We start from the raw sequence: 72,089 nt of genomic DNA on the forward strand, positions 1-72,089 counted from the left end.
AGATTTATGTCTGTGGTCAGGTGATAAAGATGTATCTGTCATTTTTTCCCAGAATCCATTCTGAGTGGCCAGTTCCAAGTAAGAGGTTCATTTTGCACAAAATGGAACAAATCTTGAACGCAGCTTTCGATTGCAGTGCAACTTTGCTTGCACATTCTCAGTAGGCCAAGAAAGAACCTGTACCCCAAATTCTCAAATCGGCCTCATGGTGGCACTATAACCGGCCACTTCATGTTTTGGCCAACAGTATAACTCTTGATCCGTAGGTCGTACAATCAAAATCTTGATTTTCAACATTAGGTCTGTCTGAGCTAATGTGTGTTATTTGTGTGTGCAGCTACTACCTTTCCTGTTGACATATTCAGAGAACTGCACAGGTTACCAGTGGGCACAGATCATGGACAACTTCTTCTGGATCATCATGGGTATCCTGGGACTTTTTGGAGTAGTCCGCCGGTACAGAAAACGCTACGCTGTGTTGGTAAGGGAAATGACTTAATTTCTAGCTTAATGTCCTGTCTGAACATTTACACTCTTCAGGAGTTTACATGACACTTTCTCGAAACTGGATGCTGAATGCCACTTTGTAACCGCACGTAGCATTAGGATTTTTGCTGTGTACAAAGCAATAATGGATCATGAATTAGGTAATTGTGGATCTTGTTTGATAATAATAACTCATTTTTTTTCTTTGTTTTTTCTTTCCCAGTACCTGGTTTGGATGAAGGTGTGGGTTGGGTGGAATTACATTATTAGTTACATGGGAGTCCCCAAAAAGGACTCTCCCAGTGAGAGGGACGAGCTTGAGCACATCGATATTCAGAGTGATACCGAGGTTGACAAGATCACAGGCAACGATGAGAAGGTCAGACTGTGAGCTCATCTGTCTGTCTGTCAGTCAGACGTGTGTGTGTGTGTGTGTGTGTGTGTGTGTGTGTGTGTGTGTGTGTGTGTGTGTGTGTGTGTGTGTGTGTGTGTGTGTGTGTGTGTGTGTGTGTGTGTGTGTGTGTGTGGTTGTGAGAACACGTGTGTCCAAGACTCACACAAATGGGAACATATTATCTGTGGGGTCATCATGATCATGGATGTATCAGTACGATTTCACAGGTTCCACTCAAATTGGCTGTGACTGCCTTCCAAACTTTGCAGGCCGTGGGTAGGGAACCTGGCCCGGCGGGGATCCTGGAGCGCACTTTTAGTTTGTTTGTTTTTGGTACAGTTTTGAAAATCTTTAATAGTGACATCACGTGACAGCATTCTGCACTTATTCTATTAAGGTTTGCACAGAACACAACTTTTATTTTATCATGTAGTAAATTAGGTGACACAAGTAGAAAGGTCCAGACCAGTAATGTTCCTCAAGTCGATTTATTGGACAAAAACAGAGTACAGAGCACAGGAGCACATGTCAGCCTTGCTGCTACATGGTGTGGCCGGAACAGAACAGAGCAAGAAGAAGAAGGGCAAGGCAAGGGCAAGAAGGCAAGAAGGGATCCTGTGCAAGAAGGGGAAGAAGGGACGGTTTCTTTGTCCTCACAGAATTTATAGGCAGACTTCACATGTGTGTGTATGTACTTGCATACACTGGATGTGCACGGAGCTAGGTGTGTGTGCTACATCTCCTCTGTGTGTGTGTGTGTGTGTGTGTGTCCATTGTGCAGAAGAACAACACCCCAAGATGCTAGAGGTCAGCTAAGGTCAGATGCCCTCTGGGTAGCATCCTTTGAACTGGACATCTAGTGTTCTCTGGAATGTGCTGTAGACCACTCAGTAACTTATCTCTGTGTGTGTGTTCAGATTGGCTCTATAAGTCCATAAATGTGTATCAATATTTACCACATTCCCCCCTACGGAGGGCCCTATTGGTCCTACGTAAACAAGGGTACAATGAAGAAAATCAAAACACAAGTAAGAAAACCATAATTCAAAACATACTCCTCAAAAAGACAGAACTCATCACACCACATCATCTCATAGCCCCCCCTTGATAGACAAATGACTGTGACACAATCAGACATAAAAACAGGCATTAAGATTACACAGTATTGTCATAAGGTGATTCACATTCAATTTCAAAATAATAATTGACAAACTGTTCCACAAATCATGCAAGAATATCAGTATTTAGAAACGTGTCGGCTTACGATCACTGCGTAGCCATGGATCACATGACGCTCGTCTGACGATAACCGGCAACACTGGAACTTATTTCCCAATAAAACAAGCTTAAAAATAAAACAACTCAGAACATCTTATTCACAGAAAATACATAGGATGCTCACGTCGCATCAAAATGCATTCCCCTTCCAATCAGTGTGCAGGTCTCTCTGTTCCTTAAACTCTGGGAAAAAATGTTAATCAGCCAACAATGGAAGCTGAAAGAATACAATGAATCATACACTCACTAATCGATAACACCACCCTCCACCAATGCCCCCTCCGCCGAGCGTAAAACTTTCCACAGTCTTAATACTGGGCAAAGCTAACCCTACCTACGGAAGCATACACATTGATAACAGAAGGGAAAGTGTGCCGTCAATGAAATAATAAAACACAAAGTAAACCCACATTAAATACAAGAGACCAGAGAGTGAAAAATAATCCTTTACAACACTGCAATAAAACGGCAGCCAAACACTCCGCAGTTTAAATCACCATTATCACAAACATAGAACCAACATACATTCATTCAACAAAACACTAGTTGATACAGCTGCGTCTTCACTCACTTACAGAATAGTAGATCTGCTGGTTTGTGTGTAAAAACTCTCCCCAATCTTCAAATTTAGGATATGTAAGATAATACATCTGTTTGTACTTTAAATCTCTGTTTTCCAAGGCCAAGAGCTTCCGAACCTCTGTCGGACCCGCTCAATTGAAATGTTAAAATGCCAGAGGTTAGGCCATAAAAACAAATAATCTTCACATTCGTGGCAAATACCTTGTTGACTCATTTTCTTTCCCATGTCAACTTTCCTCTAATACTCCTCATGTCAATTTAGTCAGCTAAATATCAACAAACATATAACATCAACCAACAACCTGTTGAAAAGACAGACAAACATTGAAACATGTTAAACCTTCCATCCAGTCCACAAACACAAAGTCCAGTCACACGGAGGAGAGATGGATCCCATGGCATAGGCAAAGAATGGGTGGGGGCCATCTGTGCCCCTCAGTGCTGAGTGCTGTTCCCTGGTTGCATCCTTGCTGCAGCTGTCTGTGCAGCTAGCAAGCCAACATGCTGCTGTCCTCTGTCCATACTACTCTGAAGTTTTCCTGTAACCCTCTTTTTACTTCTTTTCTTCCATGTCGTCACAGGGGTTGATGCTGTGAGGCTGAGTTCTAGTGTCATCACAGGGTTGGTGCTGTGAGGTCCCATCGTAGATCTGTTGAAAATCAGTTCTTGTAAATTTTCCATAGCCTGCTCCTCTGGTGGGTCTGCATCTGTGTAGGAAGATGGTCTGCATCTGGTCCGGATGAGCTTTCAAAAATCTTCTTCCCAAAAAGAAAATCACAGCTTTACTCCTCTTCTAAAGTTCTTCTCGTGTGGAACGGTCACAGACACTCAGTGTCCAGCACTGTTGTCTAAAAAAGACCAAACCATTTACACGTCCTGGCTGGTTCGCCAAATGTAGTATTTAGTAGGAAGGAGAAGAAGTTGAAAGGTCCAGACCAGTAATGTTCCTCAAGTCGATTTATTGGACAAAACAGAGTACAGAGCACAGGAGCACATGTCAGCCCTTGCTGCTACATGGTGTGGCCGGAACAGAACAGAGCAAGAAGAAGAAGGGCAAGGCAAGGAGGCAAGAAGGGGAAGAAGACAAGAAGGGCAAGAAGGCAAGAAGGCAAGAAGGGATCCTGTGCAAGAAGGGGAAGAAGGGACGGTTTCTTTGTCCTCACAGAATTTATAGGCAGACTTCACATGTGTGTGTATGTACTTGCATACACTGGATGTGCACGGAGCTAGGTGTGTGTGCTACATCTCCTCTGTGTGTGTGTGTGTGTGTGTGTGTCCATTGTGCAGAAGAACAACACCCCAAGATGCTAGAGGTCAGCTAAGGTCAGATGCCCTCTGGGTAGCATCCTTTGAACTGGACATCTAGTGTTCTCTGGAATGTGCTGTAGACCACTCAGTAACTTATCTCTGTGTGTGTGTTCAGATTGGCTCTATAAGTCCATAAATGTGTATCAATATTTACCACAATCACATTATACATTGTGTTATATTATGTAATATGGCAAAACTAGGTTACTATATTTACATTGCAATTAACGTATAACTTAGAAATTCCAATTATAATAAACATACATTACAAATTATATTAAAAACTAGTCCATACCCGGGGATGTGTGCAGTCAAAGTATTAACAGACTTTAAGTACAGCAATAGTCCCAAACCTTTTCATCACCATAACATTTTCAGGATGTTGTCTTGGAATAAAAACAAAAGAAGGTATAACTATGGTTTTAATATGATCCCATTCAAGGATTCTCCCAGCAAGAGGGACATCGATAAAGAGAGTCACACCAAGATTGTCAATAGGACTAACAGATCAACTTCAATGGCGCTAATAGATGTAATAGAAGAATTAACAAGTTCAGTTGATAATAGAAAATATGCAATAGGAGTATTTATTGATTTAAAGAAAGCATTTGATACAATGACCATGACATGTAGCTTCAAAAAAGTGAAAGATATGGTGCTAGAGGGGTAGGGCTTAATTGGGTTAAAAGTTACATTACAAAATAGACAACAGTTTGTACAGATGGGTGAGTATAGGTCAACAAGCTCAGTTATTACTTTGGGCATGCCACAAGGGTCTATTAGGACCTAAACTACATATTTTATATATAAATGATATTATGCAAAGTATTTTGAATTTGTTTTGTTTTTGCGGACGATACTGATTTTTTTTGCTCTGCATGGGGAGAACCTTCAGCAGCTGTTGGAGGTTGTCTGTGTTGAATTGGGGAAACTGAAATTATGGTTTGATTCAAATATGTATTGGAATAAAAACAAAAGAAGTTATAACTATGGTTTTAATATAATCCCATTCAAGGATTCTCCCAGCAAGAAGGATATTGATAAAGAGAGTTACACCATGGTGGATGAGATCACAGGCAGCGATGAGAAGGTCAGCCAGTGAGCTCGCCTCCGTGTGTGTGTGTGTGTGTGTGTGTGTGTGTGTGTGTGTGTGTGTGTGTGTGTGTGTGTGTGTGTGTGTGTGTGTGTCACACAATATATTGCTGTGATGGTAATACAGGGTTTTCATGGGTCCTTAAATCTTAAAGCCCCTGGAAGTTTGGTTTGATATTGTCACGGCCAAATTTTACCATTTCTGATATCTGCTCAATCACTACTCCTTTTCTAGGCTTTTGGCTGCACTCGATCTGCTGCAAACATTTTCAGACCTCATTTAGCATAGATCAGATAGATACAGACATAACGTACCGTATATGGGGCCAAATACATATCTGTAACTTATAATTTAAACAGGCTCTTTTCCTTGTCAGATGAAAATTGCTAAGGTGATTCCAATACACAAAACACCCAAAAAGGACTCTCCCAGTGAGAGGGACGAGCACATTGATAAACAGAGTGATACCGAGGTGGACGAGATCACAGGCGACGATGAGAAGGTCAGACTGTGAGCTCATCTGTCTGTCAGTCAATGTGTGTGTGTGTGTGTGTGTGTGTGTGTGTGTGTGTGTGTGTGTGTGTGTGTGTGTGTGTGTGTGTGTGTGTGTGTGTGTGTGTGTGTGTGTGTGTGTGTGTGTGTGTGTGTGTGTCAGTCAATGTGTGTGTGTGTGTGTGTGTGTGTGTGTGTGTGTGTGTGTGTGTGTGTGTGTGTGTGTGTGTGTGTGTGTGTGTGTGTGTGTGTGTGTGTGTGTGTGTTTGTCGAATGTTAGCCCATATTGCTTCGATGTGATCATCATTAAGGTCCGTTCTCAAGTTGAAAACAATGTTTAATCTAGTTTGCAAATACCTGTCTCACCCCTCCTATTTCTTTTTTTTATCACCATAACATTTTCATCACCATAACATTTTCAGTTTTAATATAATCCCATTCAAGGATTCTCCCAGCAAGAGGGACATCGATAAAGAGAGTCACACCAAGGTGGATGAGCTCACAGGCAGCGATGAGAAGGTCAGACAGTGAATCTTTTCACAATTTACAAAGACAGTTTCCTTGCTGTCACAATTTTCAAAAATCCTTGGACAACTTTTTTCTGCATGGTTAGACAGTTTCATAGAAAAACATCAGCTGCAAACAGATTGTCAATATGACTAACAGATCAACTTCAATGGCACTAATAGATGTAATAGAAGAATTAACTAGTTCAGTTGATGCGATAGGAGTATTTATTGATTTAAAGAAAGCATTTGATACAATTTACCATGACATGTTGCTTCAAAAATTGAAAGATATGGTGCTTGAGGGGTAGGGCTTAATTGGGTTAAAAGTTACATTGAAAATAGACAACAGTTTGTACAGATGGGTGAGTATAGGTCAACAAGCTCAGTTATTACTTTTGGCATGTCACAAGGGTCTATTAGGTCATAAATTATTTATTTTATATATAAATGATATATGCAAAGTATTTTGAATTTGTTTTGTTTTTGCGGACGATACTGATATTTTTTGCTCCGGGGAGAACCTTCAGCAGCTGTTGGAGGTTGTCTGTGTTGAATTGGGGAAACCGAAATTATGTTTAGATTCAAATAAATTATAAAAACAAAGTGTGATTTTTGGGAATAGAAAAATAGAGTTAATGATTGATAAAGTAAAGTTGTAAATTCAGTTGGGAAGCCCATATAAATTATAGTCTTGATGAAGAGAAGGTTTTATACTTACTGTCAAGTTAGCCACTCTACATAACAAATGCGGCACACCTTGGTTCTATCTGTCAGACCAGGTTTTCCATTAAAGTCCACATTATTATCTGGACAGTGGACACCACCTCGACAACCAGTGGTTGCATGATGACATTTGGCTGTACATCATTAATCATATTTGTTCATGCACTCGGCATGATCTATGTGTATATGATGATGAGGAAATAACATGACTGTGTACAACAGGATACTGCTGTTGACGACTCGACTTCAGAAAAATCGGATGAAGAAAAAGGTGAGCTTTTTCTGTCCTTGGTACTGTTCAATGCTTGAGGTAATCAGTGAGTAGGTTGTTGGCTGGTGCTACCTTTTGTTTGAACAGGGTATATATCCTCAATATCTTATTTGAAAACAAAATGCACCATTTGTTACACTACTATTTATGTGGGGTTAAATGAAGATATGCAGGGAGTTTCATTTTTCATAATATAATGACAGTTTTCTGTGATACATGTATCTCAATCATTCTCCTTTTGTCTTGCAAACAGCACATTTTGTGATCCAGCACAGGGCACAGTTGATTCAAACAGTTCCAGGTTCCACAGTCATGTCTATAGTAGACAGTCTAGGAACCATGGTCCATCATGAGCTCTACACCGAAATTAATGCTGAAAAGACAAGCATGAACAAAATGAGGCTACTGTATACAATGATTCAAGCGGTAATAGGCCTAAAAGCAGCATTTTACAATGCCCTGAAACAACACGTACCCTACCTGTTGGGGAATATTGGTAAGATCAAATGTACTACTAAATTACTTTTGTTTTAGTACAGGTGTCACTTTCAATTAAAATAAAAACAGCAACAACCCACTTTTAACTTTTGAATTACCAAGACCTCTCAGTGATGACCATATTTATCAACGCGCACTTAATGATGTTGTCTGTCCTTTGTTCATTTAGAACCTCTTTCTCCTTTGAGTCAACGAAGAAAATTCAAGTCTAATGTGAGGAGGAAATCTCTTTGTTTGTCGGAGTGGAAGGAAACAGATGGAAAAACCCTTGTGAATGAGATCTTCACAGAGGTCTACATTACAGAGGGAGGGATTGAAGAGGTAAATAAGGAACATGAGATCAGACAGATTGAAACATCCATGGAACCAGCCAGACCAGAAACACTGATCAAATTTGATGACATCTTTAAACGTTTACCTGGACAAAATGTACCAATTAGAACAGTGATGATGAAGGGAGTGGCTGGCATTGGTAAAACTGTCGTAACACAGAAGTACGCTCTGGACTGGGCAGAAGACAAAGCCAACCATAATATCCATTTCATGTTTCCATTCACATTCCGAGAGCTGAATAAGGTGAAGAAGGACAAGAATTACAGCTTGGTTGGATTTCTTCATCAGTACTTTCCTGAACTCAAGGATTCAGGAATCTACAACTTCCATGAGTCCGAAGTTGTATTTATCTTTGATGGCCTTGATGAGTGTCAGCCTCCGTTATCCTTCAAGGACAATGAGATCTGCACTGATGACACAGAGCTGGTCACCATAGATGTTCTGCTAACAAATCTCATCCAGGGAAACCTGCTTCCCTCTGCTCGCATTTGGATAACCTCCCGACCCGCAGCAGCCAATCTGATCCCTTCTGAGTATGTTGACAGGGTGACAGAGGTGAGAGGGTTCACTGACACCCAGAAGGAGGAGTACTTTAAGAAGAGATTCAGTGATAAGAACGAAGCCAGAACAATCATCTCACACATCAACAAATCTCGAAGCCTCCAAATCATGTGCCACATTCCAGTCTTCTGTTGGATCATTGCTACAGTTCTTGGAATGTTGGGAACAAAGGAGATGGGGTTGCTGCCAAAGACCCTGACTGGGATGTACATCCACTTCATGTTGGCTCAGAATAGACAGAACAAAGCCAAGCATAATGATGAAGCTGAGATACGTTCTTCCAAGGATGTAATTCTGTCTCTGGGAAAACTGGCTTTTGAACAGCTGAAGAAAGGAAACCTGATCTTCTATGAAAATGACCTGATAGAGTGTAAATTTGATATCCGAGATGCCTCAGTGTATTCAGGATTGTTCACGCAGATGTATAAAGAGAGACATGGTTTGTACAAGAGCAAGGTGTTCTGCTTTGTCCACCTAAGTGTTCAGGAGTTCTTGGCAGCTCTTTATGTATTTCTTAAATTTAATGACACTGGTGACAACATGTTGTCAGAACCACAAACAACCAATACATCTAAGCTTTCAGGAGATGAATTTGAGATTCAATTCTACCAGAGTGCTGTAGACAAGGCCTTACAGAGTCCAAATGGACACCTGGACTTGTTCCTCCGTTTCCTGCTGGGCCTCTCATTGGAGACCAATCAGGATCTCCTGCAACAAGATTCATCAGATTTGCTGAAACAGAAACCAATTAGCTTCCAGACCAGTCAGGAAACAGTCAAGAAGTACATCAAGATGAAGATCAGAGAGAATTCCGCTACAGAGAAAAGCATAAATTTGTTTTACTGTCTGAATGAAATGAATGATCATTCTCTAGAGAAGGAGATCCAACAGTGTATGAGGTCAGGACGTCTCTCCAACGACAAACTCTCTCCTGCTCAGTGGTCAGCTTTGGTCTTCGTATTGCTGACATCAGAAAAAGAGTTGGGTGTGTTTGACCTGAAGAAATACTCTGCTTCAGAGGAGGCTCTTCTGAAGCTGCTGCCCGTGGTCAAAGTCTCCAATAGAGCACTGTAGGTGCACTGATAACCTTATATATTTTCAATGTTATGTGTCCATTTTTCTACATATATTTTTTAAATCACTAATGCTTATTCAGGCTGAGTGGCTGTAACCTCTCAGAGACATGCTGTAAGGAGTTGTTGCCAGTTCTCAGCTCCACCTCGTCTCGTCTGAGAGAATTGGACCTGCGCGATAATGAGCTGGTGGGTGATTCAGGAGTGATTCTGCTCTCTGCTGGCCTTGGGAGTCGATACTGTATTCTGGAGATTCTTAGGTCAGTATTTCTGAGAATGAGAAAACAGCCAGCACTCAATGAATGTCCTTTTCACATAGATTTATTTTTGCCTCATCCAAACAGAGCAATGGACGCGTTGCAGCCTAATAGGTGTTCCTCAGCTTTGTTAGTATTTCTATTTAAATTGAACTAGAAGGAATGCGAGCAAAACTTCAGTCAAAAATGTACAATTAAACTTGCTGGGTGCACAGCTCCAAAAATATTATGTTGACATCTAAATTAAACATGTGGAGTTTATCTCGAGGAATATACTTTATAGTTCCAAAGATTTATTTATTTTTATTTATTTCAGGAGTAAAGGGAGATCATTGCCTCTCCCCTCTTTGGTGGCTTTGCAACCAATGCTGTGGCTGCAGAATCACTAGCATCGTAAGGGATCCTCACCATCCTTCCCATGGCCTGTTTACCCTCCTGTTGTTGGGAAAGATTTACAGGACCATTATAGCTAGATACGTACGGCAGGATGCTGAATAGCTTCTTCCCGAAGGCAGTTAGGATCACAAATGGACTCCCCCCCCCCCCCCCCCCGACCCCCAACAAACAGAATTGAACTGAATCGGGTCATCTTATGATCCCAGAGTAACTGAACTTTCTAAAATGCAGTACTTTCCCATGGTACACATTACCTGGTTTTCACATTAGCAATATCAAACAGCTCAGTGGCCTTTTGGTTAGAGTGTTCGTTCTGAAATTGGGAGGTTAGGGACCGGGGTTCAATCCCTTGGCTGAGTGATCCGAAAGACTATAAAAATGGGACCCAAAGCCTCCCTGCTTGTTACTCAGCATCAAGTCCCACCCACCATCATGGCTGGTGGGTGTACTTGTACACCAAGCTGCCTCATATGACCATAGTGTCTGTATGCAAATGCAAAGGGATTATGACAAATATAATGGATCTAAATATTCTGATCTTTCTTTTACAGAAAATAAACTATTTATACATTTCATTACTAAAACTTCTTTAGGTTGAGTGGCTGTAACCTCTCAGACAAATGCTGCAAGGAGTTATCGTCAGGTCTCAGCTCCGAATCCTCAAGACTTAAAGAGCTAGACCTGAGCAACAATACACTGCGGGATTCAGGAGTGACAGTACTCTCTGTTGGACTGAGGAGTCCACACTGTATACTGGAGACTCTCAGGTCAGTATTCCTGAACCAGTTCAACTGGTGACCATATAGATTAAACATATTATGTGAGTTTATTCAAGTTAACGTCTACGTCTTTGATGTAAGTGTCAAATCTTGTACTGTTTGTGTGTGTGTGTGTGTGTGTGGGCTTGTGTGCATGTGGGCTTGTGTGCATGTGCGTACGCGTGCGCGTGCTTGTGTGTCAGTGTGTGTGTGTGTGTGTGTGTGTGTGTGTGTGTGTGTGTGTGTGTGTGTGTGTGTGTGTGTGTGTGTGTGTGTGTGTGTGTTTGTGCGCGCGCGTGCGTGCGTGTGTGTGTGTGTGTGTGTGTAGGTTGTCAGGCTGTCTCATCACAGAGACAGGCTGTTCTGATCTGGCCGAAGCTCTGCGCTCCAACCCCTCCCATCTCAGAGAGTTGGACCTGACCTACAATCACCCAGGAGACACAGGAGGCCTCTCTGCTGTACTGAATGATCCACACTGCAGCCTGGGCACTCTTAGGTATGAGATACTTAGGCTGTGGGTGAATGCTACTGTCTAATGTCTACTGCTCAGTGCACTGCATTTACACACTGTAGTGTACACAATTGAGTGCCTATTGACAGCAAAAGCTACAACTCAAAGCAGGAACAGCTACTGGTGAGTAGTTCAGCGGTAATCTCCTTAAGACCTGTTTCTACAAACGCCTTCTATATCAGTAGTTCTCAAAAAAAGAATTGTGCCCCCAAAGGACCCCCAAATTGATAGATATATATGGCAGCGGACCTGAAAATGTTTTGTGCCAGGGACCCCCAGAAGAGAAGATTTGTGTTAAAAAAATTCAAAATTCTTCACAATTGTTCTAGATTTTTCCCAAAATGTTGATATGGACTTCTTTTACCTGCCTCAGTCCGCAGTGGAGGAACAGTATAGCCTAACAAATTTGGAACAATTGTAAGATGGAAGATTTGTAAGAATGGCTTTATAAAGTAAGATATACCAGTGCTGTAGCCTGCAAGATGTTAAACTATAGAATATTCGCAATTCTGGGAAATTGCAAGTGTGGTTGCACCGACGCGAGTTGCGGGTTGCGGCCACCGGGACACGAGGAATACGCTGTGAGGAATACCGTCGGAGGCTCTGCGACGTGCGATTCGAATTCAGTGCTGATCGGAATCTGCGTTTGTGATACATTGCGTTTTGATTTGAGGAAATAGGCCCTTCCCACTAAAGAAATAGGCCCCTCCCACAACGTTTGCAAGCCAATTGCGTTGTCACGTCACTCCTGAGATCACCTGTATTTCATTTCGAGAGGACTGACCCCCCCCAAAAATCTTTTTTTTGCATCAAACGGTTACATTTTTCGCATTTGTGGCACCCCTTATGGGTCAAAGTGGAAATGTTTTGGGGAATTCCTTGAGTACACAACCCTCGTCATGAGATGCAAATTTGGGATTGACTGGACGTTTTTGTTCGTGACTTTTGGCATTTCTTGTAAAATAGGGACCTCTCACTAACTTTGGAAGCCTATTACGGTATTGACTATCAAAAGTGTGATTATATATGTTTATAATATCGGTCCATAGATCATGTGTACCGATTTTTGTGAGATCAGGACAAAATCCAGGAGCAAAAAGTGTTTTGAAGAAAATTCAAAATGGCGGAAAATTGATACAGACGCAAATGGGCGTGGGCGTGTAATTCTTTTTAAATATTAGGGCACTGGACTATGAACCTCCCCTCCAAGTGTTGTATCTGTAGCCCTTACGGTTTCCGAGAGACAAATACTTGAATGGAAGTTTTCGCATTTCCCATTATAAGTCAATGGGAAAAATGTATTCACTAATGAATCAAAATCAAATAAACTATATAACATATCTCTTAGCAAAATACAAGCACACGATTCCCGGTGAAGCCGGTCGATTTGACATATGGCACGAGTGTGTGCCGCAACAACTGTGGGAGGAGTAGCGGGTAGAATAAATAAAGTCGCCCAAGTACTATAGTGTGTTGCCCTGAGTCTGGCCCCGCACAGTTGTGAGGCACCAATCAGGGCCCAGTATGCAAATATGGGTCGGGTTTATCACCAGAGGATTTATTTTAATCCCCCCTTGGAAATGCAGGTTCCACACAGAGATTCCAGACTAATATCTACGCAGTGATATTAGTCTGGCCATGCATGCCTGGCTAGGCAACCTCCAGCTCCAGAGCTGCATTTTTACTCAGCTTTACATTTTTAAAGCTTTGTTCAATTGTTCAATTATCAAAGAGAATATGTATAGGCCTAATTTTCTCTCTCTTCCACCCCCAGCGTCGACCATAGCGGATCGTGTTTTCTGAAACCAGGTTTGAAGAAGTGTAAGTGTATTCAGGTTTATTCATGAAATCAAAGTGCACACATTCAGTTATTTAAATGAACAGCCTACTGTACAAAGCAGTACACTTGTGCACATCCTACTCTGAATGATGATTGGTTATAACCATGCAGTATAATGTAGGTTATTATCTCACTGAGGTAATTTGTAATGTGGTCAATCATTACCCAAAACAACATGCCTTATACAGACATTTCTGTATCTGTCGCTCTGTCAACTTTTATGCCCATATATGGAGTTCCGTGTCAGGCATGCCCAAATATGGAGTAAGCCATATTTGATTCTAAAGTGGTGCTGAATTGTATTTTATCCTCCCAATCAGATGCCTGTGAACTCACATTGGACCCAGACACAGCACACACAAACCTCTCTCTGTCTGAGAACAAAAGAAAGGTGACAGAAGTGGAAAAGAAACAGTCGACTCCTGATCACACAGACAGATTTAACCGGGTTCACCAGGTGCTGTGTAGAGATGGTTTGACTGGACGCAGTTACTGGGAGGTAGAGTGTAGAGGAAAGGTTTCTGTAGCAGTTGCATACAGAGGAATCAAAAGAAAGGGATGGGATGACTGTCAGTTTGGATACAATGACAAGTCCTGGAGTCTGAGGTATGCTACCAATTTCACTGTCTGGCACAATAAGAAGACGACTCAACTCCCTTTCCACCTCTCCACATGTTCCTCCAGAAGATTAGGAGTGTATCTGGACTGGCCTGCTGGCACTCTGTCCTTCTACAGAGTCCACTCTGACACATTGACACACCTGTACACCTTCCAATCCACATTCACTGAACCCCTCTATCCTGGGTTCATGTTGTACTCTGACTCCTCAGTGTCTCTGTGTCAAATAGAATAGGTACAGTAAGGCAAGGCACTGCAAGGCAATTTTATTTGTATTGCACATTTCAACAACAAGGCAATTCAATGGGCTTTACACAAAATATCAAGCAAAGGAAACACAATTATACGATGACATTAGGATGCATAAAACAAAAGGAGTAAAAAAATAACATACAATTACTACAAGTACAATCCTGTGTCCTGGAGGAACACTCACACTCCTTCATGATGACATGTGTTGAAATGATACAATGATACAGAGTGAACACTGTCTACAGCAGGGTTTTTCAGGCCAAGGACCACTTAGTTGATACGAAGACAAAGAAGGGACCCCCTACTACACAATAGTGTAAAATTGTTTTGCATATTAAATTAGGCCTCGGTCCCTCCAACTGTTGTATTTTAAGAAAGGCCTTTCATTATGTCATACAGCTGGATGTGTATTGTGGTCTTTCTTGCATAGAATTGTCAATTATGTCAATACTGTCACTTAGTATAGCAAATATCCTTGACCAATGACCATTTAGGACAATGTCCCTGGGTATAAGAGGTGTCCCATATGATACCTTAGGAGTCTTCTGCCCCGAGGGGCTGTTGGTCAGACCAGGAGGCCTGACTATACTGATCTGTAAATGCTGTTTCTCTGCCTGAATCTAACTAATAAATTGTCAACACTTCACCCTGACTGGATATTCATACTTTACATAACTATTTCTGCCAGATTTGTGAATGTTGTGACCCAGGCATGGTCACTGAAATTAGTCCGCTCTGCACAGTTTTAGAGAATAGATGTGCAGGGGTATTTGTGGGCATAAGTGGTAGGCAACCTCCCCAAAATATAAAAACAATTATAAATATATAGCTGCAAGCAGCGATAAACAGGGCCAAGGAATGAAAGGCAAAAATAAATATGCAATAGTAGCACAATAAGACGTAGAAACAGAATAGATTTAACTTGAGACAAAGCAGCCCATGCAATTAACAAATTAGCATTCTTAAGAGCTGAGCAGAGTGCTGAGGGATTGTGGATATTGTAATGTATCTCTGTTTGTGATGCTTATAATGCAGTAAAAAAATCACACCCTGTGTGAAGAGAGTGGTGCCTTTGATGAGCCCCGTATTGATGTTGTCATCAATGTTTGTTTATTGGACAGACATACATACGTACGGACACACGGACAAAGTCAGATATAGGAGTGGTTGGCACCACTCAAAAATGAGATGATAATAATAAATAAATAATCTGTAGTGCAAAAACTGCACGTTGATGGAATGTCAATGTGTGATTTCTCTTGAGTCTGGGTAGTTCCAGTTGGAAGAGCTCTAGACTCTGAACCACAAGGTCATGGAATCGAATCCTGGCAGTAGCGACACAGCATATGACCAATCTGGCTCCCTGGGGTAAAGAGCATTGTAACAGGTATAGATAGACTCATGTGTTCGTTAATGTTGCTACCCTTTAAATGGCCGTGGCATTGGGCGCTTAAAGTTAAATATTTGAAAAACTACACATTATTTAAAAGAAAAAGCATAGGTGTCCACACAGGTGTCCACGCATAGGTGTCCACAGTAAGCTGGAGGTTTTAAAGTTTGTAACAATCTTATGAATAATCTTCATAAAACTGCAATATTCATTGTTTCCTAAAAGCTTAATTTCTTCACTTAAAAACATTTCGCCAGGATTTCTTGTCGGCATAGGTCCAAAGTTCATGTGTAAGATTTGTGCAGATTGCTCAAAAATCCCAGGAGATTGATTTTAAAGGTAGGGTAAGTGATTTACTTTTGTTAAAATAAGTGTTAAATATCTCTATATTCTGATAGCACTCATTGCTATAGAGTGTTTGTTCAGTAAAAGGAGTCTCCCATGTCTCTCCAGCTCTTTATTAAACAGAAAATGCATTTTGCAGCTCTCTCCTGATTGGCTTAAATGTTGTCACCTACCTGAAAATGTACTATATTCTGTTAACTAAAGAGCTGGAGAGGCCCCTGTGACCGAACAAACAATCTGTAGCAATGATTACTATCAGAATAAGAACAAAAAAGAATATCATTTACCCTACATTTGGTGGGAGATCTAAAGGTCAGAGGTCAAATGTCAGACCACGAAAGTTGTTAGGCATGAGGAGACGCATATGTGTATCGAAGCAGACTTATGAGGGACCAAAGCTTGCGTATGTCATTAGAATGCCTTATTTTTCATGCAAAACCAATTACAACAGTGCCAAACATTTGTCAACACATGTAAAAAAAATAAAGAAAAAAGATGTCAACGATCTATTGCTTGGATGCATATATTATGATGCAAATTGTGTGTAAGTGTGGCCACAGTTTCGCCTATTGGACTTTCATGCCAACTCCAATGTCACGCCTTTGATCGTGAGGTTAAACTGTAAACAAACTAATTATTCTCTTCATTACACGCAGGAGTTGGCTGTTTACTTTATAAACGTTCAATCGCGCGAGGGACTCACTTGTGCTGATCTACAAGTTGTCATGCGGTGCGTTGTGCCGCATTGTCAGCTTGTAGATCTGTCCCTTTTGAAGAGTGGTGACGTATTTTGTCAGTTTGGATATCCTGGAAGGAGTAATATCAAAACATTAGTTTCACATAACTCCGAGTGACCATAAAACATTTTTTTTTAAACAAAGGGTATTTATTAAATATAGTATATCCTATAATAAGATATTCAATTGTTTTTTCACAGGATCAAATGTTTTATGGTCATGAATCACCAGGAGCCTGGGTGGCTTGGTTCCAGGCGTAAAATATTTTAAATAAATATTCGGAAATTTCTGCTAACCCCCAACCACACTAATAAAGTCGCACAAGTATAGTATAGTGTGTTGCCCAAACTAATAAAGATAATGATCCAAAACATACTTCCAAAAAAAAACATAAAGCACTGAGAGGAACAAAAGATAAATTGTCTGGAATGACCTTCACCTTCAGCCAGACTAATTGCAAAGATATTTTTTATTCTTCTTCTATTTTGTAACTTGTGGATTAAATCTTTATGACTTAAAATGTTTTGTGTAACTGACCTCTATTCACTATCCAGATTAAAAGGTTAATCTAGGACTGATGTTTGTCACTTTTGTTTGTGTTGATGTGAGGCATACTGTGTTTCATTTGTTTAAATTGATTTGATTGGCTGAAGGCCTCTTAATTGTCTGTCCTACCCTGATTGGACAATACCCTCTGAACTATTTGTTTAAAAAAAAATCTCTGATCTTGAAGTAGTCTGGACAGAAGAAACTTCAAATAAAGAATATAGCTGCAAGCAGCAATAATACAGGGCCAGTGAATGAAAAAATAAAGAAGCAATGATAAGTAATATGCACAATAAGCCATAGAAGACTGAACTTGAGAGAAAAAAAGACCATTTAATTAACAAATGAGCATTTTAAACCCTCACTAACCCTAACCTCAGTAAAAGTATGCCTAGCCCTAACCTCGAGAACCACTATGTGTAAACCTAAGAATGGCAAATTATGATCACCCCAACACATCGTCGGGGACGGGGATCGAACAGGTAACCTCCGGACTCACAGGCTGCCTTTCTTCTCATTGAGCTAGACATATGGTAACCCTGTCAGCGTCTGTTGATATATATAACTCTTTCCGACCCTGATGAACCAAGCCTCTGTTTTGCTAACTACTCTAGATCACTGGTTCCCTAACCATCTACCGATAGAGAAATTGTAAGTCTCCTCGGAACAGAAACTAGCCGATCTACAAGCTCACAAAACGTTGCGAGATTGTAGACCGGCTATTTTCACAATTAAGTATGTCATACATTGAAAAAACATAATCTCAAATAAGCATTTCATCTCATTTTTAACAATTGCACATGTATTCATTGATAACGTCATGCTGTTTGCAATTCACTTTAAATGGAGTTTGCCTGAAGTGATTTTGAACTGGCGACCTTGCGGTTGTATGACAGTAGCTTTGGCGAGAAGCCATTGGACCAAGGGACCTTAACCGGTGAAAAAGGAGCTCACACAGATAATACAGTTTCATGCAAATAGCTGAAAAATCCTGGGTTTAAGTGTTTTTCAAACTGCTCAGAATTTAGGACAATCTAAGGGCGGAGCTTACTGGTCAAAGTGATACATGTGTTCCTCATGAGTCAAGGCACAAGTGTAAGCAAGTTTCACGACTTTCGGCCAAACGAGGCATGACTTATGCCTGTTTAAAGTTTGCATTTAAAAATAAATTGCTATAGCGCCCCCCTTTGGCCAATTGGAGTAAGATTGGTTTCAGTGATATTTGGAATGACACTCAACATTTCTGCAAAGTTTCAAAGAAATGTGAGTCTGCATGTATGTGTTAGGGGCAGATGAATAATTTTCATAAAACTGCAAGAGTTAAAATCTCCTCCTGGGATTTTTGAGTAATCTGCACGAAACTCTTTACACATGAACTTTGGACCTCTGCCGACAAAACGTTAGTAGCGGATTTTCCATACCTAAGTGAAAAAATGCAGAAGTTAAGAGCCAATGACTGTTTTTCATATAATTCAAAATGGTGGGAGATCTAAAGGTCAGAGGTCAAAAGTCAGAGTGTGAAAGTTGTTCAGCATGAGGAGACGCATATGTGTATGGAAGTTTCATGGCTGTAGGTCAAACAGGGCATGAGTTGTACCTGTTCAAAGTTGGCATTTTCAATTGAGTGCTATAGCGCCACCTTTTGACAAAAGATTGTGAGATTTATTTCTTGATTTCCATCTACGATATGGCCGAGTTTCGTAAAAAGCGACAGCACGGTTCAGCCAGAACTGCAGAAGGAGAAGCGGAATAATGCCAATCTTAAAACGGAGCCCAGCTCAGTGCCTGAGCTCTGGCCCCGTAAAAACTTCACATGGAGCTGGAGTGTAATGTTTTCCTTTCTAACTATATGGGTTGACACCATATTATATTCCCGACCTCCTCTGCCCCCATTCCACCTCCAGGCCTCCTAGATCTTCTACCTAACTAATTACTTTTGTCCATTCTACAGTCCTGATTCAAGTTTAAAGGTGACAATTTCCTCTCTATTGCTGCCCAGAGGCTTTGGAACAGTTTAGGTAGTACGTAATGTTTCTACTGAACAGAATGTCACTCAGAAACACACTAACATGGAACTGAAGGTGTTAAGTGTGGGTCTGGAAGTCTTTTTTATATGAATTATCCTGTACTATCATACATCTATACTACCATAAATGACACTATAACATACCATGCCATACTATGCAGTAACTATGGCTGTTTTATTATCATGCCCCTGATGAAACCATTTTAGTTTATAATTAGTGGAGGAGACTACTGTGTGTGGCCCTGGTAAAATATACTTCAGGTGCATGTTAGAAAAGTAGAAAGTTAGAAAGTATTTTCATTCATTGCAACCTCAAGTTATTGAATCCTTAAACGACCAACATCTCTAACCAGTCATATACAGTACTCTCATAAGTATATGGGTTTTATTATTTCAGTACAAAGCTGAATGCAGAGCCCCCTCTGACACAATAAGAGCCTTCATAATAGATGCAACCAACAATTCTTTCATACATTTATTGAGATTTTTTTTCTTCCATATTGACTTGAAAATGTTTACAGAAATTGTACAGAGCGGGAGGCATAGCAATGGAATCAAAGCCATGTCCATTGAATGCTGCAAAACATGTCATAAAAATGATGCAAATATCAATGCAATACACATACATATATTTTCTCATACAAATTACAGATTACAAAAACATAAATGAGATTTTTTTTCCATATGCCCTGAAGCAGCGCTGAGAAATACCTAACAACATAATTTCGGTACGCATGTACAGCGCCGGATCTGCACACTTCAAATCCTTGCAGACAGAAAATGACATAGCACGTGCACACAACTCACTCATTCACACACACGCTCTCTCTCTCTCACACAGACACACAGTCACTCGCGCAATCACTCACTCTTGTGTGCACACTCAACCAAACATCAATGGATGAGAGAAGACAAGAGGCAGAAATAATATCCAGCGTGCTTTAGACAAAATTGGTTTCTCTTTTTTCTTTTCTTTTTGAGACAAGTCTGATTTCCGAGCGGGTTCTGAGAGAAAATAAAAACCTGGGCTTGGTTAAGTTTGTACGACCGACAATCCAACAGTTCACAGTGAGGTCATAGCTGATAGTGGTACGGTTGATTGAGTCGGTCATTTTGTAACAGATCTCTCCGACCGTCTGGTGATTGTAGTGTGTGAACAGACTCATCGCTAGCTCAGAGTCGCTCCCGATGTCATTGTGCAAGCAGGGAAATACAAGAACTTCCACAGCCATTGTCATTAGTGTTGGGATTGATTGTTAAATCAGTCTCTTTTCCCCCACACTCCAGCAGACAACGTCCAGGAAAATAGATTGATATGGAGATTGTCGTCCGTCATCTCCCCTCATGAGACTGAGCGGGCGATAGGGCATCGTGGATTGCTTTACAAACGATTGTGACTACTTATAAGTGCAACAGAGATTAAACACATAAAAAATTATAATCAAGGAATAAAACGACGGATACAATAAAAAAAACATCAAAAGCACCTAAAAGCTATATTCTATTGCACAATTAAGAAATATGATACAAAAAAAAGGATACGTAGGCAGACATAAATCTGGTATTGCATACAAATCAATGAAATAAAAAAGTAGTTTGTTCTGTCTTTTAAGACCGTCAATTCAATTACAGACCCTAGTTTCGGCCATTACACGGTGTAGCAAAAATGCAGGGATTTTTAATTTTATCTTTTGAAAACAAAAATGCTTATAATTGATTGTTTTTCGTCGCCATGTTGAGTTTAGAGACTGCTTCTTGTTGCGGTTGCAACAGACAGGACTCGTCAACACTGATCAGAACGGGTTACAAAAAGTGCAGCTAGGAAATGAAAAATAAAAAATCTGGTCGGCACGTCGCCACTACGCACCCGAAGAGAAAAATGTCACGACATCAAATAAATCGACAAGACAAACGATAAACGGAGGACAAGAAATGCTGCATAGCTGGATTCCATTTAAAGCAATGCCGTTGCTGGAGAGGCGCAGGGCGATACAGTGAGACAGACCAGTTTTTCTGTACATGATCGGGCCGCTTGCTTACGAGACTCTTGATAGCTTCCTCTTGCTGAAAGAGATTCAAAACCCAGAAAAACAGAGCTTAAAAACAAACCAGACCCCCCCCACCCCTGCCCCACCATTATCAGCCGTTGTGTAAGAGTCCTCGAAGGTTGCGAGTTCACACACGGGTATCGTTGGGATCGCTGGCTGAGCTCCCTCCGCGGAGGTAGATGGCCGAGGCGGACTTGGGCCGGCTCTGGTTGGGACCCTGAGCTCCGCTGGAGCCATTGTTGTTGACCTCGGGCCCCCGGGCGTCCGAAGAGATGACCCAGGTGGTGGGACGCCATCTCTTCAGCGAGTACGGCGTCTTAACACGCTTCTTTATCTTCTCTCCTGTCCCCTGCGTCCCTTCGTGCTGTGCCAAATCCTCCCCTGGACAACACATACACACAGTTAGTGCTGCACGATTTTGACTAGAATGATAATCATGATTATTTTTGCGATCGGTATCGCCCCCAAAATCCTGACTATGAGTGACTGTGTGAGTATATAGGCTGTCTTTATAGTAATAAACAGAATGTATACACAGCAAAGTAAATATAATAGTAAACATAAAACAATAAAATGCTAATGCTAACTATTTTTCATATGACATTCATGAATCAGTGTGTTAACTTCCAATAAGCGACAGCCTTTGTGTTCAGGATGTGAGCTCACCTAGAGATGTCAGGTCTCTAGTAGTGAAGGACAGGTCCAGGGAGTTGGGTCTCTCTGGCCTGCGGGCTTTGGGTTGCCTGAGCAGGGCCTCCCCTCTCATGGTGACTCCGGCACTGGCCGCCTGGGGAATCGCCCCACCGCACCCTGACCCGAACCCGGAGCTGGTGCTCTCTCCCGGGGCTCCAGTGGCATCCCTGCTGCCCCCCTCACCGTGCCCCTCGTCCTCTCCTCCGTCGCTCTCTCCCTCACTCTCTCCGTCCCCCTGGCCGTGGCCCGTGTTGCTGTTGTTGTTGTTGGAGTTGGGTCGGGCCGAGTGGAGGGCGACGACCCCGGCGGCGGTGTCTCTGGGGTCGGGCTGCTCTCTGTCTCGGCTCAGCAGGGGTTCGTGTTCATCGGGGCTGGCCGTGATGACCCCCAGGCTCAGCCGGCCGTCGTCTGCCCTCGGGGCCACCGAACCATTCTGGATGGCCGTGGCCCCTCCGAAACCTCCCGCCGGCACGGAGGACAGGCCGCCGTTAGCTTGGCCGTTAATGGTGCCGTTGGCTTGTGTTTCTCGCAGTAGAGGCAGGTTGTTGGTGCCGGAGACCCGGTGTGCTTCTGCGGCCACGTTGGCCCCCGTCGCCACCCCCACGTTGGTTTTTGGCCCCTCCACCTGCCGCAGGTTGGACTTTCCCGAGCGTCCGAACTTGAACCTGAGCGAGGAGGATGAGGACTCCTTCTTTGCAGGCTTGGTGCGGAGAGGCAAGCTGGACGGCCGCTTGGGCAGGTTCTGCTGCTTGGGCAGCGGGAAGATGGCAGTAGGCATCGGGGGTGCAGCAGCGGCGGCGGGATCCGAGGCGCCCGAGGCCTCGCTGGCCATCTTGATGAGCGGGTACAGAAGGCTGGAGCTGCCGGGACTCAGCGGGTCCGGAGAGCAGAACTGCTTCTGCGAGTGCTCCATCAGGTTCTCGTCAGAGCTCTCCTTCAGGTTCTTGTCCACCTCTTTGGGGTCCAGCTTGGTGGTCTCCAGGTCCTCCTGAGTCAGGTGGAGACACACAGGGACCGTGGTGCTTCCCACCGGACCCTCTGACTCAGATATGAGGGTGGTGGTGGTCGTGGAGGAGGCGGAGGGGCTGCCCCTCAGGCCCATGCTGGCACTGCTGCCCTCCGGGCTGGGTAGGCGGGCATTGGCCTGCTGCTGGCGTTCCTGGTTGATTGAGTTCCTGTTCCGCTCGCTGCCGCCGGTGCGGACACTTGTGGAGGAGGCGGGGTCCGCCTGCGTGTTTTTGGCCACGCCCTCCTGCTCCTCGATGTAGGAGGAGGGGTGGTCGGTGTACGGGCCGGGCTTGGGGGTCATGCGGTTCCTGTGGGAAGCAACACAGAGGTGGAAACGTCACTCACGGCTCATTTAGGGGCTATGTCCACAGAAAGCGTTATTTGAGCTGCAAGTGCGCATATATATATATATATATAGATGACCATCATTTTAACTTTTTTTGACAGTCAAAAAACGAAAACAAAGACGAAAAAAAATAAAAATATCTATTAGCGTCAGCTTTGAGAAAAGGGGGGGGGGGGGGCATCACGTAATCACAGAAAAAACACCTTCAATTTTGTTTGAAATCTGAACTGGTTGGTTTCACGTATTCAGTCCATTTAGACCAAATCCAAAATAATTTGTCTTCTTGGGTTTTGATTGAGAAAGACAGTTTTTCCATTCTGTAGATCTCATGAACTATCTCAATCCACTCCTCCACAGTGGGTGGCTGTGGTTGCATCCACTTCCTTGTAATGGCCTTCTTACATACCACAAGAAGGATCAGAATCAGTGTCTTATCATTACTGTCCAGAGAATCATATGGGAGGTTACCCAGATATAGAGCATCAAACTGCCATGCCTTTCTATGGTAAAGCTTTCCAGCGCCGAGCATCGTGTTTCAGCGCTCTCTGCGCCCAGCATTTTTGGGCAGAGCGCTGTGAGCACTTTACTTCAACTTTGCTAACCATCAATGTCACGTTTGATCCTTCTGGTTGTGTCTGAAAACCCGGTACTTGACGACCTGACTTTAAGTCATTACTGTAGTGGCTATTTGTCAACAACAATAAAAACTCAAAAGGCCACTGTGGCACCAGGCAGCGAATCTTACGCATGTGTCAGGGAATGAGTCCATTGTCCAGTCAGGCAGTGCAGATTAGTGACATTTTATTCAGCTTCTTTACAGAAGAAAACAGCAAACTGATGGTTAAATCTGGCTGACTCTGACCCAGGTAAAAAAAACACTTGCACTTTCCTGGTGTCCACTGATTCTATGCTCTAATGACTTAAATAAATCCACCTGTGCTAACGCTTTCAAAATAAAAGCATTTAGCTGTAACACAAATTAAACAGAAACAATATGGCTGTAATCAAACTAACGCAACAAAACAAAACAACAAATGAATATATCAAATCAATGTGAAAATAATATATAATACTGAATAGCTCCCATAAGTACCACTGTCACGAGAAGTCAATTTTGACGTTATTTAAGCTAGGCTATTTGTGCTAATAACGCAGATGGCGCGACGTTTGAGCACAGAAACGGTTGATAGGTTCAATATGCCTGTATCAATAAACGCTCCGTGCGAGTGCTCTGGACATGATATCTCCTCTGCTCATAAAACGCTTTGTGTGAACACGGCCCTTATATCTGTCGCTCTCCGTAGTGTGTGTGTGAGTGCGTGTGTGCGTGTGTGTGTGTGTGTGTGTTTTTGATGGTACCTCTCGTTGTGCAGGGTGGTGGACATGGGGTTGAGCGTGGGGCTGACGGACTTGGATCGGTCCCAGATGAGCAGCAGCTCAGCCAGTCTCTCCTCTGCACACTGGGCCGTCAGACGGGCCTCAGCGTCCTGGTCCCAGCAGTCCTCCATGGTCTCCTTCAGGGAACGCACCGCCTGACGAGCGAGAGCGTGCAAAGACACACACACACACACACACACACTACTGTTAGATACATTTAACACTGTGGTTCTCAACCTTTTCAGGCCGTGACCCCCCAAAATAATCATACATACATACATACAGGTGCATGCGTCCAGATTTGACCATGCATGCGCACATTATACACACACAGGGGCGTACACCCACTGTGTCTCTCTCCGTCCTTCTCTGTCTCTCTCTCTACCTCTCCCCCCTCTCTCTTCCTCTCTCTCTCACCAGACTGTTCTCCTTCCAGGCCTCGGGGAACTTGGGTCTCTGTTTCTCTCGGGACACCAGCACCTGCATGTCCTCAAACGTGGGGTGGTTCCCAGCCTCTGCCTGGAACGCCATCTGGTACTCTGGCACCGACTCCCCTGGGATCATGGAGGGAGAGAACACAACTCATTAATCTATACACGTATATAAAATGTATGTGTGCACTACACCGTGTTGTAAAGATAGCACACTTTGGGTGACGCAAAAACAAACCCCAAGTTTCAGACAGAGGACACACCCAACTCTGTCTATCTATAAAGTACTAAAGTCGACTAGTCATTACAAAATAATTTCAGCAGAAATAATAAATGATCCTTGCTTCTGCAACGCTGTATTCAGGTGTACATGCATGCATTAAGGTGTGTGTGTGTGTGTGTGAGAGTGTGTGTGTGTGTGTGTGTGTGTGTGTGTGTGTGTGTGTGTGTGTGTGTGTGTGTGTGTGTGTGTGTGTGTGTGTGTGTGTGTGTGTGTGTGTGTGTGTGTGTGTGTGTGTGTGTGTGTGTGTGTGTGTGTGTGTGTGTGTGTGTGTGTGTGTGTGTGTGTGTGTGTGTGTGTGTGTGTGTGTGTGTGTGTGTGTGTGTGTGTGTGCGCGCGCGCTGCGCTGAGCATGTATCTCTCTCTCTCACCAGGAAATAGGTCGGTGCACCTCATGAAGGTCTCCCAGTAGACCAGGCCCAGGGCGTACATATCAACCTGCTTCAGAGCTGACTCACAGTCCCTCAGGTTCACCGCCCCTTCCAGGACCTCTGGCGCCATGTAGCGGATAGTACCCACCTGAGAGGGAGGATAGAGGGAGGATTGGATGAGGAGAGGGTAGAGAGTCAAAGAATGGATGGATGAAAGGGTAAAGGGAGGGGAGAAGCAAAGGTGGGACGATGGAGGGGGGATGGATAGAATAGAAAGATAGTGGAATAGAAGGGAGAACAATGGGAGGAGAGGAATACATGGACAGGGGGAGGTTGTTGACGTTTAGAAGGATCAGATAAACAGAGCGGTGAAAGAAGGAGACAGATGTAAGAAGAAAGGACAGGCAGGTATAGGGATGAAGCGAGGAGATGGACAGAACAACCGAGGAAGGATGGCGGGAGGAAAGACGTCAAAGTGAGGCGGGTCAGAGGAGAGTCGACACACAGGAGAAGACAGACGAAGCAAAAAAAAAAAAAAGAAAGTTAAGATTGAAGGGACAGAGGAAGTAGGGCGGAGCAGGGAGAACAAAAGGGGAAGTGTGATTCACTCCCCTCCGTTTGCAGGGAGCTCAGATAAATAAGAGCTCCTAATCTTCTTCTACCAGACACAGGGGTCTATTCATACCCAGAGACCATTTGCTATGCTACAACGTTTCACAGACAGAAAATACACACAACATCTACTTGATGCATTATACTTTTGCTTGGCTCAACGACAGCGAAAACTCTCTTGATGAAAAAGAAATGAAACCATATGGATTTCGGGTTTTGTTGCATTTGTCAGGGGAATGTCAATGGTTCATCCTTTTTGGCCAACAAAAAAAGCCATCTGGGACCCCAAGGGCAAAGTACAGTATATTTGAAGATATTTAAGACCATTTCAATACCGGTTAGTAATGTTTAAACGGCAGTGAATTTGGACACTCAATTCTATTATAACTATTTAACACTTCTTCCAGATCAATCGTTCATGTTGTTGAGTTATAAAAAAAAACAATAAAATATGTTTATTTAAAAAAACAAGACTTTCTGAGGGTAGAAAGAAAAGGAATACTCGTGAGAAATGATGACCAGAGTTGGATTCTAACCCAGATCCTTTCAATTCACAGAGCATGTGGTTAAGTGCCCCAACCGGTTGAGTTACCAAGCACCCATGTAATTAAGCCTTATGGTTATGTTATTTTCACACAGGATATTCAGGTTGCCTCTCACCTCGCTGATGGCGGCGTTCTCTTCCTCTCCGTGGCGCGGCGGTCGGTTCCCCGTCAGCTTCATGGACAGGCCGAAGTCAATGATGGCACACGTGAGGTCAGCCTTGACCAGAATGTTTCGGCTATTCAAGTCCCTGTGCGACACGGCCGGCTTGTACACATCTGGATGAGAGGGAGAGGGAGATGAAGGGAGGGAGGAAGGAAGGAAGGAAGGGAGAGAACAACAGTGAAAAAGGGAGAAGAAAGTGGTAGGTGGGTGATGATACAAGAGGGAGAGAGAGGTGGAGAGAACAGGGAAGAGAAAACTTGAGCAAAAGCAAAGTAGAGGACAATGACGTTTATTTTTCCATTGTGGCTCTGTAGGAGGCGAGCCGTCTAGAAAAGGGTCCGTCTGTGTTTCTGTCTGTTTTCCGTGGCATACCACTGAACTTCTTGTGCACACTGCCAGTGCGCCAAAGTTTATCTAAGTTTAAAAAAATAATAATGTCAATGGCGGTCAGATTGAGCTGACACCTTGCCAAAACAAGTCATAGATACATCATGGACTGGCCAAATACAGCCAGAGATACACATGGAACGAAGCCACATCGCTATTAGACACTGTTTTGTTCATATAAACAAATCAATATTACAGCAGCTTTAAAACTTAATAGAAAACAGCAAGGAATTCATACTGTAGGAACATGCCAGTAATCCTTGATACTGCTTTTAATGTTTATCTCTGTGTTCACCATAACTCAAAGCAAGCTCACTCTAATCTAATCCAATCTAATCTAATCTAATCTAATCTAAATCAAAGGGATTAAAACAAGGGCATGTTGTTGCCTGTGTGCGCAATGCCTAATTGTTCCAGCAGGTGGCGCAAGGAGCCAAACGACCAGAGGAAAGCTGTGCTGTCTGCTACCACTGCTGATGTTTGATGTATTGTACCAGTCTAGCGCCCCCACAACCCGTTGGACTCTGCTCTTAGTCAAAGCAGAATTGAGAAACACCAGGTCTATATAATTCTCCAGTGTTCAAATTACATTGTGGCTTTCGTGGAACCCTGTGGTGGGAGGATACTGTATATATACACATGCAGGTCACATACATGAATGTGCTCGCTTACATGCAAAAATACACTATCTATACATTTATTATTGAAACAAAAAAGAACATTTTTTTTTCATTATCACTAAGAAACAATAAAAATACCAACGCATTGTGGCCAGGCTGTGGTTTGCATTACTTTGTTAAACATCCCATGACAATTATGAACATGGCCACAGCCTCGTTCAAACAACCAGTAGAGATTCACTCAAAAGACAATATACATTTAGTGCACATGCATGGATGGCCACAGCAGCAATAGACAAACAATTATCGGAAATAGCTATGCACGAATGAACGTAGATAAGTGCCTTACTACTAGCCTATTATTTATCAGAAACTTAAATATACAGGAAAATATAAACATGAGAAACAACCAGTGGGACCAAAAATTCTATTTTAGAGCTCCCACTACATTTCTCAAAGGAGGGTTTCTGTGGAGCTCATGCATCTGTCAGGGGAGCTATGTTTCAAACCCTGATCTCTCTCTCCATCAATCCTGATCTTTCTATGTGCTTCTGATGTCACAATCCCTCCAGCATCCCTTTATTCACAATCTCGCTCTCTCTTACACACACACACACACACAGTTCATGAATGCACATCTCTGTCAGCCTGAACGTCCTCCATGTTCTCGGTGGAGGTTTGAGGAGGTTTAAACAATGCTACCTTGACGTTCTAAAAGCATGTTAGCACCATTGAGAGAGAGTCTACTTGGATGTTATTTTCTCGCTCGTTGGCTTTAATTTGAGCTCAACTCTTCCGTTCACTACCGTCCAGTTAGACCATAGGACATTGACTTGTCATTTGAATCCCTCTCTCACTCCATTTTTCATTCCTCCCTCTTTCCGTGGCTTGCCTGCGGTCAGTCTATAAATACCCCTGGCTGGAAGTGCATGCAGTTTGTGTGTGTGTGTGTGTGTGTGTGTGTGTGTGTGTGTATGTGTGTGTGTCCAAATGCAGGGATGCAGAGAGCGGAAAGCCAAATATGAGCTGCATGCTGCAGTCCCGGGGGATTGTGGGAAGTATCTAGTGTGAGCATGCACGCGCGTACACACAAGCGCGCGCCCGCACACACACACACACACACTTTTCTAAAACAGTACTTCTTGGGTGTGGAGGTAGTGTTCTCCAGTTGGTTTGTGTGTTGCAGACAGATGGCGCAGGCAGCCTGAGTCAGCTGCGAGTGACTATGTATTTAAACATGCATTTGAGCGTTACTGTGTATTTGTCTGTGTGCGTTTCATGTGTGTGCCCTTTGGCTCACCTCCTTTAAAGAGCTCAGTGTGCAGGTAGGCCAGGCCGCGGGTGACGGAGTGGGCTAGCCGACAGCTGCTCACCCAATCACTGGCAGTGATTGTCAGGTAGCGACACAGAGAACCCTGGGGAGAGGAGAGAAAGTGGCAGGAGTTATTGATGTAGGGGTGAATGAAAGAGGGAGTGAGAGAGTGAGGCAGAAAAGAGAAAGGGACACACACAAGTGATAAGTCATTCCTGTTTCTGAACTCATCACACACACACACACACACACACACACACACACACACACACACACACACACACACACACACACACACACACACACACACACACACACACACACATTACATTACATTACATTACATTACAGTCATTTAGCAGACGCTTTTATCCAAAGCGACTTACAATAAGTGCAATCAACAAAGGTAGGGAACGAAAGCACACACACACACACACACACACACACACACAGAGTAGTTCTAACTACTGTCCCATCCAAGTCACTTCACAGTAATTGTCACATTTTAGCTGTGCCAGTGAACCCAATGCTTCCTCTTGCTTCTTTTAAAAAAACAAGTCATAGATAACGTCATGGACTGGCCAAATATAGTCAGAGATACACATGGAACAAAGCCACATCGCTATTAGACACCATTTTGTTCATATAAACAAATCAATATTACAGCAGCTTTAAAACTTAATAGAAAACAGCAAGGAATTCATACTGTAGGAACATACCAGTAATCCTTGATACTGCTTTTAATTTTTATCTCTGTGTTCACCATAACTCAAAGCAAGCTCACTCGGTCTTACTCCGATATATTATCAAATCTGGGTTTGTCCCACTGACACTGTGCTAGGCTTTTTTAAAGCTTCTGACGTTTTATCATTTGCAAGAGGAAATGTTCCCGACAAACCACGGCGACATCCCTGGATTAGACTTCTTTATTTAATCATGTAATAAAAGAGTTTATATGAATGGTGAATTATTGGCATTGGTCGCCAAAACATGTGTAGTGGTTACAACCTGACACACACACACACGCACACACGCACACACGCACACACACACACACACACACACACACACACACACACACACACACACACACATCTCTTGAGTGATAAACAAGCCCATGGCCAAGCGCACATCCTCTCCTCTAAGGAAATTGCATTAGGCATGCTAGACTTAAATGGATTATTGTTCATTTGAATACAACTTGCGTCCCAGGCTCCTGTCCTGGCTTGCTCTACATTGCCATGGAAACGTGCATTACCACTGGTGTCCTGGTGCATAAGTGTCTTTCATAGGCTGGCCGGGGGTCAGCTGACCTCCACTTATGAAACGGACAGTTTTTTTGTGCATTATTGTTATGCCAGCTTGACTCCAGCAGATAAAACAATTTTTAATGAAATTTAAAACAGAAGAGTTTCTGCAGACAGCAAACAGCAGAAGGTGACGGAACATTGGAACGAAACAAACTGCAGTGAAAGCAGAGAGGGAGAGGACCTTGACGGGCAGCCTCTCAGTACTACAACAGCATCCACAATCACGTCCTTCTGACCCAGAACGTGCACACTCACAGCTACACACAAAAGAAACGTGCTCTCATATGACGTGTGGGAAAAACAATGCACGCACACACACCCACACAAACACACTTACATGTGGGTAGTAGTCCATGACCAGCAGGTACTCGGTGCGTCCTTCGGCTCCAGTGCGCTCGTCCGCAGCTACAAAGCGCCCGATGTTGTCGTGTTCCAGCAGTGGCAGCCGGTAGATGGAGCATTCGTTCTGGAAGTTCTGCCGGTTGGCCGCGGAGAACACCTTGACGGCTACCGGACGCTCGTCCAGGGAACCGCAGTACACCACCCCGTACCGACCACGACCAATCAACTGGGAGAGAGAGAGATAGAAACTGTGTGGGTAATCAATACTATTTGCCTACAAGCTGGATAGGAAAGGAAGAGAGCTTTCTGAATTCAGACCTTGCAACAATATTCAATATGGCAAGGAGTGAACAGCATGGAAACTGAAGGTTTTCATCTTGCAAAACGGAGAACGAGACGAGTTGTCTAAAAGCAGTTGTTGAAAGGCATTGCAGTGTCTGCGTCGTTTGTGATTCTGACCACACTGTAGCACAGACACCAGCTATGCAGTTTAAATACACATCTCAACATCTTTCCTCCTCAACTTATTCACTGGATTTGATTTACATTTCTTTATTGAATTGGAAGATAGCTGAAGCAGTGAAAAAGCATGCACAGTCGCACACGTGTGAAACTGACCTCCAGTAGTTTGAGATTGTCCAGGTCCAGAGAGCTCTCAGAACCTGCTGCCTCCATCATGTTCAGATTATGGAGTCCCTGCTTACCGTTACCTGTTAAGAAACACAAGCACACACGCGCACACACACGCAACAGTATGTTCAGATTCCAGTCATGCCCTCACTATCATAGCCCAGATATAGAACATCATCTGACCCTTGATCGAGCGTGCCGGCGTGGCAACTCACCATGCAACATGCGGTAACCAAAGAAGGCTGCCACCGCGACCACGGCCAACACGGAGACGGTTGCCAGGGCGATGATCACTGTCTCCTCGTAATGTAGCGTGCGAGCATCTGTAAGAGGGGGGGGGGGGGGGGGGGGGGGGGGGAGCAATGCATGATGGGAGAGATTAACGTCAGGTATGTAATGTACGGGAGCCCATCTTCACCGAAAGCTTGAAACCTCAACATCAGATTTGCTGTTTCTGATGTCCATTCTGCCCTGCATCCATGACAGCGGTGGTGTCCAGCCGTGTGCTTTGCAGGACCTGTAGGTATTCACTCACTGGCAATTACACCCCACTAGACCCATTGAATTACCAATTGTTTCCCCACAGCAGTTACCTCTCATCCTGGTTGTGTAACAACAGAGATTCTAGCCTAACCAAATAATAGTTGAATTAGGGTTGGGTAGCCATACGACTTCAAATCAATATCATGAGTATTTGGCCTTTGTGAGCTTGTTATGTAGATCAACAATTTTCACTAATTTTATACAACACCATTATACCATCATACCGAGGTACTATAATACAGGGATAAGTGCTTAATCAGACTAATCGATTACAAAAAACAAATGTGTTGAATTAACCTCAATGAGCAAGATCAAGTCAACCGATTCTAAATATCGGTTTTGATATATTTCCGGTTGATCGCCACGCGCTAAGTTTGAGTTTTTCAGATTTTCTATTGCATATCATCAGTGCTATGAGTTAATTTTAATAGCGTTGCTCTGTAGAAGGCTAGTCGGCGATAAGAGAGTCGGTCTGTGTGTGTGTGTCCGTGTATCCACAGCTAATTTCACAAACCGCTGGGTTGATTAGGGCCAAGCAGGCCACATTAAGTCCGAGATTCACATGAAGCCATGCTGTTCCCATGTGGATCTTAGGATCTTCATGATCCCATTTTTATTATTAAATCTCCACCTCGTGGTGTACATTTTTGTGCAAATTGTTGCAACAATGCATTCCGGTTGTCCCTATAGACTAAAGGTAGTAACTGGTGGTCTTGGATTGTACTTTGCAGTGGAGTGGCTTGTACTTTGCAGTGATGTTGCATGTACCTTGCAGAGGAGTTGCTTGTATAATTGTGTTCTGGTGAAAGCAGGCGCCACAGGGGAGGAGAGTTGTGAATGAGGGAGAGGCTGCATTTAAAAGCATTGGTTTGTTTTGACTGGAGGGCCCTGTGAGCTCAATGAAACGGAATGGCTACTGTATCTGTACTGCTGCATGCTCAGCTGAGTAAGAGGCAATGAAGCCCACAGCCCTCACTGCAGAGAGAGAGAGAGAGATAGAGAGAGCTAGGAAGGGAGGGGTAGAGAGAAAGAAAGGCGGGGGAGAGAGAATACTAGGAGAGTGGACAGCACTGCAGTCTAGAACAGGAATACACAACAGCCACATACTGCTTATCTGCAGGCTTACAGAGCTGGGCTGTGTATTCTAGGCTGTGCACAAGTATAGGTTCACAGAGAGAAGGCCAAATAACAAGCACATACAACCAAAACTTTAATTGAAAACAATTCAAATGTCCCTATACACGTGCCATGTGCAGGTCATGTGAGGCTAAGCGCCGCTGCGTACGCATGGATGCACGGGTATGTATGCACAAACGCACGTGGGAAAAATGCGATCAATTGAGCTCAAACACGCATGAAGCACGGCCCAACGGTCTGGAAAACTGTCACGCAGAGAGACAGAACGAGAGAGAAAGAAGGGGAGGGAGAGAGTGAGAGAGAGTGAAATAGACAGAGAGAGAGAGAGAGTTGAGAGTTGGTGTGGTGTGAGAGGGATCGATGAATGAAAAAGTGTGAGTGAATGCAGACATAAACAGAGGGGGAGAGATAAAGAGTGATACAGAGAGAGAGAGACAAAATATGCAAATGTATCCTGTCTGTGTAGGCAGAGTGGCCTTTGGGATGAGACATAAATACAGGTTATTAAGTGAATACAGCTGGCAGAATTACTCTGGTCATGGCAAAACACAAACACACACATGCATGCTGTGGTAGCTGACGTAGTTCTAGTATTTCTGCTCTCAGGGAGGTGTGATTAATGAGAGTTTGAATCAGCAATACAGGCTATGTACACACATACAGGACGACGCACGCACTAGCCTTATAATACACACATGCACTGCTACTGTATCCCTCACTTTCCAGTTGGATCGCTTATCTCATCTACTGTATAGACACACATCTCCCTCTCTCACACACACACACACACTGCATGCAGACTAGTATTCCCGTAAATGCAGACTTCCACAAATAGGAAGAGAACGGAAGCAAGCACACGTAAGACCACACTCTGTGTGGCATTGATTACATCAATAAAGAGAGTGCTGCTGCCGTGAGAGAGGGACCGCCTCCAATTCATAATTGATGGCCCCATGAGCCTGAGGGCAGCCTGCGCTGGCGCACGCACACACACACAGTCTGACAAACACAAAAAGGCATAACCAGGTCCCTCTCAGTAGCTGAGGTCAGGGAGTTCAGAGTCAAGGATGCTGCTGCGCAGGAAGCAACCTGACACACACACACACACACACACACACACACACACACACAGTATTTCAGCTACTGGTTTAACAATATTCACACCCTTGCTTCCGCTCATCCTGAAAAACTAAACTATAATTGAGCGGGTCTTGTTTGACAAGACACTGGGATGTCAATGGGACCCACTGGCTGCTAATGGGATCTAACCCACGGATGTATGTTCCCAGGACAAGTTTCTCTAACTATTAGGTTACGGCGCGGCAAAATGCCAAGCGGCGTCGCCTGCCTTTTAGCTGCGGTCTTAACAGCGCCGTTCATCCGAGCTATGAACAGGAACATTCAATGTGAAACACAAACGGGCTTTCGGTGTCGTATGACAGAACTGGAGTGCAGTGCCGGTCTGTCTCATTTTTCACTTCCCGTGCTTTCTCCTTGTCATTTTCTTGTCATTGTGTCCCGTCGGCGAGCGTACAATAGAACCAGGCCTCAGGTCAGTAGCAGAGGGCCATTTCATTTTGGATGAGGAGACACTCCCATTTGTCGTGACACTCCCTTTCATTCTGTCTTCATGTTCATTCGGGTACAGTAGAACCCACAGTGCAGACGCCTTACCATGCACAGAATGCAGAGAGACAGCATTGGTTGGAGGTGTGAGTGGGTAGACATTTCTTTTGTCGGTGTGAGTGGGTAGATATTTCTTTTGTCGGTGTCTCCGTCTATAAATAGACACTATATGTGTCTGTATAACCATGTATATGTCTGCACCTGTATCTGTTGTGTGCGTGCATGTGACTGCGTGGGCAGACATGTAATTATCATCCCAGCTTCACCACGCTGAATCACACAAGCAAACCTTGAGACAAGGTCTCTCTCTCTCGCTCTGAACTCCTGAAATACTTTTCATGAATAAATGAATAAACCACACTTCTGATGTGAGCTGAGGATTCAATGGGATCCACTTTCCGTGACTGTCACAGGAAAGAACAAAACCCATGTTAGGTTTTTGTGTGACCGTAAAAGAGACGCTCTGGCGACTCGCCTACAGATATGATTTAAATAAATATGATCTTATATTTTTCTGCAATTGGCTGTTGTAATAAAATAATTGATGGCCACCAGGCAGCTAAGTGGTGGCCTTGCAGACAAAAAAAGCAAGATGAATGGCGTGAGGAAGAGGAGAAAGGAGAAACCAGTGGCAGGCTTTAGTCCATCAACAGTATATATCTGTCACAGTTTGCATGGCTACGAGTTATGGCCATTCTAATTTCTTCCTTCTATTCATTTATTTCCCTTTGTTCAGTCTATATATCTCTGCCTTGATCCTCGCCCCGGTGACAAGGACGGCAGAGGAGCTCTCGGTGGCGCGCTTATTTTGCCCTTTTCCTTTATCTGCCTTTTCATGATTTATTTCTTAGACACGAGAGTGTAGGTAGACATGGAACCTTGGACAGAGAGAGGAGAGACATGCGAGACAAGACCGGGAGTCGGATTTGAACTCGGGGCGTTGCGGCTCACAAGGATCACATGGTCCGTGCACTAACTTGCTGAGCCACCAGGCACCCGGAGATCGTTGTCTTTGAAGCATGCCGTTGAATTGCTGCCATTGTGTGCAGCTACCGCATGGAACAACCTTGAAACTTGACACTTTGCTCGCTCACTGCTCAGTGAATGACTGGTGGGGATGGTGACGCTGGCCTGGCTGTTAAACAGACCATAGAATAACTAGCTAGCTCTCCAATGGTTTTTCAATACTCAGTACAGGCTTTAATGAGCAAAGACTTGAATTGAATTGAATTTTATATCTTGGCAGCTAAGAGCGCCTGTGGAATAGGTGCATATAGAAAAGGTTGCCAAATTGTGTAGGAAAAGAGTGGAACGAGAGCCAATTAATGTGGATTTAGCACATTTGAATGTGGGTTACAATGAAACTATGTTGTACGTGAAGAAAAACATTCCCTCCCGCAGTCCATCCATGGCCTTTATCAATTTAAATTCCTTTCTTAATAAAAGGAGTAAGTCAAGTCATTAAGTTAGTTATGAGTGCCTTCTTAAGGATGCAATGTAGCGCATGTGACTGTGTGCCTGTACATGTATACACAGTGTATTTAAATATATAACCACCAATGTACAGCTGTGTGCTTGCGTCTGTGCATGAGACATGAGTGTAAACATATACAGAATAACTAGAGCAGCTAGTGTGTAAATAGCTCGACTGTAAATACGTCTGCAGACCTATGACTGTGTGAGTGTGTCTCCAAGACATGACTCACCACGAAAGTATGTCTGTGAACATTCCATGTGTATGTCTGTGTTTGTATATCGCTGCTGTCGTGTGGCTTTTATAAACACTGCAACAATCAAAAGCATTAGCAAGAGCTTATGACTAAATAATAACTCCATTGGAACACAGGTTATTTTTTTCCCTGTTTCTTATAAAGTAAAGGTTTTGGACACCCGAAAGCGACAATATTTGTGTGTGTGTGTGTGTGTGTGTGTGTGTGTGTGTGTGCGCATGCATGTGTGCGTACGTACATGGTGGCTGTGCTGTGGTGGGGCTGGGCGGGGGGAAATCCTCCGTGAAGTTGACGTTACACATGTCGCTGCCGCAGCAGCAGAAGTGGTACGTTCCGTTCTGGATCTGAGGCGGCAGGTTGGTCACAACGCAGCGGTCACCACGACACTCCTGCTGGTCGGCCAGATGGGGCCAGCAGCCTGACGGAATGGAGAGGACAGGGTTATTATAGTTGACTAACAACAAAATAATAAACTAGAATTGAAACTAAAATAATAACGGGCCTTTACAAAAATGTACGGTAACTAAATGAAACTGTATTGTGTGTTTACAAAAAAAACTAAAATCAAAGAGAAAATCATGTCCTTTTCTTAATGGCGAAAATAGCACAAGTACAAGCTCACTGAGCTTCTGGATCAGGGGTTTTCAACAGGTGGTCCATGGACTACTGGTGGTCCGTTGAGGTGCATGGTTGCATGTGGTCCCTGACCATGCATTTAGTCATGTAGGAAAGTGAAGATTTTTTTATTTATTTTCTTCCACAGCACAGTGCATGATGATGCATCAATGTTGTCAGTTACTGGGAAGTCGGATGTCAAGAAATTCCACAGAAAGGGGAGTTAGAATCTCAAGAAGGGAAGGGGCACGGTGGCGCAGTCGGTAGCGCTGTCGCCTCACAGCTAGAAGGTCCTGGGTTCGATTCCCGCCGGGGACGCTGTGGGCGCTGGGGGCGTGTCTTCTCCTCCGCGTCACCAGCGCCCATACCCTAGGTGGGGTTGGCGAAAGGGCCCACTCTGTGTGGAGTTTGCATGTTCTCCCCGTGTCTCCTAGGGTAGTTAATACCCTCACAAAAACATGTAGTAATCCTGGTCACTATACGGCCTCCCCCTGGTCAGCCGGGGCGCCTGATGGAGGGGAAGGGAACTGGTTGGAATAACGTGTTCCTTCCAAGCGCTACGTCCTACCGGGGAAACTCCCCCCTGTCGGGTGAAAAGAAGGTCAGTTGGCTCTCATGCACTGAAGGAGGCATGAGCTCGGCCCTGGCCTCCCTAGGCTGGTGGGGGGAGTGTAGTGCCTAGGATCACTTAGCAAATTGGCACCGGGTGAAAAAAGGGTTACAAAATCGTGGGATAAAAATTATAGAAAGAAAAAAAGAATCTCAAGAAGGGGAAGTGTACCAGATTGTCTGATTGAGTCATCATCATTAGGAAATGTGCCCATATAATCACACTCACTCATACATAAGATACAAATCAATATATCAATTAACATAAGTTTAATGGAAGGTTGGATAAGAGAATGGAATAAGGGTAACCTTGGGATAGGAATAGATCAGTGGTTCTCAACCTTTTATTTTTATTTTGCTTTGCTCTGGACCCCTCGTATATTTCAGTTAAATAATGCATGGGCTTGATATAATTTGTTGCACATAGTATTGTGCAACGAATGAAATCAAGCCCTTAACAGTCATTATTAACAGAGGTATTTTATTTATGTATTTACATTTTAAAACATTTTCCCATGGACCACTAGTAGTCCATTGGTTGAGAAACAGTGGGATCACTATAGACATGGGATGCATTAAGTGTTACCAAAGCACTAATCTTAGCCCATATCCCCTCCAAAGAGAATGGTGGTCCCCAGGTTGATTCTTGGTCAGGGTGGTGGTCCCTGGTTCATAATCATCAGTTCTAGATGACTGAGCTTTTAAATCTGCTATTTTCACTATATTTCTGAGCTTTATCAATCTTGCCCCTGACTACCCCATATTACAATAACAAAACAACACAAAGAATAAGAAAAAATCTACTAAAACTAGCCTTTTTAACAACAAAAAAAGTACACTAGCAAAATGAATGAATCAAAACTAAACTGACATTGGAAACTAAATGTGAAAATGAAATAAAAGCAGAATGGTGGCTTAAAAATGCAATGAAAAGAGGGTTTCTCTGAGCGTGTATGTGTATGTATGAAACATCATGTGATATGGCGTGTCTGACTTGCATGCATCGTTTGCATCATTTATTGGGAAGCATCGGCCTGCTCCGTTTGATTCAGATTCAGCATATGACTAGCTAGCGGCACTGGGCCGTCAACCTGTCACTCGAAGCACGGTTGGAACACAGACAGGGGTTTCAGCGTAGATGGGAGATGGCAGATCAAATAAGTTGAAATTCTTTGTAGATATGAAGCCAAAGATGCCTTCAGAAGGTTTATTGCACTTGCACTATGCCAACAGGATCTTAAGCCAATGGAGTACGTCCTTAAGCGCAGCATGTGATGTATTAGAGCAAGAAATTATTTTGCTGCACTTTTAGTGCCTTGTCGCCCTGTTGCCCGTTTCCAACGACATCATTCTAAATCAAATGAAATCACTCTTGCAGGTTATAGCCATTTTCCTCCCAATGGGATAGGGTCAGAATTTTACAATTGGTCACTTAATGTGAGGTAATAATGGCGAGCCATTAAAAAAGTAGATAAAAATTAACAATGAGCTCCTCTATAATTACTACAAACTACAGGACGTCCTCAATTATAATGTACTGTAATGCAATCCTGTCACTGTGCGAATAGGGTCTAGGACCAATTCAGTTTAATTAAACTAATGCATGGTTGTCCCCGACGCCCTTCCTTTCTCATCCTTCCTTTTATTCGCTGTCAGTCTCATCCTCCGCCAGGTCTCCCTCATCGTTATGGAAAGCCCATAGGGTCATAATTCTTACGTTTAAATATATACTATATTAAGATTTAATTATTATGGCCCCTACGTGCATTCAATTCATGGTGAGAGCATTCCATTTACTCTTTAGTTTTGGTTGACTAAATTTAAGAATTTAGTCGACTAAATCTACATTTTCGGAGCACAACCAAGCATAAAATGACGTGTCTTCGTTCTACTGGATCTCTTCTCCACTAGTCCCTCCCTAAGATTTAGTGTAGCTTTTATTTGTTGACGAAATCATCAGCATATTTAGTCATAGTTGTCATCATAGCTTAGTTTTTAGTTTCCGTTTTTCGTTTTTGTTTAGTTTTCGTCGGTGAAAAAAGGTAGCCGACGACATTTTCCGTCATAGTTTTAGTCGACAAAATTAACACCGCCGCACCTTGTTTGACCAGGTGCACATCCCCAGGCGGACTCTTCTCCCACAGGCCGTAGCAGTGGCTGCCCTTGTCGCAGCTGACCGAGTTGTTCTCCGGCGAGATGCGCCCCTCGTCCCCCGGCGGCACCCGGTCCACATCGGACTGTTGCTGCCGGTCCATAAACGCACACACTCTCTCCTCGCCCTGGGTTGCTGTGGAGATAAGGAGAGGTGGAAGAGTTATCGTCAAGTCATTACAAAGTCTCTTACAAGATGCTTTTCAACAAAGTCCCGTTAACAGACAGGCAGGTATATGAGAAATGTAAGATAGGTGGGCTATGCTGGTACTGTGTGTGTGTGTGTGTGTGTGTGTGTGTGTGTGTGTGTGTGTGTGTGTGTGTGTGTGTTTTTTTAGCTTGGCTTTGATCATTTGTATTCATCACTTCATGCCCTCTTGTTGTTGATGTAGCACCGCAGTGCTCCCTTCACAGCAAAACACTCTCAGACAAAAATGGACAATTTAGATGATAAAATCAAATCTGAAAATCTAACCCTTTTGAAATGAAAAATAAATGTAGAGGCGCATGCATGGTTGTGCATGCACACACACACACACACACACACACACACACACACACACACACACAACAAAGTAACTGTTTCTGCACCAGTCTTCACTCACAAGCACGCACGCACACAAAGGCTGCTTTCAACTGCAGCTGGTGCTCTGAGTCAGAACAGATTTTAAATTAAATAACAATTATATTAAACAGGCACAATAACTGCAGAAAGTGAGAGGTGGGATGCTATACGGCGGAGCAATCAGTGAACTGTGCAGCTGTCATGCACAGGTGATTGAGCCTAATCTATGACTCAGCGGAAAAGTGTCCTGCAACAGGTCCCTCAACAAAAATGGTGTAATTAGTTTCAAGGCAATTTAACGACAATTTTACGCCGGCTGAACAATAAATTATGCTTTAGCGTGGTGTGTGATGCTGGTCCTGTGTACTGTTGACACACTGGTGTGTCACCACTTAACACATCCACAAGCAATGGCAGTTTCATCTTCCAGCGGCGACGGTGTGGAGCAGGTGTGGATGGATTCACATGCATGCACAGGCGCACACACACACTTACATGTGACTTCTCTGTGCTTTGTGACCAATATCTTAACTCTTAACTAAACTTCAGGAAGATCGGTTCAGTAGACACATTATACAAATATATGTATATTCATTTACCTGGGACAATGCACATCAATCAACAGCTAAAGTACTACCGATATCTGTGAGGACTGGATTGTGTGACCACAATCAATCCCCAAATTCTTCTTCTTCACCTTATCCCTGACCAGTACGGATGTTATAACCTGTACCTGCCCTAACTTTAAAATAATGATAATTCTAACCATAACCTTCAAGTACACCAGTCGAGACACATCAACATCATTTTATTTCCTGTTATCGAATGGGGACTTTTGGTCCTCACAAAACCACTCACTTCCACAGATAGACAGACGGAAACCTCCAGCTACTCTTCTGCGTAGACCTACCATCAGCCTGTTAAAATAACATGTTGCCGTACTGCTGAAATTGCTAGAGTTGCCATGACAACTCCGTAATACCTGCACTAGCCTGTTATGTGGTGCTACGTTTGTGTTGTTGTTGCAGGGCGGGCCAGCGAACAGCAAAGACATATGGAGAGAGATACGAGATGTTATAAAAGAAATACAAATGACAGAGCTGTAATGCACAGTAAGTGTACTGTGACTGAGGCCATTGCAAGGACAATTGCATATTATGCAGTTGTGTAATAAAAAAAAATATGTATTTGATTTTTTGTTTGTAGAGAAAGATTCCCATTGAAATAAATCCTACTCCTACATTGAGAGAGGGCAGAGCTGAAGATGGGTGAGAAAGAGAGAGAGAGAGTGAGAGAGCGAGAGAGATAGAGAGAGAGAGGGGGGGAGAGAGAGAAGGAGAGAGAAAGACATTGCTGACATGTCATGAAGAGCCATTCAGTAAAGGTGAGAAGCCGGAAAGCCGTGTGAGTCCGCATCTCATTCCACTGTGTCACGCAAAGCCCTTCGGTAGACTTTCAATCACTAACACAGGATTCTAGATGTAAGCCGTAAAGCCCAATTTGATTTGGGGTTCGGTTTCTCGCAGGTGAACAGCCAGGGAGACAAGACAGAATAGTGGAGGTAGAATGATGCCGTTACCAATAACACAAAACATAATGCATTTATTTATTTTATTGTTGTTTATGGCAAATATGAACATTGGGTCTCCGTTTACTACAGAAAAACTTCACTCAAGCAGTCGGCTGAGTGACGTTACTTCCCCACTCAGACTGCACATTTCCATCTATAGCAAAGATCTTAAATACAGGGTCCCCACACATTTTTAGCAATGAATTTCCAAAACTTTTCCAAAACATTTCCAGAATATTTAGCCCAATTTCCAGGCCTATATAACAATCATTCGGCGCAATAACGTGTCTCTTACTCCTATGTAGAATGCCCAAAGATAGGCAGTGTAGCAAAAATAAAGTTTTAGACATACATTAGGCTGCCGTCACACAGCCCGTTCGGCGAAAAACTACTTATGTTACATATTTCGTGTAATATTATTCATGTTTATGAAAATGTTTTGTTTTAACAAAATCAATAGGCAAAAACAATGCATAGCCAAATATTTTTCCAGGACCCTTGATAAATTCCAGGACCTTTGATGATGTTTGATCAATTTCAAACCTTTTCCAGTACTGGATTATTCTTTTTTTAATTTCAAAATATTTCCAGGAATTTCATGACCGTGGGGACCCTGTAAATAGATCTTAGGCATATGACAGAACTGGATTTAATTTGTTTCCTGTGACGGTGGATTGGATATGGGATCATACAGAGCACTGCTGGACTAGGCCTGAATCCCACCTTTTCCTCTTGTGCCTCCCCTTCCCAGGATTCTAGAGGAAAGACACGAGGGTGTGGATTTCCTGTTTTAAACACAAAACATGACACAGTCTAATAACGGTGTGGCTTCCCTGTGCATTCTGTAGCTATGGATATGGACAGCAAGTTACTGGGTTCGCAGTTTGTGAACGAAGCGCCATTGATGTGCTAATGAACTAACGTGTACTTATTAAAGTGAGGTGAGCTGTGACTGGCGTGGCGTAGCTGGCTAGTTCGCAGTGATTGGTCTACTTTTCTGGTGAATGGCATAGCAGCGTCAGCAGAGATGTGTGGTTCACTGTGAATGGTCTACTTAAGTGGGGACAGAGATCCCGATCAGACTTTTTCTAAACACCTGGCCCCTCCAGCGCGATGGCGTGAAATATAGGGCTTTCCATCACTGCCGGCTGTCAGCCAAACAGCTGACGACTCAATTGAGTCCAGCCGGGTACTTTATAATATTCATTGTTGATTGTAATAAAATACAGCACAACCTTTTTGTGCTGTACATTGTTCTAATGGACTCTGCATGTGCTGTACATTTATGACCACTAATCTAGAGAAACTTGCCTATGATTCCCACCCCCACATGCAGTATGTGTGTGCGTGGGCGAGTGCGATGTGTGGGAGTATATACAAGAATTGTATTATGACACAGAAAGAGGACGTGCTCATCACAGGCAAAAAAACAGTAGTAGCAACTTGACAACCTAAGTATTATAAAGATATTGAAAGAGAAGGCACTTACAGTGTTTACATTTTGTATGTCACAACCACATATATTCACATAGTAGAAATTAAGTTTAGCCAAAATCTTGCCTGTAAACTATTTTCAAGTGACATATAGGTGAGAAGAGAACTGATCAGGACTCAAGTAGGTGTGATTTAAAAAATGTATAGATATTTACAGACTGTATAAGGCTGTAAATAGGCACAGGATTAATTGAAAACACATACATTTTGTTGAGGGACATGTTGCAGGACATTTTGCCACTAAATGTGTCATTTACAATCAGGTAACAAATTAATTAAAATATCCAATAATTAAAATCAGTGTATATTATGGAATAGTGGTATCAGAATGTGCCAGAAGCCAACACATTTGGGCTTAAATGGGCAAAAGGTTCTCTCTCGACCCACTACCTGGCTACTTTTTCTCATTCCTACTCCATCCATATCCTTGTGGAAAGCCCTGTAAAGTGTTGTGTGTCACTGTTCATGCCTGGTACATATACACAACGGTTTAGGCAGTTTATCATTGCTCTTCCAGTCCTAAAGGGTATCCAATAACAATTAGGCAACTAGGAATCTCAGGAGGCTTAATTTCAGGATGCCCTCATGACTTTTCACTGAGATTTTGCACATTTCGTATTGATCCATGAGTCCGCCTCATTGTGGTGGCCGATCAATGTGAGAAACAAAGACAATAGAGAACAAGCAGCTACTTTCTGCTACTTTTACTTGTTGCACTTGGAGAGCAGCGTGGTTATACAACAAAGAAGGTATTAGGTTTTAAAGTGTGCCCAAAATACAATTAATAATAATTGTGCACAAGAACCAACATTATTTTGTTGAGTCAAAAAAAACTATTTAAACAATACAGGTTGACTGTAGGTTGACTTCAGTGAGACTGATTCTCGTGTACATGGTTACAATACATTACAATACCGTGGAACAAAAACAACCACCAAGAACTAGCCAAGTTTATTAGCCTACAACACAAGAGTGTTTGCTGCGGAGAGATAGAGCCAGAGAGAAAGAAAGCGCTCGTATGTGAAAATGAGAAGTGTGTGTATAGCGGTCATGTATGGCAATGAGAGACAGACAGTAATAGTGAGGGTCGCCCTCAAAGCTCATGTTTGGGTATGCAGCAGCCTATGTCGTGAATAATGGCCGATAGGAGGAATACGCTGTGCTAGCTTGTTTTCTGATCCGTCTCTCTCGCTCCACCTCTCCGCTGCACTCTGGCCGTGCCCTGCCCAAGGTCGAGCCAGTCTGTGTGGGCAGAGAGTGTCGTGGTGGGATGGTAGCTTTGCTGGGCACAGAGCCAGGCAGCTCCTCTTCCCCCTACCCCTCCCCTCCTCTCCCTTCTCCTCTCCAACCTCCTCCCCTCTGATACCACAGTCAATCCTGTTCTGCTGTGGGCCCAGGCTCCCTTCGAAAGGGAGCTGCCAACTGTTTGCAGTACAAAAAAAAAGGAATTTAAATAGAAGCAGTGAGTAGTCATGGAGTGCAAGGGTGAGAGCCTTAGGTTCCTAAGGGATTCGTGCAATATAATGGGAAACTCGGTACCCTCCAGAAAACCCCAGGAGTGCGATTTGGAAAACATTTCAGTTCCTGGACTGTAAATTAAATCTACTGTCTGTAATTACATTGTAATCTAGAGGTGTGACTCTTCACTGGCCTCACGATTAGAATTGATTGTGATTCACCGGTTACCGATTAGATTATAAATGCATCACCATATATTACTGCACGTGGCTACTTTTTCATCAGTTCATGGCTACGTCAAGGGTTTTCAACTGATTGTGAACCAGGGACCACCACCCTCACTAAGAATCAACCTGGGGACCACTGTTGTGTTGGGTGGGGATATGAGCTAAGATTAGTGCTTTGGTAACACTTGCTATGCATCCCATGTCAACATCCCACTGTTTCTCTACCAATGGTCCACGGACTACTAGTGGTCCATGGCATAATTAGGTTAGGAGAACCACTGAACTATTCTATTCCTATCCCACGGTTACCCTTCTATTCTCTTACTTTATCCAACCTTCCATTAAACTCATGCTAACTGATTTACTGATTTGTATCTTATGTATGAGTAAGCAGACACATGAAAGTATATGGGCACATTTCCTAATAATGATGAATCAGGCAATCTGGTACACTTCCACTTCTTGAGATTCTAATTCCCTTTTCTGTGGCATAGTCAGGGACCGCATGCAATACCTTCACGGACCACCAGTGGTCCACGGACCAGCTGTTGAAAACCCCTGCTGTACAGTATGAACTAATTTATTTTATTTTTTTAGTGCATTTAACACAATGTCCATATAAACAATCCCCTTCAAACATAAATGTCTTAACATTAAATTAAATTGTAAACAAACATTAAATTGGTGAACCAAAATAAATGGTATTGGCCTAGCCTACCTATAAAATGTTCAGTCCTCAAAAACAAAACATAAATCCTTCTGCAGTACTTTTACAAATGCACTTGTAATAACAACAAAATAAGATTTTCACATAGCAGCTCTGATGTTGCGTTCACACTGGCAGCTACAGAAGATACAAAGCGACGCAGCATATCTGTGGCCAAGCTGCTATTGACGTTGACGTCAAGCATGCGTCTGACGAGTGATACAGTGAAAAAAGCCTTTTAACCCATTAAGACCTGAGGCCGATTCTACAAATGTCTTCTAAATCCTAACAGTTCTCTGAAAAAATAATGCAGTGCTCAAACTTTTTTATGTCAAGGACCCCAAAAATGATATGCATTTGCCCGTGCCCGTCGGGGGTCACAGCCTGAAAAGGTTGAGAATCACTGCACTTTAGTACCAGGAACATGCCTGCACTACCACCTCAACCTGTGACTGACTGGCTCACTGAAATGATAGCATGACCCACTGGTGCAGAGCTGCCAATTAACCAGCTTAATGCTGAGAGTGTGTATGTGCAAGGCACACACAAAACGCAAACATGGAGGCAAACAGTCAGGCACGCACACATAAATAGAAAGCTCATACGCACACAAAATGAATGGAGACCAAAAACGTAATGTAAGTCATTCTTACTTTTGCCTACTAAAGGGTGAAAAGGCATTCTAAACCTTATCCAACTTTGAGCCCTGTAAACAGCAGCAGGTTAAAAGATGGGGATGGCAGTCAGGTCATTCTGTCCATCCCACTCTGTCCCAAACAACATTATCTTGAAAACTACTGGCTCGATTGCCTTAGAATTTGCTGTGGACTTCATGCTCCCCAGAGGATGAATCATACTTTAGGTGACGTAATGTCCCTTCATCTACCACTATTTAGGGTACAATTCGTACTTGCACACTATGTACTGTATTATAAAAAATAAATTTTAAATGCCCGATTGCTGTGAAACTCGCCGATCATGTTCCCTGGAGGATGCCCCCCCCCCTAAAAACAATCAATGGTTAGATTGTTCATTCGCCAACCCCCCGAACCCTAATAAAAGGCTTTAGGGCCAGCCCTATGTCATACTACAGAGTTTAGATTTGGTACCGACTGAGCCGGGGACGCTGGCGTAGCGGTCTGGGCACCTAGGCTCCAAAGTGGCCTGACAGCGCGTTGTGGGTTTGAGTCCCGATCCCGACGGCCTTTGCTGCATGTCACTCCTCATCTCTCTCCCCATTTCCTGTCAATCCACTATCCTATCAATAAAGGCATAAAAAAGCCCAAAAATAATAATAAAAAAAAATTGGTACCGACTGACCGAAGATATTTTTCCAGTACTGAATAGAACCAAAGCAGTTCAGTCGGTGCCAGAAAAGGAACACATTTTGGTATGGGTTAGGGTTTTAGGACTTTGGTGACCCCATGGCCTTTACTCTAGTGCCACCCTTTGACCAACATTTCCAGTTGAGCACAGCCTATATGGGCTGCTAGCGGAGCTTTTAGGCTCTTGCTCTAGTTTATTGGTATTTGTGACAAAAAAAGACAGAAGTGAATAGAGAGTCATAAATGGAATGGAATGGAATGGAGTTCAAAAAGCCACAGAACCACAAGTTGGCTCTCAGGGTCTGTGCATTTTACGGATAGTCAGCCAGGCACCCTGGTAGTTGATCTTCATTGGTCTTTCACCCCACAATTCTCAGCCATGATTTGTTCTCCCACAGCGTTTGGAGTTTCTTGGGGCTGGTTTGTGGTTGGCTGCCAATGTCCAATCGGCTGAGCCGGGCTCTCTCCCCAGTTGCGTTTCTGTGAAGCGTGCTGTGTGAGCTCGGCTCCCGCTGCAATGTTGGATTGTGGGTCAGAGTGTGCCTGCACAGCCAGTGGAGCGAGGGAGATTTGAGCAAGAGAGATGGAGAGAGATAAAGACAGGGATAGACTAGAGAGAGAGAGAGGGAGAGAGAGAAAGATGCAGAGACAGACGGGGAGAAATGGAGGAAGGGAGGGAGAGAGACTCAGCCACCATATCACAAGGTTCCAGGGTAGTTTTCCTCTCAGATTGTTCACTGGGTGAGAGCAGGAACCGCTGTGTGTTTACCCATGGCCCAGTTATTTGCTAATCTCTCACCCCTCCAAAACACCCCCCCCCCCCCTCCCCTCCCTTGGCCTTCAGTGAACACCCTCCATCCAGCCTCACTACCGAAAACCATCTACCCGTCTTTCTCTCCCTCTCTCTCTGCTTCTTCTCCTGCCAAACCCATGGGAGCTGTGCAAGAAACACACACACAGAGTAGCCTGGAGGACTTGATTAAAAGAATCATTCACTGTGCACTGCTTCCAACCCTGTGTTCTAAACATGAAAGATGGATACAGAGAAGGAAGGAGAGCCAGGGGGGGGGCTCCGTTACAGGCAGACAGATAGTTCATGGTAAAATGTTTAAAATGAAGGATCCATCATTAATGCTTGCGATCATTGGGTTGGGAGGCGGCAGGCCTGGCTGCTGTCTGGGTGGATGCATGTGTTGCTGAGGTGGGACGAGGTGGGGGATTGCGGACGTTATTTGCTTTCCAAGTCACACCCCGATCGAGTTTAAAAGCAGAGCGACTTTAATCTGGCTCCATCTGTTGCCCCTGGAACCCCCCTTACCCCGCCACAAATTCCCTCCATACCCCCTCCTCACAACATGCAGCCTGCGTCTGTCTGGGTCTCGTACAGTTATGCTAATCCTGAGGCTTACACTGGCCAGGCCAGGGCTAAAGGCCTCCGCCGTGATTGACTGCAATGCACTGACCCCCCCCAAAAAAAACACTTACCCACCACAACTTTCCCAAATATACGATCAAAACAAATACGGCACAGTGACCTATATGGTGAATGGGTGTGTGGGGGTGGGAGTAAATAATAATGTCAGATTAGTGTGTGTGTGTGTGTGTGTGTGTGTGTGTGTGTGTGTGTGTGTGTGTGTGTGTGTGTGTGTGTGTGTGTGTGTGTGTGTGTGTGTGTGTGTGTGTGTGTGTGTGTGTGTGTGTGTGTGGGGGGGGGGGGGGGGTTTATGCCACCATGTCCTTGTTGAATGTGAACACACGTACTGCTAAGGCAGGCCGATTCCCCTGTTGAAACATCAGCATTAAATAAAGCCACCATATGCTTGCGCTATAGGGCTTTTCATCCATCGCTGGCCCATCATTTGTGAGCATTATATGGATATTATGGTCACCATGAACCAAGGGTACCCTGCTGCTGCTCTGTCAAAACAGAACCCTTCCAGGTCCATTTTCTAGCATTAAAACATTGCTGAGGACTTTGCTGTGTACTAGAATTCTACTTTCTATTTTCTATCAAGGACAAGATGTGGTTCAAATATTCACAGATGTGACCTCGCAGCGATCGAAGGATACAATGCGTGTTTAAGAGAAAGTGCAGTGACCCGCAATGCCCAGGTATATGGAGACACTCCACACAAAATTCCCCTACGCTATTTCTAGGCAGAATATGAAAGCACTCCCACAACAGAAAACTCTTCTTTTTTTTTTCTCCACAGCCCCTCCTCCAGACCCATCATCTCTGTGACTCAAGGAGAATGCTGGCTGCTAATCACAGGCTGTCACTCTCAGTTACCGTCCCAAGGCTGCGCCTTTTGTTTTCTCAAACATCCTCTAATTTCTTTCTCTTTTTTTCTTTCTTTCACCAAACCACAAGCTCGACTGAAGGCTGTTTTATTCCACCCCCACCCCTTGCAACCTCCGACCAGGACAGGTCCTCCAGAAGTACATGAGGCTGCTATTGATTTTTTTAAACGAATGGAGTACATGGTCGAGTGAACTGGGAAGCAAAAGACATTTCTGTTCAGATGTCCAGTGTCTATAGCTATAATTCACCAGATAATGTGATGTGAACTGAAGAACACGATAAAGAAGGTCATGAATATGGAACGGCCGCCGTGCTGATGTTTCCGCTCACCTCCTCAGTCATCTGTCATGTGCACAATTCTTCTGCTAGGTTACTGACAGAGATTAAAGGGATAGACTCTTTGTGTCTCCTACCGGAACCGCTGCCGGTCATCAAATTATTGGCTTAGGGATGCGACAATAACTAAAAAATAACCATGAATTCAGGTCTCCATGGAGTGACTAATCGATAGGAAAAAAAATCATTTTGGGGGTGAACTATCCCTTTAAGGCACAGCACTATTGTATTACATATCTCAAATTTAAGGACTGGTGAGAGATGGAATAGATTTGAACATTTTGCTGATGCCAGTTGGAGCACGGTTGGATCTAAGGTCCTGTAGAATCCTCTCTGCCCTTTTGCTACCTATCTAACTATATAAATGGCGACCAACTTCCGCACCCTCGGTGTCCACACCCCACAGCTCTGTTATCGACTAAACAACGCACCGCCAGACCACATGTCGGCAACTGACTCGCCACGGCGGCCGCGCTGAATTTACGCCTCGCGTAGGGGACATCTCACTGCTAACTACACCTTTTCCACTGCGCAACATAATTAATTCTACTCACCAAATGTCGGACAAAACGGAAGGGGAGGCAGCTTCGGGCCGTTTACCGTGCGCACGACCTCATCACCACAACAGCACGCAGCCGCTGCGGGGTTTTTTTCCTTTTTTTCCAAACTTTTTTTTTGGTCACCATTTTCTCCAGGCACCATTTCTGGTGTAACGTCGGGTGTTTCTTTTCACCAGCCAATCACCTTTCACGTTGCCACGTCCGTTGCCACGTCGCGCTGACGTACGCTAAACAAGCGCTGCCAGCGCACAATGCAAACGAGCCCAAAGGCGCGCAAAAATAAGCCGACCATTGCTTAGACACAAAGTCAGACCTGGCAACGCAGCCTATGCCAATCATGTGTGAGAGATCTACAAGCTATGGGGCAGAGACGCCACCGTATCTTAGCAACAACTACAGCGCTCACTCTCATTGGTCGTGTCACGCTAACAGCAGTCTCCAGACAATGGCATCGCAGACAGCTTGCTGTTACTGCTGTAGCCATCACAGGCAGTTGCAGCACGACGGACAGGGCGCTGTGATAGCTGCCATGTCGCTAACGCTAACCTGGTTGTCATGCCTGCAGCGGCTGTGCAATCACTTTGTCAACAATGCACGTTCGTGTGGTGAATGTCTATATTGCTGCTCAGTTCGTCCATTGTAGATGCTGTATGTTTGTGTGTGTCTTCTGGAGAACTATGGAGCTCCACAGCAACTACAGTAACTAACGTAATGGCAGGACCGCCCCGTGCAACGCATCTTAGGCTGCATTATGGTCATGTAGTAATTTCAGATAATTTCGCTCGGATTACAGCAGTGTTTATCAACCCTTTCACGCCGCCGCCCCCCCCCCCCCCCCAAATACACGTACTTGATCTGGGACCCCCCCATTCTGTTTGACTCCGTTCCACAAGTAAATATTGTGAAAATAGCCGATCTACAAGCTCGACACGCCTCACGTTGAGAGGCTTTGTAAGCTTGGAGATCGGCTATTTCCTACATGATTGCCTCTTTCTTACATTCTTTGCCAATGTGGCCCATGTTTTCATAGCATAGTTTCTTGACTACTTCTGTTGCAGAAATGGCCATTTCCTTTACTTTCGGTTTTTTATTGTCTCCGCCAGGCCGAAAGGCATGGCGCAAGACTATGTTTCACCCCCTGTCCGTCCGTCTGTGATAGCTAATCTCTCACATCGTTGACTTGATCGCAGCAAAATAACAGCCCGATGTGGAGAGTCAGTGAGAGCTGGATAAACTACGTAAAATGTGTCAAAAGGAGTCTGTACGGCTGTCGATAAATGAACACATGACGTCGGTGCGAGAGGACATATTGTGTCTTTTGGACAAACAGCAGCGTGGTGCTCATGTTTGTTGTGTGAAGCAGCTTAATGTCAGAGTGTTTGTGTTGGAGCGCCTCAGTGCGGCTGCAGAGTTCATGTGCAACCTCTTCCAGAGAGACACAGAGACACTAGAAACTCTGCTGGGGAAAAAAAAAATGCTGGGCATTGACTTTCCTATGGACATTGATCTACACACTGCAGGTATATCTGCTACACACACAACATCAAACTACACACTGCAGGTATGATGCAGCGTTTGCATTACAGCCAGCATGCCAGCGTAGTTCCCATATGGTTTCAAGGTGGGCTAAACCATATGGACCCCATGTCAGCAATGTCAGCGGCATCCACTTCACTCCCAACTGCGATGCCCATGCAGGCTATAAGTAGCTTCTACCTGGCCCTTAGCTGGGCCCCAACTACCCATGTTTCTGTGGGACCAAGGCGGGTCCTAACTGGGTTTGCCCATGCAGGCTTTAACTGGGTTCTACCTGGGCCCTAGGTGTACCCTAAGCAACCACAGTGCAGTGCCCATCGCTCCAATTGTTGTGACGTCAGGGCTCTCAATACTGCACATTGGTGGAGGAGGAGGGGCCGCAGGGCGACCGCACACATCGCTGAACCAATGGTAGCCCACGGATGTTTCCTCTGTGGATTTACAATCTGGCCCTCTATGCCACATATCATCCGCACTACAGGGTCTTCACTGACCGAGCCACGGCCCCACTGACCCTCATGACGCTACGCCACTTAAACGTCCGGCAGCATGCGCTGGGTTGCCAGGTTTGCACAGCCTGCGCCAGAAACAAGCAACCACCTTCATGAAAAAAAAAAAAACACCGAAATGGTCCGCAATGTTCCAGGGGTGTCCCCGCGCGTCCCAACACTCCACAGGGGGTCAGTGGACCATCAGGGGGTCCGCGGACCCCCTGTGGACCCCCTGAAACATAACAAATATTATTTCTTCAAATTTTTTCCTTTTTCAAACAAACTTTTCCACAGTTTCACTCCGGCGATTTGGGTCCCCCAATACACACACGGCCACGCTGGGCCCCGTGCGCGGCTGGGGTTGAGGGGGGCGTAGCCCCCCGAAACTCTAGTGATCTATATTAAAGCTTTGGACCGTGCTGGCAGGGGCCCTCCATGGCGGTTCCAAAGTCTAGACCCAAGACCAAAGGTGAATGGGCCCCCTAGCCTTTTAGAATTAGAACTTACCACAGGAGTGCAGCCTGTCATATTACTCATGAAAATAAGTTCAGACTTGTTTTTACTGAGCCAAAATAAAATTATTTTATAAATGTGTGAAAACATCACTAGACTACTGTGATATATTGTAATGATACGGTTATGTTAATATTTACTCAACTGGTTATTTCAGTTTTAGGATTTGTTAAGAACATTGTGAAAAACGTAAATAGTCTAAAGTCAACTGATTTCCCACTCACCATTTGAACTATACATTAGGCTCTGTTACACTGTTTAAAACACAGAGAACAAACTAGGAAACTCGCTATGTAAAAACTGGACTAGCCCGTTTGGTAAAACAAATAAATAAAAGATTCACCACCTCAATGTTTGTGCTGCTTGGATCCATTAGACTAATCCAATTCAGGTGTGCCTGTGCTTGTCACATTGCTATTGATGCTTCCGTTTTCCCTTCCAGTAAACTGAGATTTATTCACAATAACCCCTTTTTTTATTTTAACTCACTTGCAGAAACGACTGGTTCTGGTCTAATCTTTCCTGTAAATCCGTTTATTGCTGCATCTACCACTTAAATAATAATGAACCAACTTCAAAACAACTGTTGTGTTGTAATATGTGATGGCAGTGTGGGGCAGACAGGCCTGCAGGGGTCTACTGTGGCCTCAGTGATGCTGCCGTGAGACAGGCGGCTGTGGGTTTGTCACTAACACAGCATGGGGCACACCAGACATGGCTTCGGGCTTTGGACAAGCAGAGCTAATGAGCAAGCCCACTTTATTCCATGGTATAATAGTACTATGACTAATCCTATTTGCCCCCAGCACTTGGACCCCCCCCTCCCCAAACTCCAGCTTACCTGGGAGAACAGTTCAAAACAGCCCAACGCTGTGGGTTGTGGGTATGACTGTGTGTTGTAAGAGAGATCACATGGTCACCCTTCTTTATTTTTGTCTTAACTGAATCAAATTAGTAGGAACACTAAGAGGGAGACTGCACAGGACAGACAAAATAAAGAACAAAGGCATTTATTATGAAGGGAAAAAACAACTTCTATCAACAATTTAACACTCATTATTGTGTGAAAATGACTGTATAAGAAATAGGCGGCCCGCACTCAAAATTCACTTGAATACTTCGTGTTTATTCCATGTTTAGCAAAGCGAGGAATATTTTTGGCCCCAGTAGAATAGAATCATGTGAATTTTATTGCAGACCTCCTTTTTTCTATTATTATTATTATTACAAAACAAGCCTTAACACATCCTCTCTGGGGCCATAAGTCAAGGGTTTGTCTTTGTAACATTCTACTATCCGGGGACGACTGGTCCATATAATATGTTTAGTATTACATCAATTAGTCAGTGGATATGCGGAGGAGAAGGAAGAGGAAGAAGAAGGGCTGAGGAAGCCGGTAGGTGGAAACTCACTGGCAGCTTGAGATAAATTAGAATAAACGGTAACACAGCCTTTTCATACGGAGAGTGACACTACGTGTGCATACTCGCTTGGATCTGCAGGGTCACATTGCACGCCTCATGTGAATAGATGCGTTTCTAGGTACTGCATAGAAAAAAGTTCAACAAATCTGGCTGCGGGCAGGCATGTTGCGTGAGACAAGCACGGACGTGAGAGTTTCACGGGAGTGCGCTTGCTTGTCACTCCGCCTGTCAGATTGCCCGCGCCTCCCCACCTGAATGCTTGCCTCTCATTGAAAATTAATTACTAGACGCGCCAGTTGCTTCCCGTGTGAAAAGGCCTTAAAAGAGATTAAAATGTATGCAGGTGATGAGAGAACTGCACATAGGGGAGGGGTTAACAAAGATAACAATAAAGTTGAGTGGAGGAGGAGAGGAGAGTGAGACAGAGAGGGAGGGATGGAGAAATAGGGTGAGAACAAAGAGAAAAGGAGAAACAGGGAGTGAGTAGAGTACCAAAAAAATCATAGCTTCAGTTTAGACAGAAGCAACCTACAACCCCCTATCCTCCGTCTAATCATAGAACATCAGTAGCAGGGGCATTACAAAAATTACTTAAATATCACAACTTCATTTTACCCTAATACTGAATTGATTCTCAATCACCTTCCATTGTTAAATAGAGCACATAGCCAGTGTTGCAGTATTCAAATTCATGGTTTAACCTACCATAGTTAATCACACTGAAATTGAGGTCTGCTGTTTATACTATCCACATACAGTAAAAAAGATTGCGATACACTACTGTAATAATATCGCAATGTTAATATGATCGCAATGTATTGATTATTGACCTGTATCATCGTGTGTACCATATCACCAGGTTCTTGCCACTAGCCAGTCCTAATCACCAGAGAGACATCGGAAAATCTCCTTGCTTTGTAGGCTGCAGTATTTTCTTTTTTCAAGCCTTCCTGACATTTTACCAGGGTATACGGTATATGATGGTATGTGCAAAAAGAAAATAATTTAAGCTGTGCTGTCGCCGATAGAACTCATTGTAGCATGTATGACATTGTCCAGCCTACAATTCTGTGTCCAATATGCAATTTGCCTACTACTTAGACATGTTGTTGGGTTTAAATATGTATTGGCCCTCAGAATAATGAATAGCGCCAATAGACATGACTGACACTTGTTGCCGTGGCAGTCTGGCAGATACAGACACATCAGTGGACTGCTGAGGTGCAGGTGCCAGGTGGTAGTGGCAAACTGTTAGTTTAATTAAATATATATATATATTTTCTTTTTTTATGATTCATGCCTGTACTTTTACAGTAAATCATACCTTCAGGATTTCTAAATACCCTGGTATAACCATTTATGTTAATACCACCCAAGCTTACTGCTTTGTTTTAGCTAGAGTTATTGCTATCGGGTGTGTTTATGGTATGTGTAGGAACAATTATCTTAACAGTTGACTTTGTTTTGGAGTATGATATGAAGACAATGACTTCACTGCTATGTGTGTTGCAAATTTGCAATATTCATACTCTGATGTTTAAATGGTGGAACTAACTTCGTGTCACCAGGCTTTCCACATGGAGGAAAGCCTGTTTTTTATTCCAAACTAGCCTGCTCCAACGCTCCTGATTTCGTGTATAGAGGGGCGGGTGTATAGAGGCGCAGAGAGACTGTGCCTGATCCCATTGGTTCACCGATCTGTCCGTCAACCCCCGCCCCGTTAACACAACATTACGAGCGACGCCCACTGCACTCTGGTTGGTTGGGGAAATCCCACTTCCTTATACCCAGGACAGGCTATGGTTGGTCCAGGCTTTTATTTTTTAGCAAAACTAAACAATAAAAGCCTGGAGATCGAGGCTAATTCCAAACTGACCAGTGTGATCCGGTCTAGGCCACGCCTACTCTAGAATTCTAGAAAGTGGTATCCGGTAGTGGCTTCCAATTGGCGCTGCTTTGTTTTTGTTCCCCCACCTGAGTGCCGAATTGAGTAGTCTGTAGTCTCACCAGTCGAACTAGAATACAACATGGATATACCAAACTATTATTATACCAAGTGAAACGAAACGATTATACCAAAAGAAACAAATGATGCGCCTCTGGCCGATTTAAATCATTTTGGAGGCACGCTCCTGGTTTCCGCCTGACTGATGGCTCGAAGTTATATCCACTCTAGACCAGATCAGAAAATTGCAAAAGCAGTTCATCCCAGTCTGTGGTGGTGGAATAGGTAACAATGTGATTACAATACAAGTTTCTGCTACATTTGACATAATGCCTGTATCACCCCCCATGTAGTCACCCACTGCTAGAAAGTATTGGACATTAAGAAAAACATTAGCAGTTAACCACATATTGTTCACTTGCCATGTATTGTGAGGTGGGCTAACCTTATAAATTAACAAACCACCTCTCAATATTCTAACCCAAATTTCAGTTTTCCGCCTTCTGTGAATACTCTCATTAAGCTTGCAATGTTTGATGAAGTTATTTGTATTCACACAATGTATATGTTTTGCTGCAGTGCAGACAATGTTTTTTATTATCAAATGTATCTCCATAGCAAACTGTAAAATGAAACTACTAACCACTAATGTGCCGCCATGGCAACCAAACCTTATGGCATGAATTAGCAGAGGACATCCTATTTACCCAGATTTACACAAGATTTCTTTTAAGCCGAGTGAAATTGTGTTGAAACTGGAGCTGAATGCCGGCCACACAAATAACACAGGTCAAGATGGAAAGTGAACAACAGCCACCAGCCAAATGCTGCTCAATTCTGGCAAATTATTGGTGAATTTCTCTCACTCTGTTTCTTTGGCGAGGTACCAACAACAGGGCACCCTATTATAAATATCTACTTGGTAGTTAATATTGCAAAAAGTATTAGGGTGAAATAAGCAATACACTGTGGCTTGCAGACAATATGTTTGTTTTCTTGCCCTGGGTACAATTTGGGAGCAGCTCTGCCATCTATTTCAAGCACAACAGCAGTGTGTTGATAAATGTGATTAAGAGTGAAGATGAGCATCTCCGTAAAGACACTATTCATGATTGAGTGCCGACTGTTGAAAATAATGAGTCATCGCTATGCCAAACAAGTGTTTTATGGGCAGAGTGCCGCCTGAGGAACGCTAATTTGCCGGTCTGATAAAAGGCGATATTGTCCAAGCAACGATTCTTCAAGATGAGCAACAGCTCAATCTGTGCCATGCAAGACAGGGCTGTGCAATATTGATAACAGAATAATATTACAGCCGTATAGTGCAAATCATCATTGTGGCAGGAAACTGAACATATAGCTTCTTGTACATGGTTTCTACATCAACATGGCGTAGTTCTGTGTAGATGCTGATGCACATGCTTTGAATAATATCAAGTTTTTGTCTAATTAATCTAATTTGCAAGCCAGGTGTTTCTGCACGGCTCCGTAATATCTTGATTAATTTAGATGGACATCTGGAACACCTTTTTTTGTACAGCCCCACGTGACTGGCAAATTGCGGCATCCAAAATGTGCAATTTGGTTGTTTTGTATTGACCTCCCCTACAAATTCATTGTCTCAACATGTACAAATCAGGCAAATCGGGTGCACTGAACGATCCAGTCCAGGTAGTCGACAATGACGCTGTGGGATAGAACATTAAGCTGAAAAGATTCTGTTGGGCTCGCCTCAGGCACAGCACTCTGATGCATGCACCGTTGTTCATGTTCAGCTTGGTGCACACTCTGAAGCGCTTGTTCACACAGTGCCTCCTCCCATTCCCTCTCATATTTTCTGAGATGGAGGATGGGGGTGAGCAAGGGAAGTAGAAAACATAGGCATAAAGTCCCTCCCCTCCACATGCCTTGAGTCATGCCACCTGCAGACTCACGGTGGGTACATTCATCCAAAATACAGTATGCCGTACAAACCAATAAACCCCCCTTCCTTCTAGTGCAATTGTTATTTGGGGTTTCTGACCGCACACCACAGGATGAACTGCACACAGTACACGCACAGAGAAATAATGGACTATTAAGGAGGCCAGAATGTAGTCAGTGTACACGTATTCACGCCCACACAGCATACACACTAGGCTTCATCATGGAGGGCAAATTAATCTCCACAAGACCACCCAGCACCCAACACACACAGTGTAACCACAGCGTCAAAATTCCACAGCCTAAATTACCTATCTTGTCAAGCAGTTTTCTTGCCTTCCCACGCATTCCGTTGACTTTTTCGCCCCATCCTCTGCGCCTCCCTGCCCCCTTCTCTCTCTCTTTCTACTGCTGTGCAGACCCGTCATTATCTTATCTCGTTCAAGGTTTCACAGAAGCTTGGCTGCAGCCCAAAGTCAAGAACAGGGGGGCACAACTTGGCTGACAGTGGCTGTGTTCTGGCAGTGTTTTTCCATACCTTTGTACACAGAATGATTCAGAGCAAGCCACAGGGGCAGTTAGCTAGCTACTACAGTGAACAAGGAATATCTATTAAGTTTTACTTAACTACATCAATTAGCCTAACTCCACATATGAACCAGAGAGCAAGGGAAAGCCAGATAACAGAAATGGCTAAGGGACAGACAGCCATAGGTCACACCAAACAGAGATGTGGAGAGAGAAAGAGAATGAGAGGGAAAGGAGAATATTTTTATATACAAATGATGATTAGACTGTCTTTAGTATTGTGTTCCTGCGGCAGGTGGTGGGGAATAACAATAATTCATTATTTTCGGTCTGTCTGTTAAGTGTGTAAGCTGCATAACAAAACAAACCAACGCTGTCTAGTCTAGGCTATCTGTCACCTGCACCAATCCCTGTTGTGTGTGTGTGCGTGTACAAAACACAAGACAACCAAATAAAATAAAGCAAGCATTGATTCAACACACCTTTCAATAAGAAAGTGCATTCACTCCCAAGGGGCTGAACAACAATCAATCCACAACAGGGGGCATGACACATAGGACATGAGGGTCAAAACAACAGGGCTTAGTAAACAACAACAGCAGCAGCAGCAACACTTACCAGCCACGGGGGTCACGAGAACCATCAGGCAAAGCCACACTTTGGCAAATGTCAGCATCGTGATTGGGCCCACGGCCATTGTGATGACACTGTACATGGACTTTATTATGGAGCTCCTCCAACAACAGTACAGCAACAACAGCACATCGAGAAACAGCCCAGGAGGACGTGGAAAGAAGAAGGGTAGAGCACTGCCGTCCGTTGGGTGGTGGGATCGATTGTCGTGATCAGAAAAGCAATAAATAAATATATATATATCTTGTTATCCAACACAGTGTGTGGAGCCAGGGAGAGCTTATTCTTCTTCACCACCGCCGTGCAGCTAGTAGCTCGCCTGGCTGAGCAGCAGCAGCCAGACAGTTGCTCCAGCAGCAGCTCTTCTCCAGCCCACAACGTCCATAATAATACCTGCTAGCTGCTAACATGCTAGCGTTAGCTTTAGCCCCCCCCCCCAGGAGTCTGTCTGTCTGGCGAGCGACACAAAACTTGGGAAGAGAAGAGAATTTTCCTCAAGGAAAAAGCACACACAAAACGGTCAATTCATCCGTGTCAAAACGCAGACCCCCTTCTTCTTCTCAGTGAATAAGCTCCGCCGTGATATGAACGTGTGTGTACGGCCCAGGAGGGGGGTGGCTCGGTTAAATAATAACGGAACAATAATTACTCGACCGATAATAACCGTTATAGAAGAAGAAAACAACTACATGTTATTAGTGTTAGCCGCGTTAGCATGCGAGCTAACCGCTAATGTGATTGAATCCAACTGGCGTCGCTCGAGCGTTTCATCCTCCTCCCTCAGTCTCACGCTTGCGACGTAGGAAAAAAGGCTACGGGAAAAAACGACATATTATTCGCGTGAGGTTCTTATATATATAAAAGTAATAATCGAGAGATAAAATAAAAAATAACTGTACTTTTTTTTTCTTGTCTCAAAATAATAGAAGAGGAGGAGGATGTCTCCGCTTCCTTTCCTTCCTTCCGCTAGTTGTTCCCTGGGGCGATTGGATTTGGCATTGACCGTGTGTGTTGGAACCAGTGTTGCCCGGTTTAGCGAGAGAAATAAGCAACCAGGTCTAGAAGAAAACAAACCCAAACGAAGCGACTATATATTAATAGTCCACTGTCCACGTGAGCACTTTAAACCTAAATACCGGTACATCACCTATTTCTTGAAATTACATTTATTTGGAAAAAATATTTGGAATATTTTCCAAACATTCTAACACAAATCTGGCACGGGGCTCCCCTGGCAAAAAAACATTTTCAGATGGGGGTTATATGGACAAATACATATTAATTTGGGGGTCCATGTCCATGACATGAAAATATTTGAGAACCACTGGTAATAATTATTTAAAAAAATTGGAAGTAAGCCTAAATAAGCAACTGCACTTTAGAAACAAGCCCAAAAAACGCAACCCGCAACTATCGATATTTACAAGCAACTTTATAGAAAAACAAGACCAAACTAAAGTCGCTTATCATAAGCGGACATGGCAACCCTGTTTGGGACTCCGCAGGGACAGACAGAGGGGGACAGACGCACAGACGAGGGGAACGCCTCATTTGCTGCTTCGTCTGGGATCAATTCCACTTTCTTTTTTCGAACATCCGATCTACAGTGAATACGGAAACGGGTTGTGTGCCTCTTTGCCTCCATGCATGTGTGCGTTGCAAGTTACCGGATACAGTAGGCGGGCTATAAGGCCGGATGCGGGTACTGAGCCATGAATAGACACCAGGCTTTCCACAAGTGCTGCGGGAAAGCCTGGTGACGCGAGGTTCTGTCTGGACTGTTCGTCTCCAGGATCAGGTTGCGTGCGGGTGGGAGGGTCTCTAAAATGTATAATCCGTGGTATGACGGTGTCGTGTGCCAAAAAAAAAGAAAACCCTAAAACAATGGTGCTCAAAAAATGTTCAGGTCAATGACCCCCAGATTTTATTATCATTATTATGTACTTGAACGTGGACAGCCGTCAGAATGTATTTTGGGAAAAATGTGTGTTCAAATGTAAAAGAAAAAAAAGAAGAAAGAAATCAGATTTTTTTTCCTCACATAATTATTTTCAAGATTTAGCAGACCTACAAGTTCACACAACACATGGCACCTCCACGTGTTGTGAGCTTGAAGATCGACTACTTTCAAATAGCTGTTGTGAAAACTGATTTTGATGCTTGCTATATTAAGTAATTTTGGATCCATGGGGATCCCCGGATTCCACTTTGAGAACCACAGCCCTAAAATACAAACACAAATAACAGATTTACAGGCTAACAACGCATTTAATTTGCTATGCTGTTAGCTTGTAGATCCGTTATTTTTATTTGAGAGACACTTTCATATTTATTACTTATAGGTATATGAACATATTTCATAATGAAATGAAATACAAAATAACAACAAAAATGTATCATATGAAACAAAATAAATAAATAAAATTAGTGTGGATGTGAGAGTAAAATATGAACCCATGGCCCAGAGGGCGGACGGAACTGTCTGGGATTGGCTGGCTACGTTGGTCGTCATGGCGACTGCGAGCTCGACCTGTGTGGTTGTGGGCGCGCATTAGCAGCAATTATGAAGAGGAGAATTCCTTTGAAAATGTAGCTTACTTGGCCTAGCTATTAATGTCCAACTACATCGACTCTAGTTTAGTTACTCAAAGGACGAGGCTACTTCACCCACTTTAATTTTCTTCGTATAATTGGTCGTCACTAATGTTCATTATAATATGGTACCATTTGTGTCTACTCTGTGTATCAGAGGAGGGCTGTGGACAGTTCAGAAACCTGCGCAGTGACATCATCGATGGGGATTGGAGAATACAAGCTAATATAAACTGCAGGCTTTCTACTCCTGGAAAGCTAGCAAGCTATAATGAAAGTCATTGTTCTCACGTTAATGAAAATCTAAATAATTGTTTTTAAATCTTGTTTTAAAAAATAATCTGCCAAATGATGATGTTTCTGAAGTGTCCACAGCCCTCCTATATGAGACACAGACCAAGTAGATTTTTTTGTTTACCATTTTATCAGCATTAATGAGGACCCATGAAGATAAGCTGAAAATGGGTGAATGGGTTAAGCCTGTTTTGCATCACTAGAGTGAGCTATGAGTGAATTCTGTGGCAAGTCACCATGTTCATCAATTTAAACTCTTGTTTGAGGTATGTATGATTGTGATTGCATATAAGTTTCATTAATAAAGTTGGTGTCTGACTCTCTCTGAGTTATAAACAGTTAGTTTAGCTAACCCCTGAAAGGTCTCACCGAATGTAAACTATTATGTCTAAACAAATTAGTTACGTATGGTATAGGGTGTATATCATTGTAAGTAATTAGTTTCAGTCCACGAAGAAGACCAGACATTAGAGAACGCTGTCTCGTACCTGACAACTAGCCAATCACAGCGCGACTATCACTCCGGAGTCCGGGCCATAGAGGTATAGGTCCGGGCTATGGGGTCAAGAAGACTCCAGACTTATTATAAGACGCCCCCGTCCTGCAGACTACAGATATGACACCCTCAAAACATAATGACTGAACTTCGTTCTCTAGTGTTACTTTACTGCCACTCTGTGTTCACATTTGGTCCAATAGCTGAATAGCATAGCTACATGATATTCCACTGATGGAACGGTGTCATTAACATGATGTATTGATGATCCACGCGGGGGCAGTACTGACCCGCGTTTAGTTATGGAGCGCCAGTGATGGTAAGTAACTAAGTACATGTATGATGTACATGTACTCAAGTACTGTATTCAAGTACAGTATTGAGGTATTTTTTACTTTACTAGAGTATTTCCAATTTTCAGTACTTTTACTTCTACTCCACTACATCTCAGAGTCAAATATTGTACTTTTTACTCCAGTACAATTATTTGAAAACTTTTAGTTACTAGTTACTTTGTAGATTTGCATTATTATCACAAAACATACATTAACCACTTCAGCCTATATTTCAACTTTGGCTATTTTCAAAGCATTTTTACATTTTGAAACTTGTGAATGAAGGCTCTGTTCCATTCTAGTCATGGTGCTAATACTGTTCATGTTGGCTCACTGGAGACACTGCTACACCAGTGGGTCCCAAAGTGTGGTCCAGGGACCCTCATGGTTCCTTGAGGGGGTCCCAAATGGCCCCTTGTATGTAACTCTGAGAGCGTACAAATGGTGGACCCGTAAGGGTCCATTTGGTTCCTCAGGCTCAGAGTTATGGGGGTGCTACACTAAACGGAACAGTGCCTTAATTAGCGTCATTGCTGTGAAGGAAGTAGGAAGAGGCCCAATTTCTTTCCAATATGGCTGCTGTGCATAGAGCCTATTCACAGGGATATAGTCATTTAGTTTTATGCTTTACAATAAATAAATACAAATAACAGCCTTCAAAGTGAAAAGAATGCAGCTATTTCTAGTATTCTAAAGACTGATGAATGACTGTATGAGGGCTGTAATGAGGCGTTCAAACATAAGAATGCAACGAATTGCATGTATGTAGTCCATGTTTATAATTATTAACAGTGTTTTAGCCGGATAAATTAGCCCACTAAAGTGCTGTGGTGGTCTGGTGGAAGAAGTACTCAGATATTTTACTTAAAAGTAAAAGTAGCAATACCACAATATAAAAAAATACCCTGTTTCAAGTAAAAGGCCTGTGTTCAAAATGTTACTTGAGTAAAAGTACAAACGTATTGGCATTGAAGTACCCCCAAAAAAGTAGTCGCGATGCAACGTGTTGTGAGCTTGTAGATCGGCTATTTTCAAATAGCCTAGGTATAAAATAGGGCTAAAGTGGTTAATGTATGTTTTATGATATAATTGTAGTGTAGGATAGTTAGTTTGGCTGGTTGGGAAGCTGTGACCACTGTGGTGCATTGGTTAAAATGCAGCGGCCTCTTCTCTTTGAGGGTGTTTATTATAACACTGGGTTAAAGAAGACTGTCCAAAACACAGTGCCAAATCGCAAATAATAATGTACAGTCCAGATCAAAACCAGGAATAACATGTCAAGCATGAAATAGCTCCTCACCCATGACTGCTGCAAACATACTTACACTAAACTAAACTGAACATACTAAAAAAGCCCCACTAATCAACACACCTGGGCAAAAATGAATTGAACACACCTGGCCCTGTACTGTACTTAGCTGCCAGTCCCTCTCTCTAGGCCTGAACACAATTACCACGGTCACTGTAACCCACATAGCTAAATAGACAGGAGTCCTTCATCACAATAATAATTTGCAGTGCAAAGTATTAGTAACTGAAGTTTTCAAATAATTGTTGTGTAGTAAAAGTACAATATTTGCCGTTGAGATGTAGGCTAGTGGAGTAGAAGCAAAAGTACTGAAAATTGGAAATACTCCAGTAAAGTAAAAAATAAAATAAAATAAAAACTCACAATGGACAGATACTTGAGTAAATGTACGTAGTTAAGTTACTTTACGCCACTGCATTCTAAAGACTGATGAATGACTGTATGAGGACTGTATGAGGAGGCAGGCGTTCAAACATAAGAATGTAACGAATTGCGTTTATGTAGCCCCTGTTTATAATTAACAGTGTTTTAAGCCTAGTACTAAAGTGCTGTATCAGCAGACCCAGAGCCTCAGCCATCTCAATGAGCAGACCCAGCTGTGCATGGGAGCGAGGGGGCGTCAATGGTGGAAAAAAGTACATATTGTTTACTTAATTAAAAGTATCAATACTGCAATGTAGATATATAGCTGTTACAAGTAAAAGTACGGTATAATGTACTTGAGTAAAAGTACAAAAGACAAGTATTGGCATCAAAATATACCAAAAGTAAAAGTGCTCATTATGCAGAATGTCCTGTTTCACCAGATATCATTATGTTTAAAATCTTTAGATCTACAAGCTCACAACACGTCGCATCGCGACGCATTTACTCAAGTACTTGAGGATGAATGAATTAGGATGAATTTACTCAAGTACTTGAGTAAATGTAATTAGTTACTTTCCACCACTGGGGGGCGTTCCTGACGCGCGCACGCACGCAGCGCACGGATCCGTTGACGGGACAGTAGCGCCGCAGCAGCAGAGGATTTTTTTGGAGAGAGGTCTGCAGTAGAAAACACTCAAAACAGGCACAATATGCGCTCTCTCTCGGACTGTGAATGATAGCTATGGAAACATAATCATATATTACATAATATAAAACAGAATCATCATGGCAGTGATCACCAAAACAGCGCCACCGCGAATTCAACAGAGGGAGGACAGCCGGAGACGCATCACCATCATCACCATCTGTCTTTGCTGAGCAGCTCCCACACACTATACAGTGTTTCTTCATCACATTATTCTAGGCTGTCTGTCTGTGTGTGTCTGATGAACGGTGGGCTTCGCTATGGCTTCGGCTGCCGCTGCTCCGGAGGCGAGGAAGTTCACGCGGGGTCTCAACAAACCGGGCACCGCAGCAGAGCTGAGGCAGAGCGTGTCCGAGGTCGTCAGGACGTCGGTGTTGATGGTAAGTCATGGAGCCTATATGGAGCCATACTTAAGTAAAACGTATCAATGCTGCAATGTAGAAATACTCTGTTACAAGTTTTTAAAAATCCGGAATTCATTGACAGTATTGGTATCAAAATGTACTTAATGTACCAAAAGTAAAAGTACTCATGGTGCAGAATGTCCCATTTCAAGTTTTCAAATGTATACAAATCTTTTGAAAATAGCAGATGCTACGCATTGTGAGCTTGTAGATCTGCTATTTTCAAATGGCCGAAATATATATATATAGGGCTGAAGAAGTGGTTAGTATGTTTTGTAATAATAATCAAAATTTACAAACAAAGTAACTAGTAACTAAAGTTTTCAAATAAATGTAATGGAGTAAAAGTATAATATGTGCCTCTGAGATGTAGTGGAGTAGAAGTAAAAGTATTGTACTTAAGTACAGTACTTGAGTAAATGTACTTAGTTACTTTCCAGCACTGTGCACAAGTAGGCCTATGTTTTATTATGCGAACTGCCATCTTTTCACACAGTCACAACTGGAGAGAGGGGAGGTGGTTGTGGAAGGGGCAAACCCTACCTTTAATAGTAGGATATATAAGCCTATATTTATATATTTGTTAGCCCCATATATTCTATATTATTTGTGGGTAGACATATTAATTATAGCAAATAGTCTGTTGTTGCAACTTTCACAAAGAGGGTTGCCAGGTAACTGAAATGTATAGCCTATCTCCATCTCCTAGGCAGGCAGGCAGGCAGGCAAGCACACACGTGCACGCACACACACACACACACACACACCCACCCACCCACCCACCCACACACACCCACACACACACACACACACACACACACACACACACACACACACACACACACACACACACACACACACACACACACACACACACACACACACAGTCACACCTCTTCTTTAATTCATGCGTCATCTGACTACCCAGGTGCAGTAGAATGCACCTTGCAACCTGATAGGATCTGAAACAGCCGAGTAATGACTGCTGTATGACAGTGAAACATTCACTATTTCATTCTGACTGGGTGTTACTATTGTATACACAGTATGAAACTATAGCCATCTGATAGGGTTACATGTATGGATAATCACTAATCAGTTAGGGCATAATTTAGTTTTCACAATTCACAACCATAGTCTTTTGGAAATATTGTAACATGTTACATCGTTAGGGAAAGCTTTGTGAGTGTCCAAGAAGTATGAGATGCAGAAGTACATAAAAATTGGCAAAGGTTGTTCCTCAAGTTGAACGTGATCAAAGATGAAAGTGTCAGGCTAAATTATAGTTTTTGCTTCTGCCTGAGGAATAGTTTTTAGGAAAGCATTGTTTGCACTTCGCGGAAATAGCCGTGGCAATGACATACACACACAACGAGAATTAGAACCCTTTGCTTCCTCAAATAACTTATCCTTCAAATCCCTACTTTGGCTCTTGGTTTCACCTGGAATACAACAGCCACAGATGGTTGCCTGTTAATATCATTGCATTTTAAGCAGGCCCTGGTATAGTATCCATTCTGCTATCACTCTCAATGAGGACATGTCCCTGAATGATTCAGGGGCCAGAGCTGGACGGGGGCCCTGGAACACACCAAAGTGAAGCTCGTTGATGGCAAGTTTACCTGCTGTACATTTGGAGTATTTTAATCACTTAAACACTGTATGGTTGAGCGAAGTCCCTCAGGGCTCTATGCTAGCGTATTTTCTGTTTTCGGTCTGCATTAAATATCTTTGCTGAAAATAGTTGAACAACACGATTGTCGATCGTATTTTCTGCGAAAGGTTTCCCGTAGAATATGGATCCTGGGGTTTAAGTGGTTAAATGTGCACTGTGTAGTACTTTGCTGCGCGGAGTCGTCCCCAGTAAATACAACTTGCAAAGGGCAACATCATTCCCTTAACCCGAAGGGACGGCTGCATGAGCCATCATTCCCATAACCTGGAGGGATGTGTCGGAAGGACACATTATAATTAATATAATCTCTGCCGGGCAGAGATATTGCATTCATCCCTGCCTGTGTGTGTGTGTGTGTGTGTGTGTGTGTGTGTGTGTGTGTGTGTGTGTGTGTGTGCGTGCGTGCGTGCGTGCGTGCGTGCGCGCGCGCGCGCGTGTGTGTGACACCGCCGCTTCTGTCAAACTACCTGGCCACTGTGGCCAGTAAGTGTCATATTTCTTTTGCTCGCTGGCAGCAGGTGCATTATTTCTTATTTTAATAATCCCTGAGCAATCATCCACAGGACACACAGTGGATGTTCACGTTATTTATAGTTTAGCAAAGTATACGTCACAGGCAGCGTCCCGCCCTATACAGGCACTAGACAACTTTCACAATGGATGGTGTTGCATGAAAACAAACATCCCCCTCCTTAAATCGTTACTACAACTAAAGTTTCTGCCTTTACGGACGTGGTTGACTATGGTTTACAATTTGTCCTATATATATTATTTATTATATAGATTTAACAGATAATACGTGTATATAGGGCTGTCACAAACATTACATGACATGTTTGTTTTTGGCTTTCTTCACACGTTTGGAAATGTATGAACATTTTTCAACATGGAAACGATTATGACGATTATGCAAAATAATTGCGATCAGACAATTATGAAATAACAGTCCAACCTGTACACACCTGCCTCTTCCACACAGGATGCGCGCACGCACGCACGCACACACACACACACACACACACACACACACACACACACACACACACACACACACACACACACACACACACACACACACACAGCTTTGTCAGCTTTGTATGTGTAATATGTTTTGTTAATCAGATGGACGTTTTCTCTAAGTGATGTAGTAGACTGAGTGAGTGGCCAGTGTCTATAGAGCTGTTGTTTCAGAGTTCTATGTGAGGAAGAGGCAGAGAGTCTTGGAGATATATAAGAAGCTAGTTACACCATTGATTCTCAACCTGTGGGCCAGGGCCTGGGCCATGAGGATGTTGCAAGTGGGCCCCCAAATAATTGGCAGAACATCCTAACACTAATTTTATTGATAATATAACATTAATATAAAAATAATTATCTAAAAAGACCTTCAAGGTATGTTTTCTTTAAAACCATTTTCATTGCAACAAATAGCAACTTAAAATATATTGATCCAAGCCGGAACACGATCGATCGATCGATCATTGAAATAACATGCTCTGAAAATGCCCACCCATCTGAAATAGCTGTATTAATGCTCATACTCGGTATCAGAGGAGGTACTCCAAAATAAAGTTGGCTACTTTGTCATTAAAAATTGGTTCATCGGTGCACCCCCCAGGTGTCAGCGGGCCTAGGAATCTTTCGGTGTCTGGTTAACTTGCATAATGATGATCAATATGTCCATGTCACTCAGGTTAATGCTCTTTTCCATCAATTATAGAATCCTTTCCGGCCCCATTTCCCCGCCGGTTAATTCATGTAATGAAATAATCAAAGCCATTTAGCATGTCTCTGTGGAAGTGCAGAGCCTGACTACTCGAGACCTGTTTACAATTTCCCTGACTTCTTCTCACTTTGTGTTCCTTTGACAAGTACATTCTCTGACCATGAAATCCTTCTTATCTTGTCGCACAAAAGACCTCTGTTGTGAATCCCCAGAGTTGAATGAAGGCTTGTTTTACCTTCAGTGAAAACACATCTTACTCCTGGTTTTTAACACATATCTGGGGAAAGGTGACTGAGTTATAGATACACTTCTAGCAGCAACATGCGGCTTCACACACCACTGATATGGTTACTCACACTGCAGTAAAACTGGCATCTAGGCTACTTCAGGCCGCTAGCAGTGCCAGTGCCACTTGAACCCCGACAGTAGCTGTTGAGGAGGGGGGCAGCTTTTGTCCTCCACTTTCCTCACCCATGTTTTCTCAGTTTGTCCAGGCATTCAAACTAGAGGCCTTCTGTTCAAGAAACTCTAGTGTCGAGGGCTGATTGAGGCTATTGCTTTGCCCTCATTGGAAACAATATATATACTGGTATCAGGGCTTAAAGGAAACATTTGCAAATGTTCAACCTAAATCCAATTGTTCTGATGTGAGAACTGAGGAGGTCAATAATATAGTTTGGCAAAAAAATACCCGTCGTCTTATCTCATGTGTGCACAGTTTTCTAATTCTAGTTTCTAGTTAGTCCTGATCTATAGTAGTCTCGAACTGAGGTTGGTATTTCTTGTGGGGCTGTGGTCACATCATCCAGACCCCTTGTCGCTGACCAGTGGCTGTGGGATCACGTCAGTGCTAACGGTTTGATATCAGGGTTGGGCACGGGGTCATCATGTTACCCTCACATTCATTAGTGTCTCAGCCATACGTACTCCATAAGGAGCAGAGAGTCGTGGCACAGCTGTCACTGGTGCCCATTTCCACAGCATGGTGAAGTAGTCTGACTTGTTAACCTCTTTTGTTGACCGGGGTCCCCCAGGAGTCTATCCTTGGCCCACTCCTTATTTTCCCTCTACACCAGTGGTTCCCAAACTAGTGGTCGGGACCCCAAATAATTTTGGGGTGTACGTGTATACAGTATAAGTGTATACAGACTGCACAGGTGACAATTTAATGACATTTTGATACCTTTAAAATAAAATTTAAAAAACTACTAATAAGACCATTACTGCATCAAAGGTAATCAACAAACTATACTATAAAATAATGGTCAATCATTGGCCAAATTGTCAAATATTACCTAAGAAAGAGGCACAAATTTAGAGAATAGCCGATCTACAAGCGCACAACGCCTCGCAGTTCGAGGCGTTGTGAGCTTGTAGATCGGCTAGTTTAGTTTCCCTATAAGTATCTGTAGAACTGAGTCAACCTAAATGTAATGCCTCGACTCCTACAATTGTGGTTGTCAGGGTGGGAGGTCCCCAGTTTAAATATGATTATTTTGGAGGGGTCCCAGTTCAAATATGATTATTTTGGGGGGGCACAGCCTGAAAAGTTTGCGAACCCTTGTTCAATCGCTTTGCTGAAAATAGCTAATCTACAAGCAAAATGTCAAGGAAACTTTATCCGGCAAGAACAGATTAGCTTGACTTAGATTGTGATACAATCATTCCAGTCAGCGCATGTTTTCTTCACATCAAACTCGTTCCATAAGTACATTCCAGCTGGTATGTTGCTGTGGTGAAGGAAAAAAAGACAAAAAACTTACTGCATAACTAACTTAAGATTGCATGGGTTTGAAAGCACCACTGAGAAAGCATGAAGTACTATCCAGATGACGCACACATGCTGTCATTCTACAGATGTTGAAATATTTATTGCCTTACAGTACATTGCAATGTAACTCGTGTAATGCAAGGTTGGACTTTCATGAAACCAACTTCTGTGATCATGGAACTGGATGTAGCACTTGATTTCTTTCACTCTCCTTGTGTGGTGAAACAGATATAAAAATCAGACTTTGATTGAGGAATGTTTGCCTATATAATGACATCATGCCCAGAATAGGGACACTAGGGTTTGTGTGCTTAATTGGTACTCCTGATAATCTATCAAAATAACATTTATAAAGTAATCTGTAACCTCCAACCCCATGTGCATTGCTATAATGACTGTCGCATCTCTGTGCTTTATTCAATAATTAAAGAGTTGGTGGAGGTGTCCTGGCTATTTTTAAACCTGCACAGCAAAATCCTGAGTGTTACTTTAACTCTGGGAGTGTACAAATGGAGCTGAAAGGGTCCAATGGCTGTCGGATCTCTGTGCGTTGTTTAATAGTTAATGAGGTGGTGGGAGGTGGTCTGGTTATTTTTAAAACCTGCATGTTAAAATCCTGAGTGTCAATTCAACTCTCAGGGTCTATTTGTACACTGTGAGAGTTAAATGAAAACTCAGGATTTTTACTGTGCTGTTAAGTGGTTTCACACTGGGAT

General features: G+C 43.3%; 3 protein-coding genes across 5 annotated transcripts in view; 2 read left to right on the plus strand and 1 right to left on the minus strand.

Moving 5' to 3' along the window:
• Positions 1-372: 372 nt before the first annotated feature.
• LOC311040885 (protein NLRC3-like) lies at positions 373-14,877 on the plus strand. Of its 2 annotated transcripts, XM_084051265.1 has the most exons (13): positions 373-481; positions 710-865; positions 5,064-5,138; positions 5,518-5,643; positions 6,078-6,152; positions 7,088-7,136; positions 7,390-7,632; positions 7,804-9,598; positions 9,685-9,861; positions 10,848-11,021; positions 11,341-11,508; positions 13,298-13,344; positions 13,684-14,877. In XM_084051265.1, exons 1-13 carry the CDS (start codon positions 398-400, stop codon positions 14,214-14,216), a joined length of 3,702 nt encoding a protein of 1,233 aa, XP_083907391.1. In that variant the 5' UTR covers positions 373-397; the 3' UTR covers positions 14,217-14,877. The 2 variants fall into 2 exon arrangements, with proteins under 2 accessions (XP_083907391.1, XP_083907392.1); XM_084051266.1 differs by lacking the exons at positions 373-481; positions 5,064-5,138; positions 5,518-5,643 and having other exon boundaries at positions 837-865.
• Positions 14,878-19,722: 4,845 nt separating this feature from the next.
• LOC311040886 (bone morphogenetic protein receptor type-2-like) lies at positions 19,723-60,690 on the minus strand. The gene is made up of 13 exons (XM_084051267.1): positions 59,685-60,690; positions 40,111-40,299; positions 37,027-37,206; positions 31,968-32,075; positions 31,741-31,832; positions 31,118-31,348; positions 29,459-29,573; positions 27,104-27,264; positions 25,832-25,979; positions 25,167-25,303; positions 24,732-24,904; positions 21,992-23,334; positions 19,723-21,706 (listed from the first exon to the last, which is right to left on the minus strand). Exons 1-13 carry the CDS (start codon positions 59,779-59,781, stop codon positions 21,453-21,455), a joined length of 3,228 nt encoding a protein of 1,075 aa, XP_083907393.1. The 5' UTR covers positions 59,782-60,690; the 3' UTR covers positions 19,723-21,452.
• A 5,040-nt stretch (positions 60,691-65,730) lies between these two features.
• Positions 65,731-72,089, plus strand: part of LOC311040910 (dedicator of cytokinesis protein 9-like) — a 98,360-nt gene continuing 92,001 nt past the window's right edge. For both annotated transcript variants that reach the window (XM_084051325.1, XM_084051327.1), the window contains exon 1: positions 65,731-66,177. In XM_084051325.1, the coding sequence (XP_083907451.1) occupies positions 66,058-66,177 (120 nt within the window). In that variant the 5' untranslated portion in view covers positions 65,731-66,057. The remainder of the gene's footprint in view (positions 66,178-72,089) is intronic.

Source organism: Gymnoscopelus microlampas (assembly GCF_963454915.1).
Source record: "Gymnoscopelus microlampas genome assembly, chromosome: 24".
NCBI lineage: Eukaryota > Metazoa > Chordata > Actinopteri > Myctophiformes > Myctophidae > Gymnoscopelus > Gymnoscopelus microlampas.

Coding starts and splice junctions, on each gene's coding strand:
- LOC311040885 (XM_084051265.1), top strand. CDS start 398: ATGGACAACTTCTTCTGGATCATCATGGGTATCCTGGGACTTTTTGGA. Junction 9,599..9,684: donor AAAGTCTCCAATAGAGCACT/GTAGGTGCACTG, acceptor ATGCTTATTCAG/GCTGAGTGGCTGTAACCTCT. Junction 11,509..13,297: donor TGCAGCCTGGGCACTCTTAG/GTATGAGATACT, acceptor TTCCACCCCCAG/CGTCGACCATAGCGGATCGT.
- LOC311040886 (XM_084051267.1), bottom strand. CDS start 59,781: ATGTACAGTGTCATCACAATGGCCGTGGGCCCAATCACGATGCTGACA. Junction 24,905..25,166: donor CCTGGAAGGAGAACAGTCTG/GTGAGAGAGAGA, acceptor CTCGCTCGTCAG/GCGGTGCGTTCCCTGAAGGA. Junction 23,335..24,731: donor ACCACCCTGCACAACGAGAG/GTACCATCAAAA, acceptor TGCTTCCCACAG/GAACCGCATGACCCCCAAGC.